Raw genomic sequence first — 72,089 nt, 5'->3', positions numbered from 1 at the left:
ATAGAGCTTTCCTGCAGCACCTAGGCAATCCTATTTTGGCGACCGAGGTGGAGTGTCTTTTACACCCTCTGGCCCAACTCTCTGCTCTCCTGAAGTAGGTCCAGGATGAACTTGCACCCTTACCTTTTGATGAAGTGATTTGCTTGGATCAGCATTTCCAGAATTTAGAGGCGCAGGTTACACTCTCTGAGGATGAATGGTTGCCTTTGGAGCAAGCCTTCGATCTACTCCATCCCGTTTTGGCATGAAGTCTTGTCTACGAGCCAACAGTTTTGGGTTCTCATATTCCACAGGCAGAATTTCCCCTTTAGTCACCAAGAAATGTTCACATTAAAAACCTCGTGACTAAGGTTTCCGACTGGGTTGCTTTTTTCACCTTTTTAGTTTTCCAGCAATGCAGGGCGTACAAGACAATTGTCAGCTCGGCATTACTCCCTCGGTCGGTATTTGGCATTTAGTTTTTGAAGTAGCGTGATGGTGAGAAATGGAAAGACGTGCTGACTGGGTTTCTTTTCGGGGCCCACCTTTTAGCGCAGTAAGAAAATGGTTACCCGACACCGTCATGTTTTGGCGAGTGCATTTCTATTTTAAAGGATTTTCTAACTTGCCTTTCTGCGGTTAGTGAATTTTTTTTGATTTATGACAGTATGAAGATCGTTGCAGGCAAGGAGTGAAGTCTTGGGACCGTTTTGCTGGGTGTGATCTTCAAGGCGACACGGCATGGTTTTCTGTTCGGATGTGGTTATGCCTTTTTGGCATGTTATGGAGCTATTTCCAGAGCCGCGGGCTCTATTTATGCTTGTTTTTTCCTTGTTAGTGGGGGTTCAGAACTTTTCAAGAACAATTAAGTTTGCTTGGTAGGAATTTTGGCCTTTTAAAACTATTACTATTTTCTGGAGAAGGTTATTCAAATTGTGCCTGCTGCCTTTGTGATACTTCTTTCAATATGCTTTGATGGTCTTTTCTGTGTTGTTCTATTAAAATTCCAATAACTTTGGGAATACATTTATCTAAGATTTTGTCAATTAAACTATGTTTTGCACTTGTTATTTGGTAAATGCATGATGAGTATGTCTTTATGTTGCAAAGAAATTTAATTGTATCTTGGTTATGTTCCTGATTCAAACTTGTAAATTGTTGAATGGGGTTAAAAATCATATGTACTTGGGTTTTGTATGCTAATGTGTTTTAAAAAATGCTCTGGCGTATTGCCTCAATAGTCTAGATTTACTGATCTTAAAGTTTCCTTCTTTTCCCTTTCCTCCAAACCCATAAGGAAGAGTCGGCTTCTCAATCCCGTAGGTTATTCAGTGAAACCTACGCAATTGGTCACCCCATCACTGAATTTCCCATAAGGTTGTTCGTTTCCAAGGTAAAATTTAGAGTCAACAATAAATATTAAATATTTATTTAGGAAGATGTCATATTTATACATCTACACATTATATCTACTAGATATTCGAATCATGATATACAGTTTTGATGGGAGAATAGCCAATTGTTATTTTTGGAGCTAGCACCATTCTTTAGGGTTTACTACCAATGCTTCCATGTAGATCATGTGAAATCCATTATCCCTTCCACTTTGAATATTTCCATTATGTGATTCGGTGCATTAGGAGGGACGCTTGGTTCATTGAATTCATATTGGGAAGTAGGCATTGTGTTCTTAAATTTCCATTAAAACTTTGTTATTCGATTACTCGCCTCACCCCCTGGTAAAGTGTGTCTCTTCTGATAAAGCAAGCGAGTTAGTATTCTTCGATTGCATTATGATTAAATAAAGACAGATCTTAATTAAATAATATACAACTAAGCATGAATAGTTTTCAAAGAAGTGGTTGGTAAAATGAAGCGAAGCATTACAGGAATTAACAGATTTCTAATCACATGCTATATATGTTTCAGTTGAATAGGCAATCTATATATTTGCTGAGAATTGTGACAAGCAAGCAAGCAGAGTTGTGTCCCAGCAGAGCCCTCTATGAATTTTCCCTTTTCCCAATTTTAATTTTTGGCTGTTTAAAAAAATGTTTGGGATCAACTACCTAATTTGATTAGATTCCAACATTCTAGGTCTCTTTGCTAGACCCATCTTAGGATGTTTGTTTTAATGCAAATACAAAATCAAATAATATTTTTAATTAACAGATTTGATTTTGGTAGAGATTTCAAATTGTTTACAAAATTGATTTTGTGCCAAATTGTTGCTTAGGGAAGTCCCTCTTAAAGCAGTCCATTCCCATTTATTTGTGATCAATGTGGTTTTTATAAAGTTTGTATTGATGGAATGAGTCGATATTAGGGGCCCCACCATGCATATTATGCTTAGCTATTGCATTGTATTAGTATACTATGCTTGGTTTTGGCAAGAAATTAGGATTTTATGGTTATGTAATAAATTTATTTCCTTCATGCTTTTTCATTCTAAGATGTTTAATGCAATTAAAATAAATGGGAGAATTTCTCTAATACAATCATTATCATGCGAATAAGACAAGGAAAGATAACCATATATCATAATGTTTGTTCAGAGCTTTATTGTGGAGAAATTATTTGAAGAATGCTTCTAAATGAAAAGTTTTTCATAATTATTTGAAGTTTAGATTCTTTTTATTTTTGAAGTGACAATATGTAAAAATTAGGTTTCAATTTAAGATATCTATTGGCGTACTTTACCTATATTTCTCTAAAGATAGGTATACTAGTAAATTAAAATATTAATTATACTGAGAGGCATCTACAATGATATCAAAATGTTTGTAAGCAAAAATCCATTTTGAAACAATTTGACATGCAAATGATCATCTTTTCTAGAGGTGTTATTTTATTACTCCAAATAAAATAGAACCCTTGCCACTTGTCTCCAACAACTTTTTGCATGCAAGACTTTAATGGATTTCTATGCTTGATGTTTAGTATTTTAAAAGAACATTTATTTTAGATGATTTTTCGATTATAAGATATCTCTTGGCATATTTTACATATATTTTTAAAATATAAGTATACTAGTTGCATTTATTTATAATACATTTTTAAGATTTATTAATAACTTAATGTGAAAGAATGGCCAGATAGACAATCAAATTTCAAGCCTAATTCCAATCCATATGAGTTGCTCCTTGTTTTTCACGCCTCTTAACTGTGTAAGACAAGTGAAGGCTGGCCAAATAGACAATCAAATTTACATATATTTTTAAAATATAAGTATACTAGTTGCATTTATTTATAATACATTTTTAAGATTTATTAATAGCTTAAAGTGAAAGAATGGCCAGTTGACAATCAAATTCCAAGCCTAATTCCAATCCATATGAGTTGCTCCTTGTTTTTCCGGCCTCTTAGCTATGTAAGACTGTAAGTGAACGCTGGCCAGATAGACAATCAAATTTACATATATTTTAAAAATGTAAGTATACTAGTTACATTTATTTATAATACATTTTTAAGATTTATTAATAACTTAAAGTGAAAGAATGGCCAGATAGACAAACAAATTCCAAGCCTAATTCCAATTCATATGAGTTGCTCCTTGTTTTTCGTGCCTCTTAACTGTGTAAGATTGTAAGTGAAGGCTGGCCAGATAGACAATCAAATTTACATATATTTTTAAAATATAAGTATACTAGTTGCATTTATTTATAATACATTTTTAAGATTTATTAATAACTTAAAGTGAAAGAATGAGTAGATGTCAATGTGCTTTTGGTCTATTGGTGAAGTTGAAAGATTCCAAATGAGCTCATGAGAGATCAAGTCTTATCCATATGAACTACTCCTTGTTTTTCGCGCCTCTAACTGTGTAAGACTGTAAATGAACACAAAATAAAAAGCTTCCAATCATCCCCGAAAATGAGAATTGAACTTCAATTTTCAAAGTAAACCCAAATCACACAAATGAGGGAATTCTTTCCATTTTCACTTTCCTTCTTTTCTTTTATTTCTGCCGCGTGGAATGGGCCTCCTCTTTTAATTTTAATAACTTAATCTACTGAAAGAGATGAGTAATTTTCAGAAGTTTCAACTGATGGTCCAAAATTTTCCACTAAAATTTTTATGGTAAGAATTTCTAGGCCACCCTAGATGATATTTGAAACTTCCGAGCTCTTTCCAACGTTGTGTCAAACAAGCTGCATGTTAATCCATAGTCATACAATCTAATAGATTTTTAAGTTGTCATATACAGTGTAAAACTGAAACAGAAGAGAAGAGTACAGAAGGATCTACTATCTATTCTTGAGTGTGAATATATTGCAGTCGGAAGAGAAGAGTACAGAAGGATCTACTATCTAGTTCACGATTAAGCTCTTATTTCCATGATGGTCATGCATTGCTGCAGATGGTAGAGGAAAAGCTTGGCATGCTTGATAAAACGGTAAAAATTGCTGTATGATTTAACTGTATCCATTCTAAATTATTGGTTGGCTGTGGGAAATATATTATATTAAATGGATATTGATTGCTGTAGTTTTTTAATGTCTTCTTTCTAATTAATTCTAATTTGAATTAACCCATTTCAATATTTCTGATGGAATAAGTAAAGAAAATTAGATAATAATTTACTTGATATTTAATTTATAATTTTTGTTTTTTTATGGAAGACCTGCGAGCATGGTCCGCGAGCACACCAGTCTAGTGAGGGCTTTCACAAAGTAGTTTTTGCCATCAATACAGGGGTACAAACCTATAAGCTGAAACCTCTTCGGCTAAGAGCCAAGAAGCACACCAGTTCAACAAGGGCCTTCACAAGGTAGTTTTTGCCACCGGATATAGGGGCACGAGCCTATAGGCTAATAAAGTAGTTTTTGCCACCCGATATGGGGGCACGAGCCTATAGGCTAAAATCTCTTTGGCTAAGAGCCAAGGAGCACAACAGCCCAGCAAAGACCTTCATAAAGTAGTTTTTGCCACCCGATATGGGGGCACGAGCCTATAGCCAAGGAGCACACCAGCCCAACAAGGGCCTTCACAAAGTAGTTTTTGCCCCCTGATATGGGGTCACAAGCCTATAGGTTGAAACCTCTTCGACTAAGAGCCAAGGACTGATGGGTATCCATTTCATCAAATTCGCCCGAGGCATGATCCCAGCCTCATCCCTTATGATGCTATTGCCTTGCCCCTTGGTGGGCTCATTTGGAACCATTCAACTTCACTAGTAGACTAAAGACCAATTGACAATTTATATTTTGAAGATGTTATGAATCAAGTAATATTTAGCATCTCTAAAGTCAAACTGAGCTTTAGAATTCCATAAGAAATCTTTTATAACTCCCAAAACCGAAATTTAATGATAGAAAATGAGTTCTTGTATGACATGATATAATTGTGGAGGTCCAAACTATTTTTAATCACAGTTATGGAAATGACATAAGTGGCATTCAATATTATGTGGGTTGGGATTTTGGAATTTTTAATCATTTGAAGTTATTTGATTTTTTTATTTATACGAAATATTCATTTATTTCAAACCTTCGGAGACAAAAACTCTTTGTTTAAGAGGGCAATCTCATTTAGAGGTTGTGTTTGGAAATCAAAGAGTCCTAAATTTTCAAATCATTTCCACTCTATGTGTTTTGTCAATTTTAGTAGAAATTAAGCACTGTTTTAATTTCAAATTTGTTGTTGTGTATTAACACTTTTGCTATACAATTTGTCCATCTAGATCAACCACAACAAATGAGAAAGTCATTTTAATATCTGGGGAAAAAGATTGCAGAGATTATTTCAGATTTGTTCCAATTGTTGTTGTAGGATTCATTTTTCCATTTTTTGTGTGGGTTTAATGTAAATTTAAAAAAGAATACATCATTCTTTGAACATTCTTGTATCCCTTTTTTTAAAGCAAAATTGTCAAATTTCCAGTTACATACTTATGTTTATATTGAGCTAAAAAACTATATATTTTGCAAGATCTTCCAAGCATTTCAAATCTGAACTATACAACTTACATATTCGTAAGTTATTTACTGTACAGAAAGATTCCATGGCTGGCCCAAGCGCAGAGATGGAGAGAATTTTTGTACAAAAAGATTCCATGGCTGGTGCAAGTGCAGAGATAAGAGAGAATTGTTAAAGATTTGCTTGAAGGCGCCGGGAAAATTCATTTGGTGGGAGCAGCACTTTCTATGGTGGGATTTGTATTGGAGAGATGTATTCAGACTTCTAACAACAAGAGTGAGTGCCTTGAAATTCTGAGGAGGATGGTTAATCTTGGAAAGCAAATTTTGCAGTTGAATGACCAAATGCCAGCCCAGAATCAGAAACTCAACGAGGCAGTCCAATGCATTGTTGTAGGATGCACAATGTGCGCTTCCCAACTTACAACAACAAGGGTTTTTAGGTCAGTACAATTATTTAATTGACTAGTTTCTTTTAAATGGCTTATATGACAGCAAACCAGGCTTTAAAAGATTTTGGTTTTATATAAATGATAGCAAGACTGAAGTCTCTTTGTTTTTATCTGCAATCACTTTATTCTAAGTCTATTGAATAAATTTGATATCTGAATTGTGTGAAGGTTTCTTAACGCTTCAGTCAATGCTGAAAGTATTAAGAATTTCCAAGTCAAAATAGACCGTTTGTATGATGACCTTATATTGTGGGGAATAACTGACATGGAGAAAAGACTCACAAAGATTGCTTCTCAGTCACAGGAACTCTATGCATATCAACCAGCAGGTAGGATGTTTTTTGAATTTAAATAATCTTTCCCTCTTATGTTTTGAGTTTTACCACAAATTCTAATTCAGCTTTTCCACAAACTCTGGTACTGTTGGAATTGAGAGTGGACGAGAAACAGTAATCCGACTGTTAGATTTGAATGCACAACATACATCGGTACAGGTAGTGGTTGTCTATGGATTGGGAGGGATGGGTAAAACGACACTCGCTGATGAAGTCTATGCCCACATTGACCTCCAAAATTATAAACATTGCAGAATTCACATGGAACAAAATTGTAGTAAGAATGATCTTAAAGTCCTTCAAGAACAGATTTTGAATGGATTGTTCCACCAGAATGTGAAATTGACAGACTGTCACCAAGGTCAGGGAATGATCTGGTCTTTCTTCAAAAAGAATCCTAATCAGCCTCTGTTTCTATACATTGACAATGCTCTGAATAGAGCAGATCTGAAACAACTTCTGCCTGCAGAATTGGGCAGTTGCCTTCCACCCAAGAGCAGAATACTTCTGACTAACCGAAATCTCCGGGAGACAGATATATTTGTTGCCTGGAATATCCAACGCCGACAATACCTTGTGAGTCCTCTTCCATCAACAGAGGCAAGAAAGATTTTGTTGAAGAATGTTCCAGAGTACAATGATGAAAGGAACATAGATGCTCTGCTCAAGCTTTGTGGTGGCATTCCGCTTCTGCTGGAAATAATTGGCTCGCAACTGGCCATCAGTAGCAGAAACACAAATAATGATATAGCATTAGAGTTGCTTAGAGAAGGGGAGGTGGTGGAAGAGGAAGATATAAGTGACAGAATGGTTGATTTTGTATACCATAGATTGTTACCTCCTGTTAAAGAAGCTTTTCTGGATATCACGTCCTTGTTTTATTATTGGCCAAGTGAAGGAGTAGCATACATTGTTGGAGACGAGGAGTTTAGAGCTCTTGAAGATGCAACATTTGTTAAGACATCAGAAGATGGTCGCGTGATTGTTCATGACATTGTTAAAGCAAGAGGGAAAAAGATGTTTGAGCAAAATAGAGTCACAGACCCTGAGACTTTATTGATATGTCTGCAAGATGAAGAGGTATGTCATGCTTAGAATTACTCTTGTCAATAGTAACAGATTATGTTTCTTATTTAAAATCATAGTGATATGTTTATTTTTGTGCAGAAACTAAAAAATTTAAGAAGCATCTTTCTTAATGAAAAATATGAGCACCCTTCAATCGAAATTAACGATGATCATCTGAAGTGGATGAGCAATTCATTAAGAGTGCTATCTTATGAAGGATGAAAAATAACATTCAGGGGGAAATGTCATAAACCATTAAGACAACTGAGATACCTCCAAATTGCAAGTGACATACCAGATTTACTAATGGGATTTGAGAAATTTGAGCATCTCTCCATATACAGGGGCCCATTCATGCCAGGCATGAGTTTTAATGAGGTAGGATATGCCCTGTTTTGTTCATATTATCATTTGAATTTTCTTTCATTAGATTGTAAAATGACAGTTACAACCTTTTCCATAATTGTTGTGCATTTTTGTAGTTTCCTCCCAGTCTGCGCGTAATAACCTCACTAGGTTTCCCGAAGATTTATGCTTCTTCAAAGAACAGAGCTGCATATTCTTCTAAAATTCCTGCCACCAAAGTCACTCCAGATTCTTCGCTTGTAAAGTTAAGGTTATATGGTTTGAAAAATATGGAGAGGCTACCAGATGGAATGGAAAATCTAACAAAGCTAGAGCAATTATATTTAAGAGGTTGCCATCAGTTGAGGGAATTACCTTCCAAATTTGGGCAACTGATCTATCTAAAAGAGCTGCGTCTAAGTCAATGCCATGAATTGGGCAACTCAGCAATTTGACATCACTGCATTTATATGACTGCTCTGCATTAAGTATATTGCCTTCCAGTTTTGGGGATCTCATTTCCCTAAAAACTTTGCAATTGAGTTATTGTTCAGGTTTGAAAATGTTGCCTTCTAATTTTGGGCAACTCAGAAATTTGGAAGAGTTGGATATGAGACATTGTTCTGGGTTAGAAGAATGGCCATTGAGCTTGAGAGATCTAACAGAGATGAAGAAGATGGTTTTGGTGGGTTGTTCTTTGAAACTGAAAGAATCATTACCTCATCGTATTAAAGAAAATTGTTCTATTGTATTTGATTAAATAATTTCTCCGATTTAGAAGAATTATTTAATCAGGAGGTATATTCATATTTTCTTTAATTTCTTTAGTTGTAGCAAATGGGTTGAATAACTTTTGTTAGTATAAAACAGTTCGCCATATTCCATTTTGTTAATCAAGCTTTTATGTACTTCCATTGAATAACATCATGTTTACAAAATAAATTCAGGTAAATTTGGAGAATGTATTTTTCGATTGTATTATAATTTTACAATTTTTTTTTAAGAAAAGAAAGGGCTAGAATCATTCAAATGGTAAAGACACAAAAAATTAATGTAAAATGAAGAAGGTTGAATGTTGATAGGAGTCCTATTTCTTTTTGTTTAAGTTGAAAATGTTATTGAAAAGATGTAAATTGAATATCAAATCTAGGGTAAGGAGGTACATACATAAACAAGCAACCTAGATTGAGTATGTTGTTTGATATTGAAACAACAACTTCATAACGGGTACATAAATGGATAGGGAATCTGACTATGCACTTATGACTGAAATTTGATGTCGGTCTACTAGGACCAAGGCACCAGACACTAGTACATTCGGAGTTGATTTCCGACGGCCGTTTGTCGGATTTGTGACGAATTTTCATCAGAGTGCCGACAAAATCAATCGTCGAAAACTTAGCATCAGATTCATCGACGATGCCATGCCCGTTGGAAATACGACAATCCAATGGACTCTGTCGACGGTCAAAGAAGTTGTCGGAATCAGTAGATTTCGTCACAAAGCCGATGGTGATTTGGAACTTCGCAACGACGGTGATGTTGTTTATCCGACACTTGTTTCGTTGGTCCATTCGGAGACATCGACGATTGTCCGACTACAAAGTGTCGTCGCACATACAACATCCTCATCGGATGTTTGTGTGGTTTGAGTCGGAAGTGTGACGACTCCAGAAAATTTCACCGACGAGAACGTTGTATGTCCGCCGATTACATCATCGGTCGAAAGCTTGGTATTCATCGCAATTCCGATGATGATAATTTTTTATCAAAAAATAATTATTATTATCCAGTCATTGATATGTACAGCGAATGATATTCTATCCCCACCACCTACCAATAGGGGCATAGGTTTGAGGCTAATATGAGGTGCATGGTTTCAAGCTAATATGATCAGGTGCACCATGGTTGAGATGGTCCAACTCCCTAGTCTCACTCTACGACTAAGCTCATGCCATATCTAAATCAAAGAGACCTCAAATACATCGTCGGTGGAAAGCTGCAAAATGCCATTTTCATACATAAGCAAGACATACACAATTGGGCATAATCACCAAGAGAACGGTAGAAAGTGTGTTTGAGATCATTGTCCTAATTGTGGTGTGGTCACAAAGAGATCACCATAAATTTGTCAACTTTTTCGTGACCACACCACAATTAGGACAATGATCTCAAACACACTTTGTTCTCTTGGTGATTGTGCCCAATTGTGTATGTCTTGCTTATGTATGAAAATGGCATTTTGCAGCTTTCCACCGACGATGTATTTGAGATGTCTTTGATTTAGATATGGCATGAGCTTAGTCGTAGAGTGAGACTAGGGAGTTGGACCATCTCAACCATGGTGCGTCTGCATATGTATATAGTTTTGTGTATTCATTAAAGATTTTCATTTAATTTTGAGCATTTTGGCTAGCAAATCAGGGGTGCACTTTACATTCTTGTTGTTATCCAATTCACTTACTTTAGCTCTGTTTCTTTCTTCAGATTTGGGGTCTAGAGCTCCTCCCTAAGTAGAGATTGTTGGTTTTGTCTCCCCTGCTTTGGTTGGAGAGTTTCTTGCTATCTTTGGTAGTTAGATCACAGAGTTCAGCTTTTCTTAGATTCATTAAGCTTTTTATTTGTTGTGTAGTGTCTTTCTTGATATGCTTGATTAGGATAGTGTTTAATCTTTGATTTGCTAACCCTAGTGACTAACATTTGTTTCTTGTGCTTCTCTTTGTGTGTAGCAATCAAATAGGTTTTTCTAACTATCCTTCTTTTTGTAGAGCATCATATACATATACATATTATGTATATATCTATATATCTACATATACATATATGACCAAATCCTATATATCATTTGGTTTGATTTTATTATTAGTTGTTTTCACATATGATATTATTATAATACCTAATGTTATATCCTTATTTATTTTTGTTAACCAATTTTCATTTATATGTCAATTGCATTTGATAGGGTTTTTTTTGTTGTTAGCATCTTCATGCTTTGAGTCTAAATTTTAATATCCTGAAGCTTATTCCAGTCTTTTCTAAGGTCCTGGGTCCTTGTTGTTTTGGAAATCTCATTAAAAGGCTCCAAAAGGTTTCAAATGTACCTTATAAATGAAAAGAAGGGCTATATTCTTATGATTATATTGTAAAAACTTTAGAAAAGAAGCACATTCATGTGACTTCGTGAAAGCAAAAGTTTTTTCCAAAAGAAAATACTTTGGAGGGAAGGTCATTCAAGTCTTCAAATGCATGTTCTACATGTGACCAATGATTAACTTGAGTCTGAAGGAGTTAAACTCGGGTTTGACATAGCTGGACTTGGGTTTTCATGCAAATACCCTATTAGGGAGAGGGACCAGTAGTTGTGAGGGGTAACTTTGTCAACATGTAGCCATCACGTGGAATATCCTAAGACCTCCAATTTTTTTAGAAATGTAAAATGGACATTTAACTATCTAAAAATTAAGGTTTGAAGGCATGACTTTGTTACCAATTTTTTGACTTCAAGAGATAAAAAATAGAATTATTATATACCTCATGTCTTATAATGAATTTAGGAAAGTTTAGAGAAAGGATTTATTAAATACCTTGAAGTTGTCTATAAGCTTGAGCTTATTTAAAAGGATGAGATTTCACAATGCAAGGTTTGGAGGGAAAATAATTCACTTGAAAAGGCATTTTAATTCAAAAGATGTAAAGACAAATAAAATTCTTTATTTATTTACAAAAGTTTTCTAAAGGCCTCCTTCCATGTGATTATCAAGAAAATCAATTTCATGCATAGCTTGGAGGGAAATAGAAAGCTAAAAGTATAAGCTTTCATGTGATTTTAGGGTTTGCATTCTGTTTCAAATGAAAAGATTCATTTATAGCCAGTTTTTAGAAGTTATGCTAGGGTTCTGTTGGGTCTCAAATCAATAGATTGGATAGGTTCTAAGGAAATGCCAACTCCTATGATCAAACCCTCCAATTGACTTGGCCAACTTATAGAGTGAACCTATTTGGTTACTAATTCTCTCACTTTAGGCTCTACGAGACCTAGGTGGGTATACCTACTCACTAGTTGTTCCTTCAACTAATACTTTTTATAGCAGATTTAGTGTCTTGATCTGACTTCCCCCTATCTCAGAATGGCATCAGTTCCTAGAATGGAGATATAGCAGATGAGTTCAAGATTGTTGTTGTAGAAGCTATTCGATCTTGGTGCTTGAAATTTATATATACACTATTGCTAATTTACCCTAGAATTCCTACTCAACTACTCCAATTATTCTTTATGTGAAAGTATGAATTGATGGATTGTGTTTTATAGATGACCAGTGTCTTTCTTTGTTGTTTGGGCTACAGAGTCTTTATATTTATTTAGGACTTATTGTGTAAACTTATGAGACAATTTTTAAACCCACCCCCTCTTGATGAGTCTGTCAATTACTGTTTCTTATGAGCTCTACTTCGATGTCTTTATTGTAAATTGCTTGAATGAATTTAACTCTAACCTTAAGAGACCATCCAAGGAAGAAATATGAGGAACAATTACAATTCACAAGTAAATCTTTTATTCAAATCTACAATATGAAACACAGAGTTTTACTGGAAGAACACAAGTAACCTTATCTCCTTTAGATAATGTCACAAGCAGCTGCCTACAGAAAAATGTAGTAATCTGCAATGGTTCGAATCCACTTCCAAGATTCACTAAAATGCTTCATTTCAGTTTTCTACCTTATTGTTTATAGGTGGAAAGCCCGAGGTTCAATGTCGAACTTGGTTGCTCTGATACCATATGTAATATTCCATTAATTCTATACTTAAAGAAAATAAATTGTGATCTATATTAAGATAAAAAATTGAGCATTTCAAAATAAAACATAACTACTTCAGTTGAAGGAGAAAACTAACTAAATGTTCTTCAACATAATAAGAATCTAACTAATTTATCTAAAAGGAAGGTAATCTTTTAACGATAAAAACATTGAACAAATATTATTAAGCTAATCAATATGAGAAAGGAATTCAAATGGCAAGTTTCATTTTTTAGGGAAGAGATAAAGGTTCAGAGGTTACAATTCATTTAACTTTCCAACTGAAACTTTTTTTATCAAGCCTCGACATAGTTTGGAATAGGGAGAGCATCATCAAGGGCTTCTCCATTCAATCATAGACTTGCTAGTCTCTCATGCCCCTTCCAATTGGAAGAGACCCAACCCTTCATGAGGGTGCATTCTAAGGATTGGGTCTCTTTTACATCTAGCCATTTGATCTTGGTGTTCAAAACCTACACGCAACTAGTCAGTCACACACTATAGGTAACCCCTAACTACAATGACCATCTAACTAGGAGGTGTATCTAGTTCATGTGATCTAACAATCACTTAGATAAAGCATCACCATCTTGGCCAAGGTTTTAACGTTGCAAGCACCAATGCGTTGTTAGTGTTCACCTCCCTTGCTCGACTTGTACATCCAATTCTTGAGCTCAACAAACTCACTAGTTACCAACCATCTAAACAAGCCATCTGCTTAATGTGTACTAACAATAATGGTTATTAATGACCATCATATGATAAATAGCATACACTTGAGCCAACTAACTCACTGGTTTACTAACCAACTATCTAGTGAACTGCTTAATGTCTACTAAGAATAACGGTCATAAATGACCATCATAAGATAATTAACATACACTTGAGTCAATTGATTCATTGGTTACAGAACTTCTAGGTTTAGCTGATCCAATTCGTTACATAACAGTCTCATGTCTACTGACATTAATGGTTTACAAGGACCTTCATGGGATTCTGACATAACCTAACAAGCCAACTGCTACAAATCCCCTATCTCTAACAAGCTTCAACTATCATCATGGAATTAAACCTAATACAACATTGGTTCCCTTATTTAGCTAAATTAACACATCATATTATGAATCAACAAAAAATACGGTTCTAATATATTTTTTTGTCTTTGTATATTCCCAAAAGTATGCATCTAATTGATGATAAGAACCCTGCTTTAGGTCTTGCAACCATGAAGACTGGTTATAATCTGATTATAACTGATGTGCATTGATTCCAAGATGAACCATATTCTGTTGAACTATGAGTTAAGAGTGGAAAACAAATAAACATAGAATAACTGCAATACTCGGCTATTATGCCCTCATGGGCTAGCAATCATATTCTATAGCGAATGCTCTAAGGTTGTTACTCAACCATACTATGCACAAGATATGAATGCAGTATTCAATTTTCTTATGAATAAGGTAAGACAATGTATTCGATGAAAAGTAATAGAATATCGTCATGATTTATATCTATGAATAAAATTATCTTCCTTAAGTTCAAGACTTGATAATGAATGAGTGAATCATTTAGGCTCTACAATTTATCTTAACAAGAAAGATTATGAACATGCAATAGCTATACATCGGCTACTCAAGGCGGAATTTACACGGCTATGCAAGACAGAATAATCACAGTTAGGCATGATAGTATGTTCATAGCTATCAGAGCAAGATTCTTTTCAATTCATTTTACTTTTTCTTTTAATGAGTAATATTTCCATAGTCAATTAGTGATACACAATTAACCTCTACATTTCAGTCGGATATGAAATAGATACATACCTAATGTGAGAGGAAATGAGGAAGGAAATACCCCTCGAATGCAAAATTTTCACGACTATGATAGAAGAGAATCTGGAACAGTCTTTGTTTCCTCCTCCTTTCCCCACTACTAAAAGTTCACATATGCAAAGGAAAAACAACTGATTATAATATATATATTCGCCAAAATAGTACAATGGTAAGCCTGAGGCTATAATCTACACCTTTCTCTAAATTTCCTCCATATTACAAAATCTCCCTCCTTTATATGAGAGTATCCATTATCACCAAGCGTCGTGGCTTTTCAACATATAACCGTCAACTAACACTTTTGTTTCGAACATTACTTTGACTAGGTATTTTCTCCCTTCATCGAAATGCTGTATTCGATCACTGTGGTTGTCTCCTCACCGATACCTATCTGATATCCATCGGGTTTTTATGTCAAAGAAACCTTGGGCTTCGGTGACCTCCTTTATTTTTCCACCGAAATACCTCTTCCATCGATATCACTATGCCCTGTCGATGAATGGATCTATTGTCTCACCAAAGCCTTTCTTTATCCTCTCTTTTCGTCTTCCACCAATAAAGTTATATCGGCGAAACAATGCATATCGGAGACATGCATTTTAGCCTCCTCAAAACCTATTTCCTCATCGATATATATCTGATGTCCATCGGGTTTCATGTTGAAGAAACCTTGGGCTTCGGTAACTTCCTTTATCCTTCCATCAAAACACTTTTTCTATCGACATCACTACATTCCTTCGATGAATGGGTCTATTGTTTCATCGAGGCCATCTTTCTTTTGATGATTTGCTTCCACTATCATCTTTCATTGATGAGCTCATTAGTAATCTTCCTCGATAAAGTTGCATTGGTAAAACCACACATATCGGTAACATGCCTTTTATCCTCCTCGAAACTCATATCCTTATCGATATCTTTTATCGATGTAGCTTCCTTCTGTTTGATCGATATCATTCTTTCGATAAGAACGCTTCTTTTGGTTAGTTTCCTTCATGTTGTGCCAATGGTATTATTTCCTCGGAAGCCTTTTCCCATCAATGAAAACCGTCTCTGCTTTCTTCGATATCCTCTTTTGGTGGAATCATTGCTTTCGATGAGTCCCTTTTAGAATTCATCGGTGTTACATTTCCTTCGATACCCTTTTTATATCGATGAGACATCGCTAGGTCTCATTGATACTATTTGAATTTTGGATATTTCGATAGAATGCTATTAGACTTGTTCGATAACTTATGGGTTATTATCGTATCAATGAAAATGATGATTTCTTCCAAAGATAGATGGCTTCTATGATTTAATCTCTCAAATCAAGATATTTTACTTAATTCAGATTTGATGCTCAACAGGTTCCACAAGCTACACCTTTAGTTTATGTCCTAGCACATAACCACAAGGAGGAAGGTTTATAAGAAAAGGACTGTATGCAACAATCAAAGGGTTACTTCAAAGTTTGAATGAGAGGTTTGCCTCTTCGATGAAGGAGTTTCATAAAAATATGAATAGAATCCATAAGGACATTTACAAAGCACCTCATGCCAACACCATGCAAACCACATGCAGAGTTTAGGCGTGATAGAAGTTAGCATCAAAGCTTCTGGAGAGAAATTGTCATAGTCATAACAGTAGATATCCACATTTGGAGGTAGGGTTTTCAGAACCCTATTTTAGAATTTTTAGTATCTTTTTGTTTAAATCATGCATTGGATATGCCTATAGTAATGATTCAAGCAAAAGTCAGGTTAAAGGAGAAATCTGATTATCTATAAAAAATAATATAGTTTCAGCTTTGTGTTATGACAACATCTATAAGTTTGTCAATGCTTTCTTGCTCACCATAAGGGTTCCACATATTATTTAAAAGGGTTGATTGTCTTAGTAGATTTTATTTTTCCTTGAAGTGAGAAAATCCCTACGTCTCTTTTGTTTCCTAGGATAGCTTAGAAAGTACAGTCATGCAAAAGTCATTTAGTGAAATCATCAAGAGTTTTTAATCCCAAAACAAATCTCAATCATAAATAGAAAAGGTGCAATAGTAGGATTGACACAAATCAGATAAAGATCAAGTACGGGAAGCAGTGAGCAAGGTCTTTTACATATAGGGTAATAAAAGTAATGAATAGTGGCCCAAAATTATTTAAAAGGTCAAGAAATAGAGAAAGCTCGAGAGTCAAATTCAAAAGACAAAGACATCATATGATCGTTGAGTAGTGATCTGAAATGTAAATTATAGCAAGGTATTGTGACTATAAGATAGAAACCATCCTAGGAGCCTCCAATATATCAAAAGTTGAGAAAGTAGAAAGCTTACTGTACAAAGATAGTGATCACTATAAAGTTGCAGTCGAGTTCAAAGCATTGATTTGTGGGAACAAAGGGTTTCATATGGGGATAGAGCAGTCTCATGAAATATCATGACAATCATAATCATAATCTAAAGAGTAGTAAAATCTTCAAGATAGATTGGTGATAGTGTAGTCATTCATTAATTGTTTTGGACATTTCAAGCTATGTTTTCCTAATAGATGGTCAAGTATAGAACAACAACACTCAGAAAATACAGTCTAGAGAGATTGCAGTCTACAGTAAAACCAACAGGCAGTCATACCTAGTACCAAATAAAATGATAGTAATCAAGTCTACTGAGTGAAAAAGAGCAGGGTATAAGTTTCTAAAAGGTATTTTCAAACCTTAACAACATATAACACGTTATTGTTGCAGCATTGTCAAAACTTGACAAGAACAACACCTTATAACCTCAAGAGGCATAGCAGTCATAGGGCAACTCATGTCAAATGTGCAACTCAATACAATAAATAATCTTAGTTTGTAGCGCTATAGCATCATAATGCAGTCCTTGACCAAGTATGCATACACGAAACATCTAGTTCTATTAAGGCACAAGCATCAAAGTCAGAGGTTATGACAACTAGTCAAAAACATCAAGTACAAAAAGGTTAGTCTCAGTCACTAGAACACAATTTACAACATGCATTAGGAGTTGTCCTCCTTACAAATAGTGCAACATTAAAAAGGTATTATCAAAGCTACAACCACAATTCAAAGAGGAAGCTTACAAAGATAGGACAAAGCTAGGTACAGTCATAAGTCAAGGCAAATACATAGTTGAAACTCAGTCCAAAATAGTGAAGAAGTGCAACAAATGACATGAGAAGTCTAAAGAAGTATTATAGAAATCATAAGTCAAGGATTAATGAAGAGATTTTTTGCATCCATGATACAATCCTTAAAAGCATCTGTGACACAATCTCAAACATACTTTTTACCGTTCTCTTGGTGATTGTGCCCAATTGTGTATGTCTTGCTTATGTATGAAAATGACATTTTGCAGCTTTCCACCAACGATGTATTTGAGATGTCTATGATTTAGATATGGCATGAGCTTAGTCATAGAGTGAGACTAGGGAGTTGGACCATCTCAACCATGGTGCGCCTACATATGTATATAGTTTTGTGTATTCATTAAAGATTTTCATTTAATTTTAATCAATTGAAGAGCAATATTGATGACTTACAAGTAATAAAAAAACTTACAAGGATGAGGCATATTCATAACTTTTACAGCCCTACCTTGGATATCAACACTAGAAGCAACTCATATTGTTCGTGTATAGACAAGACAATATGGGAGTTCATTATACCCAACAACTTGAGGTTTTGTTGTTCATGTTGGCTCTGTTGGACCCTGCAATTAAGATTCAATATACATTATTCAATAAGATTAACTGTGCAACATAATGAAATATTGAAAAGTGTGTTATCTTGTTGAGCTTCGCTTGGTTTTGAGAATAGTTTAATTTTCTCTACTTAACAGGGCCAACCACGTGAAGGTGGAAGCTCATTTGCCCCCCCCCCCCACTAACATCACTCTAAATTCCCCGTTAACATCTTATAACATTCATTCATTCATTATTTCTACCATTAATAAAATATAACATTCATATTAATATCACATAATGTTCATTAACACATAACATTGATTAACATTAATTAACATGCAACATTCATCAATATTAATTAACACATATCATCCATAACCATTAATTAGCACATAATTACATTCGCTAACACATAAAAATCAATCATTATCAAATAAGTTAGATTACAATCATTTCTTTCTTTGTTTTTTATTTGAAGCTATGAAAAGACTAAGTGGAACATCGATTTCTTCATCATTTCCCCCCTCTGCAGAAGTTTCGCCAACTGCTCATGATCTTGATTTATGCCTAGTCCTATACTGAGGACGAGGACACTGAAGCGAAGGGGGGTCCTCTGCAATAACAAAGAAATGGGTTAAATTCAATATATATATATATATATATTGTTACAAGTATTTCATTAATTTAGGGAACATAATTGTTGTACTCTTTACCTAATGGGGCCACATCATTTTGTGTAGCATCAACCTCAACATGTTGAACACCCTCTAGAGCATCTGGAGTTGAAATACTAAAGGTTACATTAATGCTGAACACCAATTGCAATTATATTTGTTTAAAGCAATAATAGTGGTCCTCTTTACCTGAGTGGGGAACATCACGTTCTTGATGTTGTGTACCTAGATCATGCTCCACTTGCTCACCACTGACTACATGCTCTAAAATATTAACAAAAAAGGTTACATTAATTACTACTCTAATTACAAATTAAGATGTTTAATTGTATTAATAGCTAAATAAATAAATTTGAATAGCAAATTAATACGTCCACTATTGGGATGCACATCCGGACCTTCATGTGCAGGTGGTGTTTCATAATTAGCAGGTTGCATTCCAATGACATGCACATTGTTATCATTGCTTGCTTATTTAAAACAAATATAGTCACTTTATGTTGGAACTCAACATCAGTTAGATTATTGGTAAAGTATTCAATTTGAAACAACTTTCATTTAGCATATTTACCTATGTGACAGATGCACTCGAATGTTGTGTATGACCACTCAATTCTCATAGCCAATCAGCCACAGCTGAGTAGCCTTGCTAGTAGGCAATTCTCTTGTCATCTTCTATGGGTGCTCTATTGAATTCAAAGCCCTACATTTTTGCTTGGTATCGTGAATTTTGCTTGCATTGTTTGATAAAAAAAAAACGTTTGCAATTTATTAATATTTTGATGCAATATTTTGTTTACATGAGATACTTACAATTCCTGCAGCAAGTTTACTTACAATTCATGCAGCAAGTTTCATGTAACCACCAGAGCCGAGTTTGTGTTGCCCGTGATTTTCTTGCCTTGCCTTGGTTGCCTATGATGTGTCACTCAGTCTATAAAAAGTTTGAAATATGTTAGATTATATAAATATAAAGAGTAATTAATTAGTACATAATTACACTCTTAATAGTATCTCGTACCTTCTTCTGGTGTCTAGTGGTGTATTTCCTTTTTTCCTTTCAATTTTCTCCTTGGCATCCAAAATCAGGTCCTTCCACTCCCTCTCTAGAATCATGGGGGGATGCTCGTACTTTAGGTTCCTCTCCAAATGGGTCCTATATTGGTCCCTCACATACTTTAGATATGTGCCAACTTTTTCAAAGAGCTTGGTTTTGTCAAAGGTGTCATTTCCAAACCACTCAACCATTTGGTTTGTCAATTCATCTCTTAACCTTTTTTCTTAGTCATTCCACCTTTTAAAGCAAAAACAAACCCGTTAGATTCAGAAATGAACTAAAGCTACATTTATTACACTTCAAGAAATGGATCAAAGGAAAACTATTCTAGCAATGATATGAAATCAAAAGTGGATTAGGGTTGTAGACACCCAAAATTGTCCAGTCTAATTAAATAAATATTTTATTTATTTAATTATCTAAGCTTAATTCTTCTATTAATTAAATAAATCTTTATTTATTTAATTAATTCATTTATCCTCTTCTAGCCTTATTTCTTATTTAAATAAATACATTTATTTATTTAAATTATCCTTTTCATAAATTAAATAAGTATTTTATTTATTTAATTGATCCCACTTCTTCTATTAATTAAATAAATGTTTATTTATTTAATTAATTCATTAACCTTTTCTACCCATGACACATGTCATTCATCTCTTAATTCATACACTACCTACCCCTTTCATTATTTTATTATTTCTTTTACCTACCCTCTAATCATAGCCGACCTCCTTTTACACCTCTCAATCTTATCCCTCCATTTCATATAGTGTCTTCTATATAAGGAGATGCTTCCTTCATTATCAAACCCTAACTACTTGATCAATTGACTACTTGGCATATGCGATCCTACTTGCAACCACATTCCATTCTTTATTGAGCTCTTGTGCACATAAAATCTGAGAGCAAATATATCAAGCAAGATCAATGGAGATAGGAAGAATGGAGATCCAAACCCTATTGGACATGTGATGGTATAATCTTTGTGATTTTGTTTGATTTGCATTGTCTTAGGTAATCTTCATATGTTATGGTGGATCTTTGTTGTTGTTAGGCTAGGGTTTTGTGGTTGAATTCATTTAGCCTTTCAATATCGTTATTATTGTTATCCATTTTCACCATATACAAGGGTTAGTTCACATATGATGTACCACCTTTTACGTATGGTGGGCCCAAATATCTGCAATGCAATGTCACTAAGATGTTTAAAGAAAATATCATTGCCTGCAAAAAATTCATGGGATCATTAGTCCAAAACGAGTGATCATAAAGTAAATTACAATTAGAGTATATATAATAATAATTTTAAAGTACCTGGAACCTTTTGTATCTTTAAGGGAATCATTTCTTCGTCGCTCACCACCAATGTGGCCTGCAACATTCCGGTACTAGCAATACGAGAAGATCCAAGAAATGATGGTATGTTATCAGTAGTAGTCCCATCTGGCACATCCTCATGTGCATCTCCTCCTGCAAAAAATGAATCCACTATGAAATGGCATTAGAATTCAAGAAAGAACGCTTGAAGGGAAATAAACACATGATAGAAGATACAGCAAAAGAGAGATCTACCAACAGTGGGTGGGCCAATGTGACGTGCACTAGAGGATGTCTGCATACTACATGTTGCCGACATTGTAGTCGGCAATACAGGTGAGGGTAACCTCTGATGAGGCAGTGACGACATTTGCATAGTAACATTGATAGCACCTAAAGAATAATACATTAAATATATCAAACATTAAATATATGAAAAGTGCAAGAATTGTAAACAAGGATGAACCTTTATTTTGAAAATTGATAGTATCAAGTATGATGTGTTTTAGGTACTCAGAGTGATAAGCCAAGCAAGTGATAATACAAGAAAATCATCATCACCTGAAGATCCTGCAACACCCTGATCATGGGAATGACTTTGATGAGGGTGGATAAATTGTTGTAAAAACAATACGTACATATTTTAGTTAATGACATAAAAGAGAATAAAATATAAACCATTATTGAACTTTTGTTATAATTAAATCTTTCATTACTGCTTACTTGCAAGTTTTCTGCTGTCTGAAGCAATAATTCCACCCTCTCTCATATCTCATCAGTGATAGGATGCACGGCTATCAAACGAACAATCTCTTTTCTAATTTTTATAAGAGGCATTTTCAAGAATTTCATAAGGTCTGTGGGATCTTCAGGGTCATCATCGCTTAACCCTAATGATTCCACGTCCCTAGAAAGGTGCTTAGGTATTGCAATTCCCTTTCCCTTTCCCTGAACATCCGTCTGTGTCAAGAATATTATTAACAATTACAAAATTAGTATAAATCACTAAAAAAAGAACATAATAATGTAACAGTTTGCTTCTATCTAATTTGTACAATTAAAATGAGGTTTACCTTCTTGGTAGAAGTGTCTCAAGCTACATCTTTGTGATATGTGATGGATCCATGTCATCTTGTGACAAAGAAAAAATATAAAAAACGTTAGCGAAATTAAACCAATAGACTTAGCAAAAAAACTTCATAATAAAATGGTATATTGGATTCATTAATTGGTGGTTGGTTAATTTAAATGGTATATAGTACGTACCACCCCCATGATATTAACTTTGTTTGTATCTATATGATTCAAACTATAATCGATTAGAAGCTCTTCGCCTACACTTACTGATTTTATCGCACATACAAATACACAATTTCCCTCCCGTGCCTCAAATATGCAATTGGGTTGTTTTTTAGTTGACCCAAGTCACATACTATTTATAAAACCTGCAATATTCCCTGTTGCTTTTGGCCAACCATCAATGTATACAACCACTCATTTACTTTGATCATTATCTTTCTATTGTATATAATTTGCTGACAGTGCAGACCTACACATACTTTTTTTTTATTTAACAATCTGCATCCAATGTTTGTAATTGTAACAAGGTCCAACAAACTCCATCAATTCTGCAACTCTATTGTAATAGACCTTTATGTTGTCCATGGAAAATAAGCCTAAACCATGTAACGACGAAGGTGCTATTCGATATATCCTATCATTAACACAAAAATCAGTGTTTATTGGAGGAAGTTCCTTGGGCACCCATTGTTTCTGTAGATGTTTGTACCTCAGTGGCACCTCAATGTTGCCTTTGGTCTCATCACCATAAGAACATGACCCCCCTTGAGCAAGGAAATATTTCATGTGTTTATTGAATTTCTTCTAATCTTTTGACCTCTTTTTGATCTCCCTATTGTAGACCTACTACATGTGTCACTTTCATTTTCTATTACTGCATTTTCCTCACTCGATGAAGATAGATCTGACAAATACCTATTTGGGGGTACCTGCACTCTATGAGATGAGAGAGTTAATTGGTAATGAGAGAGAAATTCTGCAAATGAGGGTAATGTTGATGAAGAAGTCAGCCCTAAAGTTGATTTTGGGATGAAAATTGGAATAAGTCCAACCAGGGCCTCAAGTGTTGATAACTATATTAGATTTGCTGCTAATGTCGAGGTTTGAAAAACTGAGGAAGTTTGTTTTCCAAGTAATTTTAAAAAAATAAATTGTTTCTATAGGGCATATTGACTAGTTATACCTATCCATCCATGAGACTGTGCAGGATCCTCGTCAAAGGGGTTCAAGGTCCTATACAATGTAATTCAATTATCTTATGTTAGCTAAAAATTACATAGTACACAACATGAACAACATGAACTTTGTAGACAAAAAGAGTATTAAATAATAAAAAGATGTTGTCATCAAAATCATTGTAATTTTTTTAATTCCTTACCTTTACTTTATGTAGACTATGTAGGATCCTCAACTAAATGGCTGATGATGTCTATAGTCAACGACCTGTTCCCACCAAGGGTGACAACATCACACAGGGACTATACCTGAAATCAACACCATCAATTGAGCATCATAAGCATTACTACATTTGTAAGTTGATAAACAATAAATACATACGTATCATAAGCATCAAAAGCATCACATGATGTGTCATCATATATGTAATTGAGCATCACAATTAGCATCACATATCATGTGTCATCATAAACATGTATTCCATCACACATGTATCATAAATCACCATCCATCACATAGGTAATAAACAATCCATGTTCTATAAATAAACACAAAGTTTAAAAAATGTCACATGCATCATCATAAGCATGTGATCCATCACATATGTATTTTAAAACAACATCCATCACATAGCTAATAAACAATCCAATTTCCATAAATAAACACAGTTTAAAAATTGTCACATAAATAGTCACTCTCCTTATCTCCATCTCCATATTAAAAGGTGCATCATGAATTAATTATGTAATGGCAATAGAATTCAAAACATAATGAATTAATTATGTAAAAAAAATTCTATCAAGAAGTCAATATTAAATAGATAATATACTAATCGCATACCTCATACATTTCATTCTTCATCATGATGAACATCAAGGTCATCATCGCCAACATCATCATCATCATCATCATCATCATCATCATCATCATCATCATCATCATCATCAATGTCTTTGGCATCACCATCACCACCATCACCATCACCATCACCATCACCATCACCATCACCATCACCACCACCACCACCACCATCACCATCACCATCACCATCACCTTCACCATCACCATCATCATCATCATCATCATCATCATCATCATCTTCTTCTTCTTCTTCTTCTTCTTCTTCTTCATCGTTATTGTGAAACTGTCGATCGTGATCATCATCCACTTGATCTTCTACTTCTTCAGTATCTTCTTCTTCCATCACATTATACTTTATCGGCCTTCCTCTTGGATCATGTCTAACAACAAATGACCAACCCAGTTTATGTGGAACCTCTGAGTAAAATACTTGCTCACACTGGCTTGGAAGAACATAGGGCTCATCCCCAACTGGTTCAAATGACCTTGTATTTAGCATTATAAAACCATTATCATGTTCAATAATAGTTCTATTGGGATCATTTTTATTCAATCGTAGCCTATACCATTTGATGACGAACAAAACTAATTTGAAGGAATTAAAGTCACACTCAAGTATATCCTCCAAAATGCCATAGTATCGATTTTGAGACTGTTGAGGATGAATGTCATTTCTTGATGAAATATTTGTCACCTCAAAGACTGCAGTGATGCCAGAATCACAAGTTTTCTTCGTGTCATCCAACTTTTTTATGCGAAATTTATGACCAAAGCAGCACATAGCATTGTGGTGTTTGACCTGCGATATGTCAAACATGTAAAATTTATTTCATTGTGAGTTGATAAACATATGGGTGATTAATAAATTTATACATACTTTTTTATCACTTAAACCATATGCTAAATAAATTTCCCTTTGCGTAACATTGGAATCTCCATTACAATATGCTTCTTTAACCAATGAAGCCACACCTTCTCATGTTAACGTGCATCCAGAATGTTGACAATGTTTAATCCATACCATCATCCAATCAAGATTAGTTGCAATATACAAGTGTAGTGCATCCCACTCTCGACCAACTGTACACAAAATAAATAGACATCTTACAATCGATTTATTTTGAAGATTAAGAATTAATTAACTACAATAACATCTTATAATTACCTCTCACTTTCCTCGATCTACCTTTCCCCGTCAAGTACTCCCCTTTGGATTTGTTAATGGTGTTGGGATGCCAAATGCGATCCACGTGGATCTTTGCTGCAAACTTAGGAAGATATTCAGAAATGTACACCATAGTCTAGTATACCATATATCCCTCCACCATAGAACCCTCAGGATGTGCTCTTTGTCGAACCAACTTAGCCTTCAAAAATTTCAAGTGCCTCTCAACCATCCACATTGACCTAGTGTGTACAGGTCCACACAATTCAATCTCCTCAACTTGGTGTATGATGTAGTGTTCTTGTGCATTGAAAAAAGCCGAAGGTGGACACTTTTGCATTTCACACATTAAATGAGGAATTTTTCTCTTCCAATATTTTATATCATCTTTATGGATTTCTTTACATGACAACCACCTACAAGGTATCCAAGACGCAAAAAAATATATTACATAACAAGTAAAACAAATTGCAAATATAATATCTATACAATGAACTAAACAAATATCACTACTTACCTCATGTATTTTCCAAGATCATATATGACTTGCTTGACATTATTGTCGAAGTCATCTGGGAGAGATAGAGGTAGAACGTACTGCAACAATTATAAAATTATCTTTTCATTTTTTTGTAACATAATAAAAAGTACACGTATGCGTAGTACTTAAATACATACTAAAAACACAAAAACATGAATTACCTTAATGAAGGTATGCCAATCATGCATTTTCATCCCTGGCCCAAATTCACTTTTCTTTGATATGAGATTGTTTATGTTCGCAGCAAATCCTATGGGAAATTGAATTTTTCGTATGACTTCTTTTATAGCATTTCTTTCCTGGTCCGTTAATAACCAAGGAAGCTCACTTATATTAATCCGGTCTCCATGGCTATTTGATTGAATGACATTTATCATTGCATGATTGGAATCCTGAATGTCACTACATATTTTGACAATTTTTTCTTTGTCACGCCTTCCATCCAATATTCTCCATACGGTCTCTGTTATATTCTTTCCAATATGCATACTATCAAACAAATGAACAATTTGTAACTACTCGTAGTAGGGCAACCTACTAAATTGTCGGGGATAACTTTTTAGTCCCTTAGGAAGGTAGTCATTTATGCCTTGACGACCTTCATGATCATCAATCACATCATCAGTAAACAAAACAAAATAGAAAAGATGTTTTATGACAAACCAATAGATGGAATGGCATTACCTTGATGATTAATTCTATTATATTCCAACTTCCATAGGTGAGTGTCATTCTTTGTGGCTTTGATGTATTCTCTTCTTTCCCATTGAAAAGTTATTTTTCAGTATTTCGATACTTATGATTTTTGTGGAGAAAGTGCCCATACTCATCAAACACTTGCTTTCCTAAACTTTTTGAATGGCGAGATTTCATCTTTGGACCACAAAGAGGACATGCAAATTTTTCCTTTATTTGAAGACCTACAAGATAATGTATAATTGGATTAAATATGATAATGTTTTGAATTATAATGTTCATGCACAACTTAAACACTATAACATACCACAAAAATGTGTTAGCCCCGAGGCATCGTGTATTGTCCATAGAAGCATCGCATGGAATTGAAATTGTCTTTGTCCTATTGGTCTAGAGACATCATACATAGTGACACCATTCCATAACTCCAACAACTCGTCAATAAGAGGCTCGATATATACATTCATATCTTTAACTTGGTACTTACCTAATCGAATGAACAAAAACATTACATAATTATTATGACCATTTTATTGCAATATTTATAATTAAATTTAGACGACTATATTTAAATGATAAAATACCTGGAACAATCATTGCCAACATTATGTGCTCCCTCTTTATTGACATCCATGGAGGAATGTTATTGTTGATAACAAAAACAGGCCACACTGAGTAAACAGATCTCATCTCTCCAAATGGATTGACATCGTCTGCTGCCAATGAAAGCCTGAGATTATGAGGTTCTTCTTTAAAGTGTGGCCACTTTTCCTCTATGTCCATAAATGTTGAACCATTCGTAGGAATTTGAATAATGTCATCTCGAATTCTATTGTGTGCATGGTAACCCATAAATTGTGTCAAGCTAGTGCACTTGAATAATCGTTGCATACGTGAAATAATGGGAATATAGCAAAGAACCTTGCAAGGAACCCTTTTTGTTATTTGATTTGTTCGATATCTACTGATATGACATTCAAGGCATTCAGTTTTAAATTCATGTTGTTTGTGATATATAATATGATCATTGGGACAAGCATCTATTGCTTGATACTCCATTCCAATATCTTTCATAGTGGCAAATAATTCTTGGTATGAGCGAGGTAGAATATTTGATGGTGGTAGCAAAAACTCACTTATCAATCTATAGCAAAAAAATATAATTTGTTATAATAAAGAATATTAATGGTACAACATGATTCATAGTTTATTATGACATATATGACATACCTTAACATACGTGACATTGTTATGTTGGATAAACCATTCATAACCTTCAATTTCACCAACAACAATACAGAGGAGAGAAGAGTTGCCTACGAGCCTTCGTAAAGGGCCTTAGATGCCTTCTCAAGTAGAGGGACATCATGAACAACATCAAGGCCATCTTCATCATCATGATCAGCTACGCGAGTACTAAATGAGTCATGGATCAATGTATTTGTACCATCATCTTCAATTGTGTTTTCTGGCTCATGATTGTCATCTTCCATGGGATCATTATCTTCAGCTTCTATATTCACACCTCCATGTTCGTCCACTTCAAAAACCATATTCTTAGGGTTGTGCTGATCCATACCATGTGCTCCGAGGTGCTTGACCTATATAAAATTGATAAACATAAATAAACTGTGATCATGATCTCATCATCACGTGATTTATTATATATATAAATTGTCAAAACGATATAATGAAAAACTTACCAATGGATGATAATCATGTCCACCTTCAATGTGACCATGCAGCCTACAATGTTTCTTCGTTGTTTTGATTAGAAGTCTTCTAGTCTTTAACCCCTTACAAATTTTGCATGGACAATAACATTTTACATCACCTTTTCTTTTCAAGTTAGACCACAATCTAGCAATTGTCTCCTTATTTTGTTGTTTGTTGATATTGTCTAACATGGTCTTTCTTCACAGGCAAGAAAATAGAAATTATCATCATTGAACAAAGCATCTTATTGAATTTAGATTTCTAGTTTGCTTATGGTACATCACACAACATGGAAAACAAGAAATACTCAATAAATAACAAGATTCATTGATCTAGTATTATCACAATCTGCACTTGGCCTTCAATATTTTCTCCTCCTAACATTGTTTATCGATTACCTGTCAAGTACAGAACTCTAAAACCCGTGGCTATTAAAATACATAAGACAACATTGTAGCATCTTATAATCATCTATTATAAAACCAAAGCACTTGGGAGTGATTCTTTTGTTTGTCATAGTCCAGGAAAACGGTGTCTACTGGAGCCTTGAATAACTGACTAGAAAGATTTTTAATTCCTTTTCTTTTTCCTTTTGATTTTTTCATTGTCACTTCCATACTCCGAGTTAGATGTGTTGGCATTATGTGAACCGGTATGTGGACATAATGACATTGTATTTTGTCATTGATGTCAATATGTTGAAGAGGTATGGACTAGCATATGTGAGAACTGGTATAACACTGTGAACCAGAATTTGTGCCAAAGTAAAGTGGTGTGCTTGTTCAAGATGAACCGGCACATGGAAGCCTTGTATGACTACCGGTTGGTAGTCTCAACTTCAAGGTTTCTGGTTGAAGTGCTTCAAGCCTGTATGGCTCAATCAGTGATCTTTGTGTAATGAGTAAGTAGTATAACAAAGAACAGATCATGTTGCCATGTCAGCCTTGCGCGCCTAAAGGATCTTGTATGAAGAAGACTATCCCTATCTACCTCGGGAATGTGCGAAGTTTGTAAATGATGAAAACGCGTGATGGATTATCAGCCTCCATGAAATCGGTGGATAATGAATGATGGAGAATGTCTTGAGATTTATTCAAGATCTGCTGCATTTAATATAGTATGATCAATGATCAGGATTGAGCTGTTTGAATTCCTTAACCTAACAGGTCTAGGGTTTAGGGTTTATGCTACCGACCTGTCTATTGTCCTATAAGGTTGATGTTGTGATTCTTTCAGAGGTTGTTGGCAAAAGCTGTGTGTGAGTATCCAAGAGAAGGGATGCGAGATCCTTGCTAGAGTAGAGGAGAGAAGTGATACCTGCAGAGTGTAAGTGCAGAAGGTGAAGAGGAGCTTAAGCAGATCTGCATTGGCATTGAGTGTTGTTACCAAATCATTATAATACCTATTGATCTCTAACCACCTCAATAGTTGGAAAATCCCCTAACAGGGTAGCCTTAACTGGCTTGTTGTAAATCCCTTAACAGGGTAACTCAAAGTTATTGAGATCTGGAAAGCTAGAGAGCTCTGGAAATCCTTTAGCTATTGAGTTCTTGAAATCCTCTAACAAGGTACCCTTAATAGGGTTTAACCCTTAACCGGGTATTGTAGCCATCCCTTAACCAGGTGATCTCTAACAGGATCGGTTCCTAGTAGAACCTTTTGTAATGTCTTTAACCGGACAAGGCTTCTAATAGAGCGGACTTCCAAAGAGTTCAACAATAAGCTTGTGGGTATTCATCCCCACCATGGTTTTTCCCAGTTGGGTTTCCACATGAAAAATATATGTGTCATGTGTGATGCTTTTATCTTGTGATGCTTTGTTATTACCTGCTAAGCATATGATGGTTCTGTGTTTTATGCCTGTCAATAAAACATGTTGAACTAGCTGTTGTGAAGATATGATGATAGATTACCTGTTCATACATAAGGGTGAAATGGTAGTGTAGTTCTGAGTTGAGTGGAAAGCTCAGTGAGCAACCAGTTTATGATTGTTTTAGGTGTTCTGAGTTTTACAAGTTGCACTCTGTTTCAAACTAGTGTCACTGTTTGCTAGTCATTTGGAGTGATTGTTGTTGAACTGGTTTAGATCTGTATTTTGTCTGTACTGATTCACCCCCCCTCTCAGTACTGGTTTGGTAATATCTTTTCATCATTAAGTTATCAATTGGTATCAGAGCTCTCTAGGTCCTCTGTGTTCTAAGCTTAACCGCTTGAGGTAAAGATCCCAGTCAAATGATGAAGAGGGAAGGTCCAAAGTTTAACAAGGAAAATTTTGGTGTATGGAAAGATAGGATGAAGATATTCATCAGAAGCATGGGTGCTCAACACTGGAGTTATGTTGAGAATGTCTATGTGGTCCCTACCGGTACTCTCACTGATGACCAAAAGAGAGAGATACAAGAAAATGGGCAAGTCTTGGAAGCCCTTATTAGTAGTCTATCTAACATTGAGTTTATTGATGTTCAAGACAAGGTAAATCCCAAAGAGGTATGGGATGCTCTTGAAAATATCTATGGTGGTGATGAACATGTAAAACAGGCTAAGGAAGAAAGCCTGAGAGGGAAGTTTGAAGATATGCGGATGGTTGAAGGTGAGACCATTCAGCAGTATGGAATAAGAATCAAAACAATTGTTGGAGAAATCAAGAGTGAAAGTGGTAAAATAGAAGATTCCACTGTGGTAAGCAAAGTCTTGAGATCCCTATTGCCGATCTATGCAATAAGGGTTGTTGCTATTTAGGAGCTGAGATCAATAGACAAGACTAAGGTATCCTTGGACTCCATCATAGCCAAGTTGACAGTCTATGAGCTAAATAGTTTTGATGGCAGTGTTCAAAAGACTGAATCAACTTTTAAAGCCTCTGCTATACCATCCAGAAAAGGAAAAGAAGCTAGCACTAGTGGTGAACCTAGACAGAGCAGAGAAATGGATGATGAGGAGATTCTGATGGCATTTGAAGCTCTCCTTGCCAGGAAGCTTCCTAAAGGAACCGATAAATACAAAGGTAAGATACCTTTGAAATGCTTTTCTTGTAACCGGATAGGACATATTGCTATAAACTGTCCTAATGGTGATAACAAGGACAAACCAAAAAGGTTCAAGAAATTCAAAGGAGGAAACCGGAGAAATTGTTTTGTGGTAGTTGATAAAGGTGTCACAGATGAAGAATCAAAGGATGAAGAAAATGAAGATATTGTGTTTGTTTCTGTCAAAGAAGATGTGTCAGACAAGAAGGCTCTTGTCTCCCAGTTTGATAATTCCAATGAGTGGATCATTGACAGTGGTTGTTCTCACCATATGACTGGTGACCGGAGCAAGTTTCTATCCTTAGAGGAGTATGATGGAGGTGTGGTTTTCTTTGGCAATGATGCACCATGCATGGTCAAAGGCAGAGGGTCCATCTCTCTGAATGGAAAGAGCAGTGCTGACAATGTGTACTAGGTTGATGGTCTCAGACACAACCTTCTGAGTGTTGCCCAACTGAATGACAGTGGCCTCACTCTGGAATTCAAGAATGGAGTTTGCAAAATCAAAGGAAAAGATGGTGAATTGGTGGCCACCGACATGCAGACCAAAGGTAACCTATTTCATCTGAATGCAAATATAAGCACATGTCTTATGGCTAAGTTTGATGATAGCTGGATATGGCATAGGAGACTCTGCCATGTAAACTTTGATAACATTATGAAGGCTAGTAAGATCAAGGTAGTTAGAGGGTTGTCGATGCTAAGAAAACCGGATAATACCTTGTGTAGAGAGTGTCAATTGGGGAAAATGTCTTCCTCAACCTTTAAAGGTAAATCTTTCACTGCTGACAACTTGCTTGATCTTGTGCATACTGATTTGTGTGGTCCTATGAAAACTAGAAGTGTGCGGGGTGATAGGTACTTCATGATTCTCACTGATGACTACTTAAGAATGATGTGGGTCACATTCTTGAAAGACAAGTCTAAAGCCTTTGTGAAGTTCAAAGCTTTCAGAGAATTAGTGGAGAAGGAAAGTGGTAAAAGGATCAAGTGTCTCAGAACTGATCAAGGAGGGGAATTCACTTCCGGTGAATTCAACAAGTATTGTGAAGAATTTGGCATCAAGAGGCAACTGTCTGCCCCCCGGACTCCACAGCAGAATGGCCTAGCAGAGAGGAATAACTGGACTATGGTTGAAGCAACTAGAACCATGTTGATTCAAGGAAAGGTAGCTCACACCTTTTGGAGAGAAGTGGTGAGCACTGCAATCTACACAATGAACCGGGTACTCATCAAGAAAGGTAAGGACAAAACTCCTTATGAGTAATGGACCAGTAAGACACTTGTGGTTAGCTACTTTAGGGTATTTGGTAGTAAATTTTACATCAAGAGGAGTGGATATCAGGGAAAATTTGATGCTAAATGCGATGAGGGAATATTCCTAGGATATTCCACCAAGAGTAAAGCTCTCAAGTGTTACAACAAGAGGACTCAGAGAATTATGGAAAGTATCAATGTAAGAGTTGATGAATCCTCTGAGAAAACTGAGGAAACCGGCAATGAGCATGCTGTAAATGAACTGGTTGCAACCTTCTGGGAACTGGTTGTCAGTCAACCAAGTACCAGTAACAGTGTTCCTGAACTGATGAATGTTGATACTGATGAAGATGAGGATGAAGAGGAAAAGTAAGAAGAACCAGTCAAGACCATTCCTCAATATGTCAAGCTGAATCATGATCCTAAGCAGATCATAGGAGATAAGGATGCAGGAATCCTTACAAGAAGAAAGATCAGAGAAAGCTCATGTATGATCTTTGAATTTGAGCTTAAATCATTCAAAGAGGCTCATAAAGATGGAGACTAGATCAAGGCAATGGAAGAGGAACTTGACCAGATAGAGAAAAATGGTACATGGTCCTTGGTACCCAGACTAGAGCATAAAAATGTTATTGGCACCAAATGGGTGTTCAGAAACAAGTTGAATGAGGATGTCACAGTAATTAGGAATAAAGCTAGATTGGTGTGCAAAGGATATGCTCAAGAAGAAGGAGAAGACTATGGAGAAACCTTTGCTCCTGTGGCTAGATTGGAAGGAGTTCGTATGCTTCTTGCATATGTAGCTTTTAAAGGCTTCAAAGTATATCAAATGGATGTAAAATCTGCATTCCTAAATGGTGTACTTGAAGAGGAGGTGTATATTGAGCAACCAGATGGGTGTGCCCTATCTGAAGATAGTGACATGGTATGTAGGCTACATAAAGCCTTATATGGTCTAAAGCAAGCACCTAGGGCATGGTATGAGCGCCTACATTCCCATCTTGTGAAGATTGGATTTGAGAGAACAAGTGAAGATAGAAATATCTACTTGAAGTCTAAAGGAGATCAGATCCTGATCTGTGAGGTATTTGTTGATGACATTATCTTTGGTGGTGATAACAAGATGAGTCATGAGTTTGCTGATGAGATGAAGGAAGAATTTGAGATGTCACTCATAGGGGAGATTAAGTTCTTCATTAGACTACAGATTCAACAGATGAAGGATGGAATCTTTATCACTCAGTCCAAATATGTCAAAGAGGTGTTGAAGACCTTTGGCATGGAAGATAGCAAACCGGTTGGTACACCGATGGTGACCGGTTGTAAACTATCCAAAGAGGATGACTCTGCATTGGTTGATGAGAAGGAATACCGATCAATGATTGGTAAGTTGCATTATGTAATACATAGTAGACCGGATAGTGCACATGTAGTTGGCATTACTGCAAGGTTCCAGAAAAGTCCAAGAGAATCCCACTTGGTTGCAGTCAAGCGGATTCGTAGGTATCTGAAGGGAACTGTTGACTTTGGATTGTGGTATCCATATAGCAAGGACTTCAACTTGAAAGTGTTCATAGATGTTGATTGGGCTGGTAATGTAGATGACTGGAAGAGCACAACCGATGGTGTATTCTTCCTTGGTGGTAGACTGGTCTCATGGATGAGTAAAAAGTAGAGTTGTATCTCTCACTCCACAGCGAAAGCAGAGTATGTTGTAGCTTTCATGAACTACACTCAGACAATTTGGATGAAGCATGTACTAAAAGGCTTCAAAATCCCTGTACTTGAACCGGTAAGTATATTTTGTGATAACACAAGTGCTATCAATATTTCAAAGAATCTGGTTTTACATTCTAGAACCAAACACTTTGAGCTTAAGTATCATTTCTTAAGGGAAAAGGTTTAGAACAAAGAGATTGCACTGGAGCATGTGTCCACTAAGGAACAGTTAGCAGACATATTCACCAAGCCTCTTCCAAAGACTACATTTACACACTTAAGAGGTGAATTAGGGGTACTACCCCTTCAAGAGGTGAACTAAAGGTATAGTCTCCACATCAGTCATGTATTGCATAGTCAAATCTTTCCTCAGGATTGATGTGTTGAAGGATGCTACTCCTCAGGGGGAGTAGCATAATGGAACTGAGAAGCTTGTGCCTCCACTTTGGCATTGTTGTCAAAGGGGGAGAAGATGTGAAGCAGAGAGATATCTTTGTATATTGCCATCAATGCCAAAGGGGGAGATTGTTGGCATTATGTGAACTGGTATGTGGACATAATGACATTGTATGTTGTCATTGATGTCAATATGTTGAAGAGGTATGAACCGGCATATGTGAGAACCGGTATAACACTGTGAACCGGTATTTGTGCCAAAGTGAAGTGGTGTGCTTGTTCAAGATGAACCGACATATGGTTATGGGAACCAACACATGGAAGCGTTGTATGACTACCGGTTGGTAGTCTCAACTTCAGGGTTTCCGGTTGAAGTGCTTCAAGCTTGTATGGCTCAACTGGTGATCTTTGTGTAATGAGTAAGTAGTATAACGAAGAACAGATTGTGTTGCCATGCTTGAAGGATCTTGTATGAAGAAGACTATTCCTATCTACCTCGAGAATGTGCGAAGTTTGTAAACAGTGAAAACGCATGATGGATTATCAGCCGCCATGAAATCGGTGGATAATGAATGATGGAGAATGTCTTGAGATTTATTCAAGATCTGTTGCATTTAATACAGTATGATCAATGATCAGGATTGAACTGTTTGAATTCCTTAACCTAACAGGTCTAGGGTTTAGGGTTTATGCTACCGACCTATCTGTTGTCCTATAAGGTTGATGTTGTGATTCTTTCAGAGGTTGTTGGCAAAAGTTGTGTGTGAGTATCCAAGAGAAGGGATACGAGATCCTTGCTAGAGTAGAGGAGAGAAGTGATACCTGCAGAGTGTAAGTGCAGAAGGTGAAGAGGAGCTTAAGCGGATCTACAATGGCATTGAGTGATGTTACTAGATCATTGTAATACCTGTTGATCTCTAACCACCTCAATAGTTGGAAAATCCCCTAACAGGGTAGCCTTAACTGGCTTGCTGTAAATCCCTTAACAGGGTAACTCAAAGTTATTGAGATCTGGAAAGCTAGAGAGCTCTGGAAATCCTTTAGCTATTGAGTTCTTGAAATCCTCTAACAAGGTACCCTTAACAGGGTTTAACCCTTAACTGGGTCTTGTAGCCATCCCTTAACTAGGTGATCTCTAATAGGATCGGTTCCTAGCAGAACCTTTTGTAATGTCTTTAACCGGACAAGGCTTCTAACAGAGCAGACTTCCAAAGAGTTCAACAACAAACTTGTGGGTATTCATCCCCATTGTGGTTTTTCCCAGTTGGGTTTCCACGTGAAAAATATGTGTCATTTGTGATGCTTTTATCTTGTGATGCTTTGTTATTACCTGTTAAGCATATGATGGTTTTGTGTTTTATGCCTGTCAATAAAACATGTTGAACTAGATGTTGTGAAGATATGATGATAGATTACCTGTTCATACATAAGGGTGAAATGGTAGTGTAGTTCTGAGTTGAGTGGAAAGTTCAGTGAGCAATCGGTTTATGATTGTTTTAGGTGTTCTGAGTTTTATTGGTTGCACTCTATTTCAAACCGGTGTCACTGTTTTCCAGTCATTTGGAGTGATTGTTGCTGAACCGGTTTAGATCTGTATTTTATCTGTACTGATTCACCCCCCCTCTCAATACCAGTTTGGTACTATTCGTTCATCATTGAGTTATCAAGATGCCCTCGCCCTTTTCTTTCTTCTTGTTTTTTCATACTCATTGTCATGCTTTGAATTTTATATCTTTCTTGGTGACTCCTTATTGCTCTCACTGTCAGTTTCACTCTTAGAATCTGAGTTTGATGTATCAGAATCTGATGAACCTGATGAACTAGAAGAATCGTTATTAGAGGTAGATTCATCTGACTCGGGAATAGACTTTTGTTGTTGCATTACAAGCCTTGGCATATTCTTCAAATACTCACGTAAACTCTTAGTGATACCACCAAGACCAATAGAAGTAAAGAAATTGATAGAAAACCATTAAATTTTGGGATTGTCCTTTGGAGATATTGAATCAAAAGATTGTTGGATCGTTCAACCTTTCATTAAGCATCAATATACCAAGCTTCTCTGCCAGCTCCTGCAAGAGAATCTTTATAAAAATATGGGAAGAGGAAGTAGTATCTTCCTCTGTCAGATGTATATAAGCAAGACAATGCCATGGAAGAGCATCTGTGCCAAGTAAGTGGGCAAAAAACTTTGCAACATTACACAGTTTATTTGTTTCCATTATGTGTATCATAGAATATTGTTGTACAAAACACTTATCAAAAAATTCCTCATAAATTTTATTGATCATACAGAATCTTTGCCCAAGAAGACCATAATAACAAAGGTATTTTCTCTCTTGACCAGGTTCAAGCTTTATCTTTAGTAGCTTATGACTAAGTTCCTCAAAATCAACACTTGACATGATTGTCAAATAAATTGTATGTCTTAAATTGACCAAGTTTGTCTCTGTCTCATCATGTATTCTTAGTGCTTCCTCACCTTCCTCTTCATCATCATCATCATCATCATATGAATCATCACCTAAATCATTCTCCCCTTCTACTTCATCTGAAGAAGCATCTCCAAGGATATCTTTTTTCAGTTTTTCATAGGTTGCCTCATGCTCTAAGAAATCAGGATATGGCTTGAAAACATCCAAACTAGCTTCTTGATCAAGTTCATCTTCTAGGAAAACTTCATATGTTAACTGATTTGGACCCACAGCTGGATGACCCTTGAACTTAGCTTTGCAAATTACAAAAAGGCCTTCAATTAAAAATTGTACTTGTTTGTCAATTTCCCCCTAATGGAGAATACCTCTAAATCTTTCAAAAATCCCATAGAGACCTTTGGGTGAAAGGTCTTGCAACAAAGAACCACATTCTTTCACGAACCCAACAACAACCTCTACACTGTCATCTGTGGGGTTCTCTAGTAAAAGGGTGAAAAGTTCCAAGGCAATGATCGCATGTGCAACTTGTTGATTCACTAAATGAGCTATGAATTTGGCTGCTACTATCAACATGTGCTTGTCATTGCACTTGTATGTCCTCTTAAGCTACAAAATAATTCTTTGCAAAAGCAGATTGCCAGCTTCAAGAAATTTTGTATTTACCACAGCAACCAATGCAGCAAAAACATCTATAAATCCAAGGGATGCCATTTGGGATTTCATACAAGACCTACAAAATAGACCCCTCCCATGGATGAGATTCTCTGCAAACAACTCTGGAATGATGTTCTTGATGTTAGATGCATTTACCTTGTTTAATAACCCATTGATACTCTTTTGAAGGGCATCCCATGTCATGCACTAGTATTCCACATTGCTCTTGTCTTCCACATCTTTCATCATTTGAGCCAGCTTAAATGGGGGAATGTAAACACCCCCACTTCTTCCAATACCCTTCTTAGCTCCTCTTATAGCACCTTCGCCATTCTCATTCTGAGATGGAGCAGACACAACACCAGAAGTTTTCACTTCCACTACCTCTTTGTCCCTCTTGTTTCCAGAAGCCCCTTTACCACTTAATTCATGCTTATTTCTAAACATAAACCCATCAGGAAGCATTTGTTTTTGCATATAAGCTCGCCTGAATATTTTACAGTTATTTTTCATCAAGATTCCCTCAAGAGCTGGCAGATCTTGCTTCCATACTTTAATTATGTTTTCTCAAAGGACAATCCTAAAAATCCATGCATTGCAAACAACTTTTTACACCTTTGTTGGTTGTGGTGGCGTCACAAAGAGTTTACATCAATAAATGAAGAACATGCCAATGCTTTTAATGCAGTAGTAGAAGTCTATCTCTTATTCAATATCTCTAGTGAAACCCCCATGATCTTTTGTTGGAGTAGAATTTGTTATATTCTAGAAAGGGTCTTGTCCTTTGTTGATGGGATATTCATCTACCTCAAGAAATAACTATTCTTTTCTCCAACAAGAAGTGGAACTAAATGAAGATCTAGCACCATGAAATGAATCCTCAAAAGGATTACTATAGTTAGTTTTGGTAGATAATGATCTGGGTAAAATACTAATGTGGCTTTACGAAACATTGTGTACTAGCTTAGCATACTCTAACAACTTTGGTGTGACATGCTACATCCAATTAAGTCTCCATCGGTATCTCTATTATGTTTATGGATTGGGATTCAATGTACTCTTTTTATACACAAATTTTACTTTCAACTGAGGAGGTTTGTATGTACTTACTTTTCTTTCGATTGTATCCCTATTTCAAGAATTTATTCTATCAACAAATCATTTGTTGTAAGTTGTACAAGTGGAAGCTTGAACATGCCTTCCATGCTAGCCTTTTTGATACATTCAGCACCATCTTGTGCGACAAATCTTTAGAACTCCACTATTTCATTGAAGAGTGAGTAGTAGGGACAATCTAGGACACTTACAAAGGTTTTGCAAGAGAGATAAATAGACCTAAATATTATGGCTTAATAATGATCAATAGGTAAATAGATAAGAAACTCTCAATATCAAAATGACTTTCTCAATTGTCTTTACTAGAAATGGATAGATCTGCTAATAATGGCTTTATGACTGTATGTCAACTTTAGACTCAATCCAAGAAGAGCTAGAACTAATATGCGATATCTAGATTTATGATCTCTATAATATAATAATCCCATAATTATGTTTCCACGCATCTATACCACAACACAAACATCATGCTAGTGTTCATCCATAGCAATTGATATCCTAATTATAGAAAGTGAAATATGCACATAACTATGAATAAAGATTAAGAAAAACAAAGAAAGATGCTTATTGCAAACATAAATGAGTAATGGACAAGAATTGAATTCATTGTAGATAGTTTTGAATATCAAATTCACTTATTTGTGTGCATTTAGTAACTAATGTACTTGTGGCCAACCATTTATCTCTTTCATAAATTAAACACTTATTAATAACATTAAATGGCCAAGTAATTATGTTTTAGTTGAAATTGAAAATAAAATATTTTATTTCAGGACAGCTCACACTATTCCCTATCATATTTTAGACTCTCGGTTTTGTTAGTAGTGGTTTGATGTCTTTGGAGCTGATCATTGGATTTCTTTAGTTACGTTTGCCAGCGTACTCCCAACCTGTGCCAAAATGGGAGCTTTGGAACAGGGTATGGACATCCATCAAAGCATAAAAGATAGAGTAATTTTGTCAAATGTAGTTGCAACTGCTCTGTTAGCATGTATGCAAAATGTGGAAGCATAGACAAGGCATGGGAACTGTTTGATGGATTGCCTCAAAGAAATGTGGTTTCCTAGACTGCAATGATTGTCGGATATGCACAAAATGGATTTGTTGAGAAGGCTTTAGAAACTTTCAAGCAAATGCAATCGGCAGGTGTAAAGCCAAATTCCATGACCATTGCTACTATCCTCCTTGCCTTTGCTAAAATGGGAGATTTGGAACAAGGTATGGACATTCATCGAAGCATAAAGGATAGAGGAATTTTGTTAGATGTTGTAGTTGCAACTGCCCTGGTAGACATGTATGCAAAATGTGGAAGCATATACAAGGCACGTGAACTATTTGATAGAATGCCTGAAAGAAATGTTGTCTCATGGACTGCAACGATTGTTGGATATGCACAAAATGGATTTGTCAAAAAGGCTTTAGACACTTTCAAGCAAATGAAATTGGAAGGCATAAAGCCAAATTCCACAACCTTTGCCAGCATCCTCCCTGCCTGTGCAAAAATGGGAGCTTTGGAATAGGGTATGGGCATCCATCAAAGCATAACGGATAGAGGAATTTTGTTAGGTGTTGTACTTGCAAATGCCTTGCTTGACATGAATGCAAAATGTGGAAACATGGACAAGGCTCATGAATTTTTTGATACAATGCCGCAAAGAGATGTGATCTCATGTGAACAATCAATACACACATATATGGGAGGAAGGGATTGCTGCTACAAAATTGAACGCTCACTCCTCAATCACAATTCTATGGTTTTACGAGATTAAACTAGGGCAATTAACCACCACATGTATATTTTTTGCAACATGAAATTAAAAACTAAGGCAATTTGAATCTACCTCTTGCGCGGGATTGCAAGCAATGCCACAAATGCCTTCGACGCGGGTTTGATGTTCTTGGGGGTTGAAGTCACCACGGATGCCTACGCGGAATTGCAATGCACAATTGAATTCCCCTCTTCTTTTTTTTTAAGTAATGGTCATTGTTGTCGAAATTATGATGAACTCGAGCACTTTTTTGAAAAAAAGAAAATTCTCATTTCTAATGCCTTCTTCGTCGAAACCAAATGGGAAATTGTTGTCAAAATAGCAACGAATGCGGGTATTTTTTCAAAAAAAATCAAATTTGGCCACAATATACCTTCTCCATCAAAAACCTCAGTCAGAAATCTAGTCCAAATGTATTAGTGAGAACACCTTGGTCTTCTGAGATTGAGCTACTGTCGAATAATCTGCAAATTGAAGTAGTTTGCAAGTCACCTGTGAAATTTGGACCCGTTCTAGAAGGACCATGGCGCTAAAGCACCCTATTCTTGGACCATGGTGCTCTAGCATCCTAGTCCTAGCACTTTCTAATGAAAATTGGCTAGATGCTTTTTTTTTGGGTCCTAATGTTGTTCTGATCTTCTTGGTTCCACTGAGTACCTGTAGCTATACATAAGAGGAAAGAAAGAGGGTTTTGGATAGGGGTTTGCCTTATATCGAACCCCAAGTTTGGAATTAACCCTAATTGTATTGGAACAACTTGCCTTTTGAGGGAAAGGGTAGATCTAAAATTAAAATGCTTGAATGTAGATTATTATACCTTTAAGTTTGGAATTAACCCTAATTGTATTGGAAAAACTTGCCTTTTGAGGGTAAGGGTAGATCTAAAATTAAAATGCTTGAATGTAGATTATTATACCTTTAATAGGTGATGCAATGTTCTTAGGATAAGTCTTCTATGTGTTGATGTAATAACACGATAAATCACATAAAATCCATCATGAAATCATAATTGAAACATAAAATGAAGATGTCTTGATGTAGTTTGTTTCTCTTGAATCAGATTTGCTCTTGAAGAAGAAGAATTGCTCTTGAATTGGATGATAATGTTAGCATAAGATGTCATAATTAAAATGAATTGAGAGAAATGTCTTATATAGGGATTTCATAGTTAAAAACACCTTTAGGATGACTTGGATTTGTGATTTATTCACATAGCGAAATTTGAATTAGATAGGACTACCAAAGTGTCCTTTGGGGGAAAAAGTGAGCGACCAAGGTGGTAGGTTGTCTTGGTCTTGACAATATTTTTTTGACTTTCGAGAAATGAAAGATAATGAGGTTCTAATGCCAAATCCAACTCAGTGGTTCAAACCATAATTTATCGATTTGTAAACTGTGTCTTGGAAGTTGAAATTAGCGTAGGATAAAGGATAAACAAGGATAAAATGATAAAAGGAACACCTAGAATTAAGGGCCCAAATAAGAGTGTGATGATATAATAAGGTGTAATAAGACCCATAATATTAATTTAAATGTTAGTTTAAATCAATAATGGTTAGGACTATAATGCATAGAGGAAAGGGAAATACTAAAATAGGTGGTAGGAGAGTGTGAAATTGGATACACTAATAAAGGTGTACCATTTATGACACTACAATAAGAGCTTCTATGATAGTTATGGTAGATGTCATAAGATTCTATGACAACACCTATGATGGCTTATGATAGATTCCTTCCACAGGTGCACATGTATGAGAGATTCTTTTGACAGCTATAAGAGCATCTATAAGTTTCTATTTGGGGTGGATTTGACTCATTCCAAGGAGATAGGCATGAGTTTTTCTAAGTGATTTTTTAGCTTATTGTTTGGTGATGCCATAATGTATCCATCGTTGTAAACTCCTATAAATTGGTGCCTTAAGCTAGATTCATTCATTTAGTCTTGTTCAGTTTCCAGGGTAACTAAGTCTTGCCATATTTTGTAGAGCTCTACAAAGAAGTGTATTTTTGTTCTATTCTTCATTGGATTAGTAATATAATTGTCTCTCTTTCTATGCTGGAGTTTTTTCTCGAAAGGGTTTCTCCACATTAATCTAATGTTTCACATGTAATAATTTTTTTGTTCTCGTTTTGATTCTACAATCACTTTGATAATTGTTAATATTATTTTAGATTTGCAATAATATTCATTTAAAGTTCATATTGAAAGATTTATTCACCCTTTTTTACAACATTTGGTATCAGAGCTAATGATTCAATTAAGGGAGGGATGTCTTTCTCTATAAGTGTTGAAGCTTTTTTGTTGCAATGGAAGCTTTTGTTTTTGTGGGTTTATTTTTGAAATAACCCTTCCAAAGTGGATGGGTAAGTTTATGTTACTCTCTTTTATTCCTTTCTTCATTCTTAGGAGAAAACATGACTTGGGAAACTTATTGACCTCTAGATAAGCAAGATGTGTGATATCCTCTTGCAAGAGACAAGTCCAAATAATCAATATTGAATTGATGATTTTTATCTACTATTTTGTTGTCTTGTTGGATAGAATGGTTTAATTATAATGGCTTGCCTAATGATAGAAGAACCTTCTCATGCTCATGTTTCTCATGAACTTCTTTCTAAGGAGATGATGGGTTCATCTCAAGGTCTAAGAAAAAGTCTTTTGGCTCATTCTTAAATAGTTTCTCAATTGATCTCTTCTCTACTCTTTTGCGTGACTAGACTCATCCTTTTCACATGGCAACCTTCTTGATGAATTGAAGAGACATCAATATCTTTCCCTTGGAGCTGATCAAACTTTGGCAATATAATTTTCAAGCTAATGAACAACCTCATACACATCGACCTCTTCATACTCTAAAACATGATTGTCTTCATGTTCTTGGAATAAAACTTGAACAATATCTTCTTCTTCAAGCTAGATTTGATTTTAAAATTTTATCTCCTATCCTCTCTCATCCTCATACTTGTCTTTATGGATCAACAATTCATTAACATCTTGAATATTTTATTGTTGCTCTAAGGTTTCCGCCGATGTAGGCATGTAGCATGCTCTCTTCATCATTATCAATGAATAAAGGGAGATCATCAAATGAAGGCAACAATTCTTCTCTCTAATCATCAATCATCATATCAATGTTTAGTTTTTATAACTAATTTACTTCTCTTTTTCTTTTAATACGTCTAAATTTTTAGTTCGAAAAACACATGAGGTTTCATCAACACCAAGTTGTTCTTCTTTTATTTCAAACACCTCTTTCTTTTCTTATTAACCCAACTATCTTACCAATCACTAGTCCACCTTTGAAGAGTGAAATAGTGTCAAGATAAGAAATTGATCCACTGCATGATTTTTCAAGGGAAGGTGAGGAGGTCGTTGAGTCTCTTGAGGAGGAATGGTTCTTTAAGAGGACTACATTTGTGGGAAAAGAAGTTGGACATGCATAGGTTTATGTTCTTGCAAGAGATGAGGTCTCCTAAAACTTCCAAATTTGAAGCATGGAACTTAGGAGACTCAGTTAGCCTCTTACATGATCTGCTTCTCCTTGGTTACCAACTATTTGGTCCTTTCCTCCCTAGCAACAAACTGAAGTATTTATGGTTTTTTCTTTGTGCCTCTATATCCTACTCATGCCTCCAATATGCTCCCATCTTTTTCTAATGAAGATATTTTTTATGGGAAAGCTCCTCTTGCTATAAATTATACTTTTGATCCTATGCAATAACCCTTAACTTTTCTTGGAGATTGAGAAATATCTCTATCATGTTAAGCTTTTCCACATTGTTCATATTTTAATTGAAAAGGAGGATAAATGTATTGATGGGGCACAATAAGCTTCTTGGGGTTGATGATATGCATATTTAGGTTTTCAAGAAGATTGAGCATGGGTGAGTGGGAGGAAAGTGTTTGATAACCTATCATAGTAGAGTAATCAAGCATGAAATTAGGAGTATTCCTTATTTATATGTATTTGTAAAACGGTAAGATAATAGTTCTTATTGAGTTGTAATTGTTATGTTTATTTGAATGAACTTGTAATATTCAAATATGTGCTACGATAAAATTTGAAATCAGTTGAACTTATTTGATGTATTTCAATTATTTGCTAAATTTATGGCATTTTATATTTGAGATTGAAATAAAAACTAAATATTTATGGAGACATTTTCATTTATTTCTTTAATAGTAAGATATTTGATTTAAATTCAATTTTTTTGAGGTAGTATGTCACACCATTATACTATCTAATTTCCATCCTTCCATAATCCTTTATCATTTTATCTACACACCCCTTTTAAATCATTATTTTCTCAATTAATCATTTCTTTTGTTGTTTTTCCTTTTCTATAGGTGTTCATGAAGAGATGTGCGATAGGCAACTATATTGGAAAAGTGTTTATAAACCATGATGGATATTTCATGAAAAAATTAGATTTATTGAATATATTTGATAATAGCACCCATGTTGTCATCTCTCTAATTCCCTTAGTGGTATTTAATGCCTTTTTTATGTAAGATATCTTATAAGGTTTTCATTTATGAGCCTATAAAATTTCTTCCCATTCTCTATCTATTTCTACACTCAAATTTTGTTTGTCACATTTATCACGTTTTATAATTATATTAGGATTTTAGTTTTTGTTACATTTATGGTAGTTTTATCACTTAATTCATCTATTTTAAATTTTTTATTTTATATAATTTTTCTCTATAGGAAATGTAGAAATCTAGAATCTAGGTAGCCTACACAAGCTTCAGTTTTAGTGTAGCATAAATCTAAAATGAAGTAAAGAGTTTCCCTTTGTGGTCTACCCTACCCCCTCTATGGCCTCAAGTACCCCTTTGAAGCATAAAAAATATAACAAACTCCACATTTACCTTGTAAATCATTAGAAAAATCTTCAATTTTTCTCATTCTCATTGATTTTCACTATCCTAGGTGCACAATTTATTTTTGTATCATATGCATGTTTCCTTTTCTAGCTTATCCTTTTGTATGTTTCCACCTTTTGTATGTTTCCATTTCTTATTTGGCATGGTCATGTGTTTGGTACTTGTCTAGTTTTTAGAATCTACTGGTGTGCATGTTGATTATATTTAAATTATGTTGACTAGTTTGTTCTAATGGTTTTTATTTGTGTTAGTTTAATACACACTTCACATCCACGTGATCATTTTCTATTTTCTTTTCAATTAATTATTGATTTTGTATACCTCATTCTAATTTCATGTGTGAGATTAGATTTTACCTTTTTGGTTATTTTCAAAAGAGGGGTAAATGCTTTGACCTAAAGCTATGAACCAGTGAGGTCACAAATAGGGGACCTCATCCCCACTTATTTACATTCAACAATAGCACCCCAATGGGGTTTGAACCTTGATGACAAGAACAATAACACCACAACTTAACCATCACATCATGCCAATGCCTTCTTAACTTTGTATTCTTCACTTCCATAGTATTTTCTTGTTTGTTTCCTTTTTTTAGGTGTGTTTTATTAGTTTCTTACTTTTTCCTCTTTATGTGTGATCCTTCGTCATCCTTTACTTAAATCTTTCTTCTTAGTTCATTCCCCCCACCCATTGTTCTAAAGAGTCAATCATATTATGTCCATTGTCTCTCCTATTGCCACCTCTACTAAAGAGTTTATTACTTATTTTGATCAAGAGAAACAAATTGACTTACAAACAATGCATTAAGGTTATTTCACAATTGAATAAACTAAAAAATGATGTGAACCCTAAGATTATTGCCAACACATTGATCTCCTTGAATCCTTAGGTAACCTTATCCTCACCAACTTTGTAAGGCTAGAGATGATGTAAAATATTTGACATGTAGTGCATTATCATGCCCTTTATTCTAACATCATCCAACCTACCAAGATTCTCACTTATAATTCAACTTGCATTCATATTACCACCTTGCCTATGTCATCTATAGCTTCTTTTCGTCATGTTAGTATATACCTAAAATTTCATTTGCAAACTTGGGTAGTTCTATTGATGTAGTGATTTTATACTTGTCCACATAACTTTTTTAGGCCATCATTAGTATTCTCCCTTCACAAATAATATATAAATGTACTTTCTTTCATTTTTGGTTCTTTGTAGCCTTTTCTATTGTTCAAGCCTACTTCCACCTATGGCTACAATGCTTGTTCATGCATCACAATGCCCCATGGTGTGTTGCTATGACTTCCTCTCACCTACCCATGGTGTGTTGTGAATTCCTCTCACCTTCCCTAGCTTTCTTTTGGTACTAAATATTCTCCTAACATGTTTACTTTGACCATAAATGGTCCAGATTTTAATTGTTACCTTATACTTTCCTTTATGGTGGATCCTTGAATACATTTTAGTGATTCATTCAAGCTTGTAGTGATTTCATTCTATGTTCCATGGTCAATCTATTCCATGGTGGCTACATATGTTTTGTTTTGGTTGAATGTATTCTTATGGTGAGCCATGTCACTAGTGTGGTAGTTAGCTTTATATATTCAGGAGCTTCTCATAAATATTTGTTGGCTCAAGCCATATATTGGTGGACTAGTTCCTCTTTTCTTTGTGTTTAGTTTGTCCTACTTGAAATTATTTGTCCTACCCTCAATAGTGGTTCAATAGTTCGAGTACATCCTCATGGTGTTTGATGACTATATTATTGTAGTGGCCCATACAAAGACCCAATAATAGATTCTCATCCTGTGTAAGTTTTTTGACTCTGTTATCTTTTCTCACATTCCTGGAGAATGGAATAGAGTTGCAGATTGTCTAGCCAAATGGACATCTGAATGATTTCAGAGTTGAAATGTTGCGGATAAGAGAGATTTGCCTTTACAGAATTAAAATGTTGTAAACAGAAGAGATCTTCCTTTAGATTTATCTCGTCTCTTTGAAATTGTTGAGGATAAAACTGCTTAATTAGTTGTTCTTATTGAACCGTTGCTCATTTCTGATTGATATTCATCCCTTTATAAAAAAATTAACTGCCTAAAATAATTTCATTTAGCTGATTATGTGTGAGTCCAATCCATATAAGCCGCTGCTTGTTTTTCGCGCCTCTTTAACTGTTTATGTGAAGGCTGGAAGTTTTTTGTGTCAACACAAATTAACAAGCTTCCAGTCATCCAAGAAAATGAGAATTGAACTTTAATTTTCAAAGTAAACCAAAATCACACAATGAGAATTGAACTTTAATTTTCAAAGTAAACCAAAATCACACAAATGAGGAATTGAAAGTCCTGAATCCTTTCTTTTTTCATTACTTTCACTTACCTTCTTTTATTTTCCTATCTGCTGCGTGGAATGGGCCCCTCTTTTCTTTTCATTGTAGGAAAGAGATGTAATTTGCAAAAGTTTCATTTATGCTATTCATATCTGGAAGGTCGAAAATTTTACGCGAAATTTTTTCTTCACTTTAGGAAATATAGTAAGAATTTGTGGGCCACTGTGAATGACCTGCAAAACTTCCAACGTTGTTTCAAACATCACAATTGTGGTGTATTTCCATCTTTTCAGCGATGGTCCACTTTGACATTCTGTGGAAAAAATGCATCCTCTGTACACAAATTACAAATATAAAAACCCACTGACTGATCAAAAGAAGCACTTAGCATCTCTTATTTTTCTAAGTTCTTTCCTCTCTGTATTATCTACTCACTGTTAGTAATGGGCAAGTTTTCTTTTTCTTCATGCTTTTGCTTCTCATCCTCTTCACCTTCTGCCTCTTCCACACAACCTTCTGAACAAGCTATTGGTAGGCCTTGTACCCCTTCATCGTCTTCACACATTTCTCAGGAACCTTCCACTTCATCTAATGCTTATTTTGACAACTTTCTCAAGAAATTCAATGATATAAGCCAGCTTCACGAACTCATTCAGTTTATCGAAGATAAACTACTGAAGATCGTGGTAAGTTTTGTATAATCAGAATTTCTGCTTGTCATCTACAGTTTGCTTCTCTAATCTATTCTTGAGTGTGAATATATTGCAGCCGGAAGAGAAGAGTACGGAAGGATCTAGTTCACGATTACTCTCTTATTTGCATGATGGCCATTCATTACTACAGATGGTAGAGGAAAAGCTTGGCATACTTGGTAAAACGGTAAAAGTTTCCATTTCAGAAAGTATAAAATCTACCGGTGCCAACATTGCTAATTGATTTAATTATATCCATTCTGAATTATTGGTTGGCAGTGGGAAATAGATTATTTATTAACTGGATGTTGATTTCATAGTTTTTTACGTCTCTCTTCCTAATTAATTCCATTTTTTATTCAATTTTTTTATCAATATATGTGCTAGTTTCTATTAATTAAACGATATAATATGTATATTCAAAAAAAAAATTATAGAAGGACACAAGGTCACCATTTAGATTCATACCGCAAAGTTTGGATAGCTAAATAAGAGTCATATGAGCAAAGCTCAGAAAGAAGAATAGCAAATAAACAAAATAGTAGAAAAAACATAAAAACCAGCCACTTAAGCAGCCAGAGCAATTTCAGAAGGAGGCAGAGGGCGATCCAAGTCATTCGATTTTCTCCATACATCAACCGGTCTGGAGTGATGTCAAGAGGAGACCACACCTCATGTGCACAACTTCACCTTCCTCTTTATCCTTATCATCATGAGCAGGCAAAATAGTAAGAGCTAGTCTTGGAAAGCTTTTTGAAAAACCAGTCCAACCACCACTACCTCTAAAAGCCAGCCATCCACTACCAAAACCAGAATTTGACCCTGCCCCAAGAGTGCCACTCAAAGGAAAGACCTCCACACGGGAGAGGTAGAACAACGTCGAGCAGAATCAATCCCACTACTAGAATGGTGAAAATGTCCGACAAAAGAACCACAAATCTAGAGGAACACAAGTCCATTTCAATATTTCTAGCGGATTAAGAAAAAAGAATAGGATAATAATTTATTAAATATTTAATTTATATTTTTAAGATGTTATGAGTCAATTAATATTTGGCATCTCCGAAGTCAAACTGAAGTGTGGAATTCCATATGGGTTTTTTTGTAACTCGCAAGGCCTAAGTTTTATGATAGAAAAGGAGTTCTTGTATGACATGGGATAATAGTGGAGGTCCAACCTTTCTTAATCGACAGATATGGAAATGAGAAATGTGACATTCAATATTATGTTGCGTTGGAATTTTAGGTGCCAAGAAACGATTAATATGTGTCTCAGATTTTGAAATTTTTGATATTGTTATGAAATTATTTGATTTTTTTATTTTAATCAGTATTGAGGATGAAAATTCTTGGGTGTAAGATCAGTTGAGAAAAAAATGCTTGATTTCAAATGTTGAAAGACAAATATCTTTGTTTAAGAAGGCAAATTCAATTTCATTCAGAGAGTTGTGAACTTCAGATTATTTCTACTTTGTGTGTTTTGTAGTTTTTGATAAAAGTTGAGAACTGTTTTAATTTCAGATTTGTTGTTCTGTATTGTTGTTATTGTGTATTAAAACTTTGCTATACAATTTGTCCATCTAAATCATCTAGGAAAGTTATTTCAAGATCTGATGCAAAAGATTGTCAAATTTGGTTAATAGGAGTATAATAGATAGCAGAGTTTATTTCAGATTTCTTCCTAGGGTTCATTTTTCCATGTTTTTGTGCTCAATTGAGGCTACAAATTTTAAACATTTTCATCAAGTTTGTCGTGGGTTTAATGTAAACATCAAAGAATACATCATTCTTTGACCATTCGTCGTGTTTCCATATTTTTTGAAGCAAAATTGTCAAATTTCCAGGTTACATACGTATGTTTAAATTGAGCTAGAAAACTATATATTTTGCAAGATCTTCCAAGCATTTAAGGTCTGAAATAGATTTGTTTGGGACATTACACAACTTACATATTCATAGAATTTTTCGTTACAGGACGATTCCATGGCTGGCGCAAGTTCAGAGATAGAAAGATATTTTGTACAGAAAGATTCCATGGCTGGTGCAAGTGCAGAGATAGAGAGAATTGTTCTAGATTTGCTCGAAGGTGCTGGGAAAATTCATTGGGTGGGAGCAGCACTTTCTATGGTGGGATTTGTAATGGAGAGATGTATTCAGTCATCTAACAACAAGAGTGAATGCCTTGAAATTCTGAGAAGGATGGTTAATCTTGGAAAGCGAATTTTGCAGTTGAATGACCAAATGCCAGCCCAGAAGCAAAAACTAAACGAGGCAGTCCAATGCATTGTTGTAGGATGCACAATGTGCGCTTCACAACTTACAACAACCAGGGTTTGTAGGTCAGTTCCATTACTGGACTAGTTTCTTTTAAACGCTGCATGTGTAATTTAGAAAATTCAAAGGTCAATTCATTGTGAGTTCAAATGGTAAGAAGTAGCCTGGTGCCAGAGAACTATATAATATATTGAAAATGGATAAATTTAAATAAGAAATTTAAAGTCGAAATGTTTTAGAGTTGCAAAAAATTTCAGGGTGCTTTAAAAGTTTTTGTTTTTAAATAAATGATAGAAAGACTGAAGTCTCTATTTTTTAAATCTGGAATCACTTTATTTCTAGGTCTATTTAATGTCAATCTGATATTTTAATTGTGTGAAGGTTTCTTACTGCTTCCGTCAATGCCGATAGTATAAAGAGTTTCCAAGTGAAAATAGACCGTTTGTATGATGACCTTATCTTGTGGGGCGTAACTGACATGGAGAAAAGACTCACAAAGATTGCTTCGCAGTCACAAGAACTCTATGCATACCAACCAGCAGGTAGGATGTTTTTGAATTTAAATAATCTTTTCCTGTTATGTTTTGAGTTTTCCCACAAAATCTAATTCAGCTTTTCCACAAAATCTAATACAGTTGAAATTGAGAGTGGACGAGAAACAGTAATCCGACTGTTAGATTTGAATGCACAACATACGTTAGTACAGGTAGTGGTTGTCTATGGATTTGGAGGGATGGGCAAAACGACACTCGCTGATGCCGTTTATGCAAACATCGACCTCCAAAATCATAAGCATTGCAGAATTCACATGGAACAAAACTGTACCAAGAATGATCTTAAAGTCCTCCAAGAACATATTTTGAATGGATTGTTCCACCAAAATGTGAAATTGACAGACTGTCACCAAGGTCAGGGAATGATCTGGTCGTTCTTCAAAAAGAATCCTGATCAACCTATATTTCTATACATTGACAATGCTCTGAATAAAGCAGATCTCAAACAACTTCTACCTGCAGAATTGGGCAGTTGCCTTCCACCGAAGAGCAGAATACTTCTCACTACCCGAAATCTCCGAGAGAGACATATTTGTCGCCTGGAATATCCAACGCCGACAATACTCTGTGAGCCCTCTTCCATCGCTAGAGGCAAGAAAGCTTTTGTTGAAGAATGTTCTAGAGTACAATGATGAAAGGAACATAGATGCTCTGCTCAAGCTTTGTGGTGGCATTCCGCTTCTGCTGGAAATAATTGGCTCGCAACTCGCCATCAGTAGCAGAAACACAAATAATAATATGGTATTAGAGTTGCTTAGAGAAGGGGAGGTGGTGGAAGAGGAAGATATAAGTGACAGAATGGTTGATTTTGTATACCATAGATTGTTACCTCCTGTTGAAGCTTTTCTGGATATCACATCCCTGTTTTGTTATTGGCCAAGTGAAGAAGTAGCATACATAGTTGGAGAGGAGGAATTCAGAGCTCTTGAAGATGCAACATTTGTCAAGACATCGGAAGATGGTCGTTTGATTGTTCATGACATTGTTCAAGCAAGAGGGAAAAAAATGTCAGAGCAAAATAGAGTCACAGACCCTGAGACTTTGTTGAAATGTCTGCAAGATGAAGAGGTATGTTATGCTTAGAATTACTCTTGTCAATATTAACAGAATGTGTTTGTTATTCACAATCATAGCAGTAAGTTTGTTTATTTTTGTGCAGAAACTCAAAAATTTAAGAGGCATCTTTCTTAATGAAAAATATGAGCACCCTTCAATCGAAATTAATGATGATCATCTGAAGTGGATGAGCGATTCATTGCGAGTGCTATCTTATGAAGGATCACAGATAACATTCAGGGGGAAATGTTATAAACCATTCAGACAACTGAGATACCTCCAAATTGCAAGTAACATTCCTGATTTACCAATGGAATTCGAGAAACTTGAACACCTCTCCATATACAGGGGGCCACTCATGCCAGGCATGAGTTTTAATGAGGTAATTTCTGCCCTGTTAATCATTTCAATAAGCTTTCATCAGATTGTATAATGACAACTGACAACCTTTTTCATAATTGTTGTGCAAATCTGTAGTTTCCTCCCAGTCTACGCGTAATGACCTCACTAAACCTCACGAAGATGTATGCTTCTTCAAAGAACAGAGTTGCATATTCTAAAATTCCTGCCACCAAAGCTACTCCAGATTCTTTGCTTGTAAAATTAAGGTTATATGGTTTGAAAAATATGGAGAGGCTACCAGATGGAATGGAAAATCTAACAAAACTAGAGCAATTATATTTAAGAGGTTGCCATCAATTGAGGGAATTACCTTCCAGATTTGGGCAACTGAACAATCTAAAGGAGCTGCGTCTAAGTCAGTGCCATGAATTGAAAGAGTTGCCTTCAAGCATTGGGCAACTGAGTAATTTAGAGTCACTGCATTTATATGACTGCTCTGCATTAAGTGTATTGCCTCCCAGTTTTGGGGATCTCATTTCCCTAAAAACTTTGCAATTGAGTTATTGTTCAGGTTTGAAAATGCTGCCTTCTAATTTAGGGCAACTCAAAAATTTGAAAGAGTTGGATTTGAGACATTGTTCTGGACCTTGCATTTATGCGAGGTTACTATTTATAGTAAGTTTTTATTTGAGCACGAAATGGTGCGAAACTCTCCCTGAAGCTTCTGGTTGGCTAGATAAGCATTCCGGTAAAGTTGCGTCGCAAGGTCACAGCTAGTTTTGAAGATATTAAAGTTTTTGTCTTGGAGGGGTGCAATAAAATGTTTAAACTTAATTTTGGGGACTTTAGAGGCTCCGAAACGCCTTGAAAAGTTGCCATAACCGGTGAAGCGGGTTACAAGGTGATAGAGCACTTCGCGAGCTTTCCGGCGCTTCAAACGGTTCGTCAATCGGACACCCGGTTCTCAAGTTATGGCCTCCGGAAGTTTGTACTCCTGAAATAGGAAAAATAATTTGTATCGAATACATAAATGAGCTGTAAAAAGGGAGCGACACGTGTTGATGTGTGCTTTAACATGTCATAGGGCATCTAGAAGGGAGATAAGGTCGGCTACACCTTATTGGGTGGTTTTAGCCCATGGTTTTGTAATACCGTTTGATGGTTTCCTGTATTGTATCTCCTATTTATGAGGTGTGTGAGATAGAGGTTGTGTGAAAGAGTCTTATGGCTATTGAGTTGCCTCTGAATCTCTGATTAGTGGTACTCCTGCGAAGAGCTTGCTCTGCAAGTATTTTGTAATCTGTTTTTGATTGCTGAATAAAATATTGAGCTACTTTTGGAGGGTGGGGTTTTTCTCCCGAAAGGGTTTTCCCCACGTAAATCATTGTGTTGTGGTATGAATGCTATTATATCTATTTCTATTTTCTGTAACTGTTGTAATGATCTGAAAAAGTTTTGCATTACCCTCCTCTCAAGGTTAGTGTAGGAAGTTGTTTCCGCTACTTAACTTCCTTACACCTTCCAGATTTGGGCAACTGAACAATCTAAAGGAGCTGCGTCTAAGTCAGTGCCATGAATTGAAAGAGTTGCCTTCAAGCATTGGGCAACTGAGTAATTTAGAGTCACTGCATTTATATGACTGCTCTGCATTAAGTGTATTGCCTCCCAGTTTTGGGGATCTCATTTCCCTAAAAACTTTGCAATTGAGTTATTGTTCAGGTTTGAAAATGCTGCCTTCTAATTTAGGGCAACTCAAAAATTTGAAAGAGTTGGATTTGAGACATTGTTCTGGGCTAGAAGAATGGCCATTGAGCTTCACAGATCTAACAGGGATGAAGAAGATGGTTTTGGTGGGTTGTTCTTTGAAGCTGAAAGAATCATTACCCCATCATATTAAAGAAAATTGTTCTATTGTATTTGAATAAATAATTTCTCCCATGTAGAAGAATTATTTAATCAGGGAGGTATATTCATATTTCCTTTGGTTTCTTTATGTGTAGTAAGGGGATTCAATAACTTTTGTTAGTATAAAACAGCTCGTCATATTCAATTTGTTAATGAAGAAACAAAAGCTATTATGTACTCCCATTGAATAACATGTTGTTTACCATCAATACATGTAATTCTGGTAAACAAAATAAATTCAGGTAAATTTGGATAATGTACTTTTCGACTGTATTACAATTTCATAGAAAAACATTAGGATAAATAGACTGGAATTATTCAATTGAGAAAGACACAGAACCATAAGTTTTTTCTTCATTATGTACATATTTTTTCTCTCGGTTTCATTTAATAGAGGTTACTGCAGCTGGTATATGTTTTGTTCCTATTTTTCCTTTCTACAAATATTATGTGAGAAATTGACATAGTAAAGCCCAAAGTGCAGTCTGACGCTTATGTGGGGAGAACACACGTAGATATGTATGGAAAATGTGGAAGCAGAGAGAATGCATGCGAATTGTTTAACAAAATACCATGATTACATCATGTAATGCTATGACTGCAGGCTACTTTCAGACTGGATTTGAGGAGGAAATCTATATAAAATAATAAAATGAAATCATTTAAAAATTATATTGTTATATAAATATATTGCTAAATGTTCACAAATATTCAGTTCATATGAGCATCAACATGAGACTAATATAAGCTCTTGCAAGACCAAGAGTCGTGACTTAGAAACCTACTTATTTTGAAACCGCCTCCACAACAAAAATCAACTATAAAAGACAAAGAGTTACAACTTAAAAGCCCTTATTAGATGTCCTTTTAGGATACAAACTTGGGTCTCCACAATAATAACTCAATTTTTCAACCAATTAAGCTTAAGGCCTTGGACATAAACTATCTCAAGTACAATGTAGGCATAGATGATTATATGAAATGGGGTAATATTTTCTTCTAAATCAAGTTTTTCAAACACATTCTAGAAGTAATTTATTCACCAATTACATCATTTGTATATATAAAAAGGTTTTAAAGAACAAAACATGAAATCAACTTATTTGTTCACTCTTCCATCCTAGAAAGATATAGGTTTCATAATTACTTTCATTATGTCATTTTTAGTGCCTTGATGTGATACTGTGAAACCATTTATGTCCCTCCAAACAAAAACCATTGATCTATACATGAAATAAAAATATAACCTCTTACAACAATTCTGAATACAATGATCATAAAAAAAGCACTTCTTTGCCAATTATTCAATGCCTAACTCAATAAGCACATTCACATTATCTAAAGCTGGCTTCCTACTTGTTCCAAGGTTATCTCTCACATAGCATTCTATCCATGAAGCAATCTGATGCTCTGCAAAATAAACAATGTTAGATTAAAACTTGTGGTCATATAACACACAAGAACAACAAAAAACAAGGATCAAAGTTAGTGTTATTCAACCAAAAACTAATCTAAGCAGGCATATCAAAAGAGACACTAAAAACGTGCTAAAATATTTAACTATGGAAACAAATATCACAAGGCATCTCCAAATGCCTTTTAACATGCTCTTAGCTCCTTCTCCTTTGTTCTTCTCCTCTCCAAGTTCCAAATTAGTGTAGCTCTCAGCAGCTTTTTGCACTATGGATGCTTATGGAGATTCAAGATTGTAGATGATTAATCTAAATGTTATGCAAGTATGAACAAGCTAGAAATGAGATTATTATCTAATCTAGTGTTGATTTTAGTCCAAAAGAGTAAATGTAAATGCAAATGCTAAATGCTCTCTAAAATTCACTATAGATTAAATGCATACAAGTTTTCAGGAATTGGATTATGAAGAAATGGGCTCTATTTATAGGGAAAATGGAGCAATGGATGATTGAGATTGAGTAATCTCAACAAGGGTTAGGATTGAATGATATCAAATCCATGTGAGGGCTTTCAACCCAATCCTAGGATGACAAGTGTCAATATGAGATAGGTTGAGAAGAGAGGGGATAAGCATTAAATGCTTGACATGGCCTGAGAGTTAACTTGGGAGTTAAGGTCAAGGTTGGGTTGAGTGAATAAATTATTTATTCAAAGAAAAAAAGCTTGTATCCAATGGATAAACTCTTGTGCAAAGGTTAAAGGGATAACCATGGTCAAAGCAATCAATGCTTGAGGAGACACATGAGTCACATGAGGATTGAGTTAGGGGTTAACCATAAATGGTCATGTAAGAGCCATAAGTGGTTTGGAAGACTTTTAGGGGTTAATTTGTTGAACACACAAAGCATTTAATGTTTTTCAAAGACTTTGAAGTCTTTGAGAAGTGACTCCAAGTTGTTTAGGAATGTAACAATAATTAGGAGATGGATTTGGCTAATTAGGAAGGGTTTAGAAGAATCTAGAAGGGGGTTTAGGAGTGCAAGTGGATTTAGTGGGTGAGGGAAAATGGGATTTTAATTAAAATAAAATTCTTTTATTTCAACAAATAGGTGCAAGTTGCATTTGTAGGAAAATGCAAGTGGGGGGGAATAAATGATTTAAATAAATATTTTATTTAATTTATTTAAAAGAAGAAAGGGGATTAAATGAACTAAATAGAATTTATTCATTTAATTAATTGTGAATTTGGTTGATGAATTAATTAAAATAAATTCAATAATTTATTTAATTAATAGGAGAATGTTTGAAGATAAATTAATTAAATATTAATTTAATTAACTGATAGCTAGTGGGTTTTTAATCAAATAAATAGAAAATATTCATTTAATTAAAATGGACAGATTTATGTGACTACACAATCTATCTGTGTTTTTACTTGATCTTTAAAAATAAGAAAAATATGACAAAAATGTGTGATAAAATTTTATTGAGTCAAAATTCATTATTGATGCAAGAGGGACCCCTTCTTGCCACAACTCACAAATTCACACACAACACAAATTCTTTGCTCGCAATTTAAACCTTAACATGATACTAAGATTGCAACAAACAACTTATATCTTATTCAACTCAATAACAAAACAAATTTGCAATAGAATTTACATCTCAAGCCTTCATGTGGTCTCTAACTTTATAGGAGGATTCCTCTAAAATTTGCAATGTTCTCCTCTTCAATGCCTTTTTTTAATTCTAATTCTATTTTTTAATGCTTTTAAAATTCAACCTCAAATAGGCATCCAACTCTTCATTTCCTTTCTCAATGTTTTGTCTCCACTTCAAGAAGCTTGTCTTTTCAGTTTTCTCTAGAATTGATTTTTTTAATCACTTCAAATTGTTGTTCAATATTTAAATTTGGAGAGTTATTCCATTCATATCATTTTAAACATAGGAATCAATTGTTTACCAATTTAATATTAAATGTGTTGAAAGAGAAAATGATGCCCAAAAGCCTTATGAAACTGCATATAATTTTTTTGAAATACCACTAATTGGTATTAATGTGCAAACATCTTCAATTTTCTCTAAGAACTTGAACATCAAGAGTTCCCACTGTGTAACCTAGAGAGTATACTTCAAAAGTGAACCTGCAAGATTGATTAGTTTTCAACAAAATAATAAAAGAGATCCTACAGAATACTCAAAAGTTACCAATGAAACAACTAAAGGATTAAAACTCAGAAAGTTATACCTTCACTTACTGTCCCTTGTGTCCTGTCACCATTTGATCCTGGTTGCAGATATTTGCTCTCACACTGCATTGTGTTTGCTTCCAAGATGACAACTTGATGAATGAACTGATAATAGGTAGTTTGATTATGCAAGCTAAAATGATTTACGCAGAACTATATGAAAAATGATTAAGTTAAAGCCAAAAGCACACTCCTAAATTGCCCAAAATGTTCAATTGCTAAAACTCACGGATGTAAAATGACTACTACAAGATAACTATTAGTCTCAAAATGTTGGAGAATTGCTCTTTTTATAGATTTTTTATGTCAAAATCCCATGTGGTAGAGATCAATTGCTAAAATTGAATCATGCAAGATGAATGGCTATGAAGAGGAGGCTGAAAGGTGAGAGAGAAAGATGGAAGGAGAAGACAAGTGTCAGAAGACTCACCTTGACCAAATTGAAGACTTGAGAGAATATAGGATGGTTGGAAGAAATCTAGGAATCTAGGAATATGAGGACAAGTGGACTCAACTCCCTCCCAAGATTTAGGGATGGTTGGAAGAAATCTAGGAATATGAGGACAAGTGGACTCAACTCCCTCCCAAGATTTAGGGATGGTGGAGGAAATATAGGATTGGTTGAGAAATGTGTGTACCTACACAATCTTTTATTTATGAATTGGAAGTTGAAGATAAGTGATCAATTAATATTTAAAAATATTAATATTTTTAGCCACATAATTGATGAGTTGGCAAAAGAGGAAGTGATGTGGAGATAAGATGATTTGGATTTGGAGATTAAATAATTAAAAAATTATTTAATTGATGAGACTATAGAAGAATTAGATAGGGGACAATTAAATATTAGATATTTAATTGAATTGGTTTAGAAGAAAGGGGTAATAAATTAATTGATAAAATGTTTCAATTTAACTAATTAATAAAAGAATAAACATCAAAGTGAATTAAATAAATTAATCTTTTCAAATTAATTATTTAATAGAAGAATATACATCAAGTAAATAATAAATATTTATTTAATTATTCATAGCCAATTTTATGTGTATACATTTTGCCCCTCTTTGAAATGTTGTTGGAACAACATTGTTTCAAAGAAAAATCAAGTCTCGATTTTGATTGCCCTTGACGTTCGATAAAATATCGATAGCATGCCCCCTCGGGAGATTGATTGTGAAAAATTGGTTGAGCTATTTATCTCACGATAAAATGATGAAAAAATTTGATTAAAAGCCCTTAGCAAAATTATTTAGAAAATAAAAATGCCCCTCTCCTTTTAAAAATAAAAATTAATTACCCTCCATTAGGTTAAAAGGGTAATTATATAATCCTTGAATGGGCCCATTTACTCATCATTTTCACATTTGGCTTTTAGAGAGTGAAAGTAGGAGAGCTAGTGGAGATTTTGGAGTTCTTGCTAAGCTGTCACCACGGTTGTCCCATATGCCAGTCACCGGTTCAAGCGGGTTCACAAATACCAATGACCACCACAGTAGGGACCCCCAATATGTACCTCAATCTTGCTTAGTTTTTATTGTCATGCATTTTTTTTCAAAAATTCCACAACCTAGTTTAGATTTTTTAAAATTTCCGCATTTTCATAGTTTTTTAGTGCTTTTGTCTATTTTTTTAGCGCATACATATTTTTAGCTAGCGCTTTTATGTTTTTAGCACTTTTGCGTGTTTGGTGTTTTTGTTAAAAAAATCACACATATGTTGGTTGGTTTAGTGGTTTTACTTGTTTGAGTGCATTCACACATAGTTTCAACGCATTCATATGTTTTGGTGCAATTTTTAAATGTTTTCTCGCATATGATAAATGTTGTAGAGCTTTTGTTTTTGGCTTTGGATAATTATGTCTAAGTCAATTTTAATTGATCAGATTTGATGATTGTTGAATTTTTGATGTCAAATTTGATGTTGATTAGATAGATAGATGATGTGATGATGTTTGATAAATGATTCTCAGATAGATTGATAGATTGATAAATTGATAACCATGATTGATGGTTGTTGATTGGATAGAAGCTCTAAGAGATCAATGTAGTCTTTGATGAAGAGTTGATAAGTTAGGCAACTAAGTACCATTTGTTGATTGATAGAATAGTCTACTTGATAGATAGGATAGCATTGATGATAGATAGGATATGATGATAGATAGTGTATCAACTTAAGTTTTCACCTCAAAAGTAACTTGCACCTTGTTAGTCTATCATGAAAATACAAGAAACTCAAGCTTCAACCAATGAAACAACATGAAATAAAAGCAAATAAAATTGTTATACCTTCATGGATTATGTCTCATTGCATCCTAACCCCATTGTTCTTGGTTGCATATGATTTTCTCTCAGACAAGCACTAGTAGCTTCCAAGATGGAAAGTGTGGAAAGGACTGATAGATGATATGATATGCAAAACTATGCTATGAAAATGATTTATGCTAATTTGCTCAAAAACTCTAAAAATACTTAGACAAATGAACTCACAGATGCAAATATTAAGACTCCTAATTGACTATAAGATTAGCTATTAGTTTCAAAAATGGCTTAGGAGACCTCTATTTATAGATTTTTGAGTGCATAAGCTTAGGTGGCAGAGATTAACGGTCATGATTAAATCTTGCAATTTGGATGGCTATGAGCAAGAGGTTGAGATATGAGAGATAAAGGTGGAAGATGTTTCTCCTACACCTATATGATGGAGGAAAAGGTGGAAGGAGAAGCAAAGGGTCAAAAGGCTCACCTTGACTAAGGATGAAGACTGAGAGAATCTAGGATAGTTGGAGAAGATTTAGGGATAAGAGAACAAGTGGACTCAACTCCCTCCAAAGATGTAGGAAGGTTGGAGAAAATATAAGGAAGTTGAGAAATGTGTGTACGTACACATTATTTGAAGAATGATTTGGAAGTTGAAGATAATGATGTATTCATATTTAAAAATATTAATATCTTTAGCCACATGATGGATGAGTTGGCAAAGGAGAAGATGATGTGGAGATGAGATGAGTTGGAAAAGGGAGATTAAATAATTAAGAAATTATTTAATTGATGAGACTATAGGATAGTAGATAGGAGATAACTAAATATTAGATATTTAATTAATTGGTTTAGAAGAAAGGGAGATAATGAATGAATTAATTAAATATTTCAATTCAATTAATTAATAGAAGAATAAGACTAATGAATTAAATAAATTAACCTTTTCAAATTAACTATTTAATAGAAGAATAATCATTAAATAAATATAAAATATTTATTTAATTGCTCATAGCCAATTTTATGTGTATACATTTTGCCCCTCTTTGAAATGTTGAGACAACATTGTTTCAAAGATTAAATCAAGTCTCGATGATGCCCCTAACGATGATGAAAATCCTGATTGTGTGCCCCCTCGGGAGATTCATCGTGAAATTTTGAAAAAAAATTAATTGAATGATTAATCTCACGATAATTGATTGAAAAGATGTGATTGCCCCACTTTTTGAAAAATTAATTACCCCTTAAAAAAAATCGAAAAGGTAATAATAAAAATAACCTTGGCCCATTTTATCCTCATTTGCAATTTGTCGCTTTTGGAGAAAAAAGAATTTGGAGTGGTGAGCTGGCAAGATGGTGATCCAATATGAGAACCATAGATTCAAGCGCATCCATTGATATCAAAGACCTACTGAGTATGGCCCACTGGTGAGTGACCTATCGCAGGCTGAGTTTTAGCTTTTCGTACAAAATTTCCATGTTTTTGCATGATTTAGGGTATTTTGAAATTTTTTCGGATTTTCGTCGTTTAGTTTCTTACTTTTGTTTGATATTTAGTGCTTCCATTATTTAGGTTAATGCTTTTTTTGTTTTAGCACATGTGTCTATTTTGTTAGTGCCTTTGGTGAAAAATTGACCCTATTTAATTGATACAATGTATAAGTTCATTTTGATGATTTGGTTGGATGTTTTGATGTGTCAATTTGACTGATTGATAGACAATTGATAGATGATTGATAAATGATTTAAGTGATTTTATTTTATTTGATAGATAGATTGTTGATTGGTTGCTTTTATATATGTTTGATTAATAACTGATTGATAAAACCATGATTGATGGTTTGAGAGGATAATTTATTGATAAAACCATGATTGATGGTTTTATATGAACTCAAAGATATTTTGAGAGGATAATTGATTGATAAAACCATGATTGATGGTTTTATATGAACTCAAAGAGATCGATTGAGTCTCTGATGAAGAGCATGATATGTTTGATCATTTGATTGATAGCATGAGTTGCTTGATAGATAAGATTTTGCTTGAAATGATTGAGTTGATAGGATAGATTATTGATAGACAATTTGTCTGAAAATACATGAAACTCAAGCTTCAACCAATGAAACAACATGAAATAAAATAAAATAAAAAATTTATTCCTTCATGGATTATGTCTCATTGTGTCCTAACCCCATTGTTCTTGGTTGCATATGATTTGCTCTCAGACAAGCACTAATAGCTTTCAAGATGGAAAGTGTGGAATGGACTAATAGATGATATGATATGCAAAACTATGCTATGAAAATGATTTATGCTAATTTGCTCAAAATCTCTAAAAATGCTTAGACAAATGAACTCATGGATGCAAAGATTAAGACTCCTAATTGACTATAAGATTAGCTATTAGTTTCAAAAATGTCTTAGGAGATCTCTATTTATAGATTTTTGAGTGCATAAGCTTAGGTGGTAGAGATCAACGGTCATGATTAAATCTTGCAATTTAGATGGCTATGAGCAAGAGGTTGAGATGTGAGAGATAAAGGTGGAAGATGTGAACCTCCTACACCTACGGGATGGAGGAAAAGGTGGAAGGATAAGCAAAGTGTCAAAAAGGCTCACCTTGACTAAGGATGAAGACTGAGAGAATCTAGGATAGTTGGAGAAGATTTAGGGATAAGAGGACAAGTGGACTCAACTCCCTCCAAAGATGTAGGAAGGTTGGAGAAAATATAAGGAAGTTGAGAAATGTGTTTACGTACACATTATTTGAAGAATGATTTGGAAGTTGAAGATAATGATGTATTAATATTTAAAAATATTAATATCTTTAGCCACATGATGGATGAGTTGGCAAAGGAGAAGATGATGTGGAGATGAGATGAGTTGGAAAAGGGAAATTAAATAATTAAGAAATTATTTAATTGATGAGACTATAGGATAGTAGATAGGAGATAACTAAATATTAGATATTTAATTAATTGGTTTAGAAGAAAGGGAGATAATGAATTAATTAATTAAATATTTCAATTCAATTAATTAATAGAAGAATAAAACTAATGAATTAAATAAATTAACCTTTTTCAAATTAACTATTTAATAGAAGAATAATCATTAAATAAATATAAAATATTTATTTAATTGTTCATAGCCAATTTTAAGTGTATACATTTTGCCCCTCTTTGAAATGATGTTGAGACAACATTGTTTCAAAGATTAAATCAAGTCTCAATGATGCCCCTAACGATGATGAAAATCCTGATTGTGTGCCCCCTCGGGAGATTGATCATGAAATTTTGAAAAAAAAATTGATTGAATGATTAATCTCACGATAATTGATTGAAAACATGTGATTGCCCCACTTTTGAAAAACTAATTACCCCTTAAAAAAAAAATCAAAAAGGTAATAATAAAAATAACCTTGGCCCATTTTATCCTCATGTGCAATTTGTCGGCTTTTGGAGAAAAAATAATTTGGAGTGATGAGCTAGCAAGATGATGATCCAGTATGAGAACCATATATTCAAGCACGTCCATCAATATCAAAGACCTGCTAAGTATGGCCCACCGGTGAGTGACCTATCACAGGCTGAGTTTAGCTTTCCGTACAAGTTTTATGTGTTTTTCGCATGATTTAGGGTATTTTAAAAAAATTTCCGATTTTCGTGGTTTAGTTTCTCACTTTTGTTTGATATTTTAGCACTTCCATTATTTAGGTTAACGTTTTTGTTGTTTTAGTGCATGTGTCTATTTTGTTAGTGCCTTTGGTGAAAAATTGAACCTATTTAATTGATACAATGTATAAGTTCATTCTGATGATTTGATTGGATGTTTTGATGTGTCAATTCTATTGATTGATAGACAATTGATAGATGATTGATCAATGATTTAAGTGATTTTATTTTATTTGATAGATAGATTTTTTATTGATTGCTTTGATATATGTTTGATTTATAACTTATTGATAAAACCATGATTGATGGTTTTATATCAGCTCAAAGAGATCGATTGAGTCTCTGATGAAGAGTGATAAGTTTGATCATTTGATTGATAGGATGAGTTGCTTGATAGATAAGATTTTGCTTGAAATGATTGATTTGATAGGATAGATGATTGATAGACAACTTGTCTGATTAAACAGGAGAAACTCGATGTTCTCCAATGTTGGGAGAAATTCTTGGTCATGTGCCATTTAGTTCTAGAGTTGAGTCAGGAAGAGATTAGACACATTGATGTGTGTGGTCTACATCACCTCTTGTATATGCCAAATATTACGTATAACAAGGGTTTGTTGACAATATTGGTTAAGAGATGGCATAGCGAGCACAACACATTTCACCTACCCACTGGTGAGATTAGTGTGATGCTTGAGGATGTATATAGGATCCTACACATCCCTATGACTAGCGAGCTTGTCCAGTATGATTACCAGGATCTAGGAGGGACTGAGGCATGTAGGGCAGTGTTTGGAGATCAGAGCATTGATGGCAGAGAGATTCGATGGCAGGATATGATCATGCATTATGAGACTCTCCTAGTAATACTCACAGGTTTGATTGGTGGATTTATCTATGCTGATAGGAGACCTTGAGGTTTTGTTATTGGATGGGGAGGCATTCTACAGAGCATAATGTAGCACCGTACTCATTATGCATGGGGTATTTGTATGTTGGCACATCTTTATCATGATTTACATCAGGTTGTGTATGATGACGGAGCTAGTCTCTCTATTGGTTGCACACTTCTTCAGGTCTGGTGTTGGGAGTACATTGTTGTTACTCATCCAGTGCCTGACAGAGTTAGAGGTGATGGTCAGTCATTTGTCTATTTCTACAAAGGTATCATTACTCAGTGTAAGCTGGGTAAGCTCGAGTATTGGAGATGGGTTTTTTATTCTTTGGATACTGTTATTTGTATGCCTTATATTCATTGTGAGACATGGTTAGAGGATGCTCGCATATTACCATTGATTTTGCAGAGTAGATATTTGATTAGTCGTACTCCTTATATTATTGAGAAACAGTTATTTGGCTGGATTTTGAGATAGTTTGGGTGCGTTCAACATATGTCTTCTAGTGTTGCCATGTATGTGCGAGCATACAAGGACAAATGTGATTGGGGTCCTTCTTTATCTTTTGATATAACATAAGCAGAGTTTTTGGTTGTTCCCTTGGTGGCGTACGATTTGAGACCTCATGTTCTAGATGAGTGAATCACAGTAGACTATGTATAGTATCCTTTGACACATCCATTCCTTCACATTACTGATCCTGCGAACCCTCCTCCCAGCTCAGGAGGTGAGGAGTCAAATTCAGATGATCCTTTTGTGAGGAGATGTAGATGAAGATGAGAGCTCAGAGCCGCTCGTGAGGCCAAAGGAGATGAGGGTGATGGCTAAGGAGGGAGGAGAGGACAAAGAGGAGGTAGGGCTAGAGTCCGCGGAGGACCTTTTAGATAGATTGGTTGAGTTGGCAGGGTAGGGAGACCACTTCCTATGGCAGGGAGAGATGTAGGGTAGCTTGGGAGGGATGCAAGCAAAGGAGAGATTGGAGAAGCGAGAGGATTACCTTCTCCTAGATTGGGCAGAGGTGGTGGATTGGATAAAGGTTGAGGGGGAGGGATTGATTTTGGACAGATCCGTCAAGATCCTGGGGTGATAGAAGCACAAGGAGGTTGGGATGAGGAGGACGATTCAAAAGACCATGTACCACTCATTCATTAGTGTATCATGAGATCTACTCGGGTTCAGACTCCAATAGGTGGAGAGACAAGAGAGAGGGCAGATGAGGAGGGTATGCAGGATGCACCTCAGCAGGATGTACCCCAATAGAAGACCATGGACAACCTTAGAGAATAGATTTATCAACTCAGAGCACAGGTACAGGTTGTCACTTTTGAGAGGGATAGGGTAGTGAGGAGATATCGATATGTACAAGATACTCTCAATCATATACAATAGGTTGGTTCTGGTACACCTCGCCCGACACCGTCAAAGCATTATACTGGGCTGGAAAGGAGACAATGCATTGGCGGCGGTCATATGAGGATCTGATCTCAAAGAGACAGAGAACAAGTAGTTGTGCAACTAGAGTCAAGATGGATACTAGCAGCAATGGGGTTATGGGGTATCCTCAGAGAGACAAGGATCGAGGAGCAGGACCATCTGGTGGGTCTTCTTGTCCACATCCACAAAGACAAACAGATTCAGGCAGGAGTGGCACAGGACATCCTTGATTTGAGACTTGATGTTTATTGATGGGACATTGTATTATTGCTTATTTCTTTGAGATATAATTGTATACTTGGAATTTTTATGTTTATGATGATATGCAGACATGGACTCTATATGATACTTTGATTCGTGATTTATTATGCATGCTAATATGATGATGATGATGACCTATATGATTTATTATATGGATGATGCTATGATGATCTTTTCTTTTCTTTATGTTTTTTGATGATCTATATGCCTTGATGATATGATAATAATGTTTTTGATGCGCTGCTAAATGGACAAGGTTAACAAATGACAAATAACACAAGACACAAGAAAATCGTTAGTGTTAGTTAATCAAAAACTAATATAAACAGGCATATCAAAAGAGATGCTAAAATCATGCTAATATATCTAACAAATGAAACAGAGATAATAAGGCATCTCCAAATGCCTCTTAGCATGCTCTTAGCTCCTTCTCCCTTGTTCCTCTCCTCTCCAAGTTCCAAAATAGTGTAGCTCTCAGCAGCTTTTTGCACTATGGATGCTTATGGAGGATTGAGATTTTAGTATTGTGCTCCAAATGTAAAATGAAAAGCTAAAATACTAGATGCTATAAAAATGATTGATTTTAACCAAAATAACAAGATTCTAGTTTGCTATGCTAAATACTCTCTAAAATGCCTATAGGTTAAATGCATACAAGTTTTCACGATCTGGATTATGAAGAAATGGGCTCTATTTATAGGGAAAATGGAGCAATGGGTGGTTGAGATTGAGCAATCTCAACAAGGGTCAGGATTGAATGATTTTCAATCCATGTGAGGGCTTTCAACCCAATCCCAGGATGACAAGTGTCAATGTGAGACAGGTTGAGAGGAGAGGGAATAAGCATTAAATGCTTGACATGACCTTGGGAGTTAAGGTCAAGGTTAGTTGAATGAATAAACTCTTTATTCAAAGAATAAAGCTTTTATCCAATGGATAAACTCTTGTGCAAATGTAAAAAGGGATAAACATGGTCAAAGCAATAAATGTTTGGGGAGACAAGTTTGAAATAACCATAAATGGTTATGCAAGAGCTATAAATGGTCATGTAAGAGCCATTAGTGGTCTTGGAAGACTTTGGGGGTTAATTTGTTGAACACACAAAGCATTAAATGTTTTTCAAAGACTTTTTGAAGTCTTTGAGAAGTGACTCCATTTTGCTTAGAAATGTGACAATAATTAGGGGATGGATTAGGCTAATTAGAAAGGAGTTAGAAGAATCTAGAAGGGGATTTAGGAATGCAATTGGATTTGGTGGGTGAGGGAAAATAGGATTTTATTAAAATAAAAATTCATGTATTTCAATAAATGTGTGCAAGTTGCATTTGTAGGAAAATGCAAGTGGGGGGGATAATGATTTAAATAAATGTTTTTATTTGATTTATTTAAAAGAGGAAAAGGGGATTTTAATTAAATAAATAGATTTTATTTATTTAATTGGTTGTGAATTTGGTTTAATGAATTAATTAAAATAAATTGAATAATTTATTTAATTAATAGGAGAATGTTTGGAGATGAATTAATTAAATATTAATTTAATTAACTGATGGCTAGTGGATTTTTAATCAAATAAATAGTGAATATTTATTTAATTAAGCTGGACAGATTTGTGTGACTACATTTGCCCCTCTTTGAGACGGTGCAGTTTATCGCATTGTTTCAAAGAAAGAAAAACTGGTGTGAAGAAATGCCCCATAAAATGTAAATTTAATAGGTGGTATGCCCCCTCGAGAGATGGGCCGAAAATTTTTGAAAAATCGGGTGATCTCTCGAAAAAGAATGAAAATTGGCAGGGTGTTAGAAGAGAAGAAGTGAGCAATATAGGTGAAAAATAGAAGAAATCAGGGGAAAAATGGAGAAATGGGGGCTCAGGAAGTTCACGGGGACCGTGGCAGTGAGCAGGGGGAAGTTATGGTGACGATGAAGGGTATAAATGGGGTGAAAGGGATGGAAATAGGATCATTTGTGACCGCGACCAGTGTGAAACCAGAGCTCTGATAGTGACATTTTGGAGGAGCGAGCAGCAGTTAGGATGCTAGTACTGATTATAGAGCACAGATTTGAGCGAGTTCGACAGTTCCAGCGGCTATATGACTATGGACCAGCAGTACGTAAATTGGAATTTGGAATTTTTATGCATTTTTGATAGGCTTGTTGCTGAGTCCAAGTTGAGTCGGAGCAATAGCGCTGAAACTATGTTTTTTGCGCTATTGCCCAATTAATTAGCGCTATTATGCCACAATGGCGCTATTGGCCTATTGTTTGAGCATTTGTGAAATGTTTTAGCGCTATTGTATGTATGTTTAGGCACTATTGATTAATAAGCACTATTGAGGGCTTTATTGAGCGCTATTGTTTTTATTTAGCGCTACTGTGTAGTTGTTTTAGCACATGTGTAGTTTGAGCGCTGTTGGATAGCTGATTGAGCGCCTTTGTTAGGGTTGTAGCGCTATTGTTTTAGGATAAATAGATGCCCCAGTTTGGATGAAGAAAATCTCCCGATGCCAATGATGGATGGATGGCGATGTGAAGTGGGAGTTGTTTTGAACCATAGCAGCTTGATGAGACTTAGGTCATTTTTAGGATAAAACGCCTATTGAAGTCGAGGTTGCCATGATTGCTTACCTGTTGAGACCCGAAGATACTTGATCAAAGTATCTGTTGATAGTCTAGGTTTAAACTTAAAAAAGTTTGAAACAAAACAACTGATGATGATTGATGAATGTCTATGTGCAAGAGGATCTAGGCATGTTGCAGTTACGCGAGAGACATCCTGTGACACAGGGGTTGCGGGATCGATTGATAGAGGCAAAGATAGATTACATTGTTGCGACTGGATTGTATGAGGTGATGCACATGCCCGTGATTTGGATGAATCACAGATTGATTACAGCGTTAGCCAAGCGGTGGCATAGCGAGACGTGCACCTTCCATCTGGCACAGGGGGAGATGACAGTGACCCTAGAGGATATGTGGCGCATCCTACGGATTTCGATTCGGGGGGAGCTGGTCACATATAATAGATCCTGGGGGACCCTTGCAGTTCAGAGGTTCTTTGATGAGGATGTTTTTATTGATGATGGCTCTATTGTCTGGGAGGAGATAGCGGCATTATATGAGCCTCTACCAGCAGTTCTATCAGGTATCGTGGGAGGACTTCTGTGTTTGGAAAGGTGATCACATGGTTTGGCCGTGGGATGGGGGCAGGTGATCGAGATGATGATTACTTAGGGGACTTGATTTGCTTGGGGGCCATGCATGTTAGCGCACCTTTACCAGGAGCTGCATGAGGTGGTTTACCAGGGGAGGGGTTCCTTATTAGTGGGAGTGATGCTGCTCCATATTTGGGCTTGGGAGCATCTACCAGTGACTCAACCAGTGAGTTTGAGGTTTCGCACAGTAGATCAACCGTATATGTTCATGTATAGCGGCATGATGAGTCAGCCCCACCTAGGGAAGTTAGAGTGGTGGCAACAGGCACTGGACGATCTAGATGCAGTCATATGGCGACCATACCTGGAGTGTGAGCCATGGGATGATGATTTAGAGGCACTGCCCTATGTTTTTATGACCCAAATCCTCATTGGGAGGACCTCGTACCATGTGGAGAGACAGGTGCCCGGGAGAGTTCTGAGACAGTTTGGATGGCAGTAGGGACTGCCGAGTGGATCAGGGGAGTATGCGCGGGTGATTCGGGAGAGGTATGCATGGGGGCTAGTGCTTCCATATGATCAGGAACTGGCAAAGTTTCAGACGCTACAGGAGAGATCGTGGGATATACGACCAAGGGTCGTGGATGCAGGAGTATCAGATGAGTATACGCAGTACCGGGTGGCGCACCCGATCTTACGGATATCCGATCCAGCAGAGCCGATCCCAGATTTTGAGGATGAAAGGGGATGAAGATGGAGGAGGGCAGGAGGTTGAGGACCGAGGGCAGGTGGAGGAGGTGGAGGAGAGGGTGGAGGAGGAGGTGGTGGAGGTGGAGGAGGTGGTGGTGGGTTGGGGATGAAAATTCAGCGGAGAGGGATAGGTGGACTGCCACTATGGATAGCACAAGGACCACTGATACAAGGAGGAGTTCGACTAGGTGGGAGGGGTATGGAGAGGGAGATCTCGATGGACAGAGGGGAGAGGGCTACTGGAGAGGGTGGTACAGGTGAGGCTGCTATGGATACCGGGGAGGGAGCCATGGGAGATCTTCAAGATCACATGATAGCACATTTGCAGACCTGGGTAGAGGATTTGGAGGTGGAGGTGGCAGCTAGGGATGTGTAGCTATTTGCATGGGAGTCAGAGTTGGCTGTGGTGCTGCAGGAGAGGGATAGTGCAGTGGAGAGATTGGCAGAGCTGCAAGAGAGAGTCCGGGTTGGAGAAGGAGCACAGGGGCCTACAGGGGAGGTGATGAGGGAGATGCGGCGAGCACAGGCAGAGATAGACTACTGGCGGGGTTTATATGAGCAAGTGGTGCCAGCTAGTCAGCGAGCTCTTAGCTATTCTTAGATGCAGCAGGCCAGATCAAAGCGATCACAGAGGGTGCAGAGCAGTGGGGGTGTGATGGGTCCTCTGCGGAGGGAGAGATCAGGGGATGCAGGAGTGAGTGGGGGTTCGATGAGGCCTCCACGAAGAGATGGATCAGGTGGTGCGGGTACCAGTGGGGGAGCAGGTGGCGATGGTGGTACAGCATCTGGCCAGAGTGGCATTTGAGAGAGCATTTTTGCATATATGTATTGTATCATTGTTTATTTTTTTGGACTGTATCTTGGATGGCTCTTGGTAGCCGATTTTGTAGACTTCATTG

General features: G+C 35.6%; 3 protein-coding genes across 3 annotated transcripts; all 3 read left to right on the top strand.

Annotated features, from left to right (window-relative positions):
- Positions 1-6,870: 6,870 nt before the first annotated feature.
- Positions 6,871-7,588, top strand: LOC131874849 (uncharacterized). The gene is made up of 2 exons (XM_059218774.1): positions 6,871-7,494; positions 7,583-7,588. The coding sequence occupies exons 1-2, from the start codon at positions 6,871-6,873 to the stop codon at positions 7,586-7,588; spliced, it is 630 nt and encodes a 209-aa protein (XP_059074757.1).
- Positions 7,589-50,861: 43,273 nt separating this feature from the next.
- On the top strand, positions 50,862-52,438 carry LOC131040760 (uncharacterized). Its single transcript, XM_057973713.2, has 3 exons — positions 50,862-51,317; positions 51,634-51,794; positions 51,888-52,438. The coding sequence occupies exons 1-3, from the start codon at positions 50,962-50,964 to the stop codon at positions 52,436-52,438; spliced, it is 1,068 nt and encodes a 355-aa protein (XP_057829696.2). The 5' UTR covers positions 50,862-50,961.
- A 106-nt stretch (positions 52,439-52,544) lies between these two features.
- Positions 52,545-67,257, top strand: LOC131040788 (disease resistance protein RPV1). Its single transcript, XM_059218773.1, has 7 exons — positions 52,545-52,874; positions 52,966-53,244; positions 53,340-53,866; positions 54,730-54,815; positions 54,924-55,054; positions 65,723-65,885; positions 66,983-67,257. Exons 1-7 carry the CDS (start codon positions 52,545-52,547, stop codon positions 67,255-67,257), a joined length of 1,791 nt encoding a protein of 596 aa, XP_059074756.1.
- Positions 67,258-72,089: the final 4,832 nt, after the last annotated feature.

This window comes from Cryptomeria japonica, chromosome 4, assembly GCF_030272615.1.
Source record: "Cryptomeria japonica chromosome 4, Sugi_1.0, whole genome shotgun sequence".
Classification (NCBI taxonomy): Eukaryota; Viridiplantae; Streptophyta; class Pinopsida; order Cupressales; family Cupressaceae; genus Cryptomeria; species Cryptomeria japonica.
This window is presented reverse-complemented; position numbering and strand designations above follow the sequence as displayed.

Coding starts and splice junctions, on each gene's coding strand:
- LOC131874849 (XM_059218774.1), top strand. CDS start 6,871: ATGGGTAAAACGACACTCGCTGATGAAGTCTATGCCCACATTGACCTC.
- LOC131040760 (XM_057973713.2), top strand. CDS start 50,962: ATGGCTGGCGCAAGTTCAGAGATAGAAAGATATTTTGTACAGAAAGAT. Junction 51,318..51,633: donor ACAACAACCAGGGTTTGTAG/GTCAGTTCCATT, acceptor AATTGTGTGAAG/GTTTCTTACTGCTTCCGTCA. Junction 51,795..51,887: donor CTATGCATACCAACCAGCAG/GTAGGATGTTTT, acceptor AATCTAATACAG/TTGAAATTGAGAGTGGACGA.
- LOC131040788 (XM_059218773.1), top strand. CDS start 52,545: ATGGTATTAGAGTTGCTTAGAGAAGGGGAGGTGGTGGAAGAGGAAGAT. Junction 52,875..52,965: donor AATGTCTGCAAGATGAAGAG/GTATGTTATGCT, acceptor ATTTTTGTGCAG/AAACTCAAAAATTTAAGAGG. Junction 54,816..54,923: donor TTCAAGCATTGGGCAACTGA/GTAATTTAGAGT, acceptor GTTATTGTTCAG/GTTTGAAAATGCTGCCTTCT.